Source organism: Glycine soja, chromosome 9 (genome assembly GCF_004193775.1).
Source record: "Glycine soja cultivar W05 chromosome 9, ASM419377v2, whole genome shotgun sequence".
NCBI lineage: Eukaryota > Viridiplantae > Streptophyta > Magnoliopsida > Fabales > Fabaceae > Glycine > Glycine soja.
The window spans coordinates 15067700-15139788 of record NC_041010.1 but is presented as its reverse complement, the minus strand read 5'-3'; the positions used below and the strand labels follow the sequence as shown (position 1 = coordinate 15139788).

At 41.6% G+C, this 72089-nt stretch overlaps 1 protein-coding gene across 3 annotated transcripts; it reads left to right on the top strand.

Annotated features, from left to right (window-relative positions):
- The first annotated feature begins 43815 nt into the window (after nt 1–43815).
- LOC114367865 (FIP1[V]-like protein) lies at nt 43816–53624 on the top strand. 3 transcript variants are annotated; one of them, XM_028325096.1, is made up of 9 exons: nt 43816–44733; nt 45845–46092; nt 47080–47206; nt 47283–47351; nt 47470–47616; nt 48186–48287; nt 48386–48732; nt 49497–51075; nt 52475–53624. In XM_028325096.1, the coding sequence occupies exons 1-9, from the start codon at nt 43963–43965 to the stop codon at nt 53033–53035; spliced, it is 3951 nt and encodes a 1316-aa protein (XP_028180897.1). In that variant the 5' UTR covers nt 43816–43962; the 3' UTR covers nt 53036–53624. The 3 variants fall into 3 exon arrangements, with proteins under 3 accessions (XP_028180897.1, XP_028180896.1, XP_028180898.1); XM_028325095.1 differs by having other exon boundaries at nt 45839–46092; XM_028325097.1 differs by lacking the exon at nt 52475–53624 and adding an exon at nt 51384–51562 and having other exon boundaries at nt 45839–46092.
- The last annotated feature ends 18465 nt before the right edge of the window (nt 53625–72089 follow it).

The following is a 72089-nucleotide window of genomic DNA, read 5'->3' as shown; positions in this document are numbered from 1 at the left end:
AATGGCCATTCATAAAACATTTGAATAGATATGTCTCTTGGAAATTATTTTCTGAAAATCCCCTCTGGTAATCAATTACAAGACTTATGTAATCGATTACAGGTTTTAAAAATTTGAATTAAAACATTTTCAACTACTGGTAATCGATTACCAGAGAGCAAATCTCAATTTGAAAGGATAGAATTCCTTGGTCAAACCTTTTGCTTCTTCAGTTTGGAAACTTCTTCCTAAGATTCTAGAGATCAACTTGATCATATATCTTGATTTTCTTGGATTCTTGTCTTGAATAAAACTTAGAAGCACTTGATCCTTTAGCATCATCAAGACATCAAAACATCTTGCTTCTACATAGGAGTCATTTGACTTAATCCATCAGCTGAAAAATCCTTCAACTATTTCTCGTCCTTGGAAAATTCTTTTTGCAAGAATCAATTGCGTCTTTCATTCTTCCTCACTACGAGGTTGTGAAAACAAGACAACAATTGGTACCTCTAAGCCCTACACTGGGGCAATGAAAGGCCCCATGCATAAACCTCAAACGAACCTAGGGGCAGATTAGAAGTTCTCACTCAATAGGTTCCCAGCTACAAGGTCATGACGAAAGACAACACTTGGTACCTCTAAGCCCTACACTGGGGCAATGAGGGGCACCGTGCATGAGCCTCAAGTGAACATAGGGGCAGATCAAAAGTTCTCACCTGTCGATGTTTTTTAAACAAGAAAAAGAAAAAGGGGGAATAAACCCTAGGTTTTCAACGGATTGATCAAACATCAAGCGACTCCATTGCCGTCACTCCAAAATGGTCAAGTGACTAAATCAAACAGAACACACACTCTGAGGGAGTTCCCGGAGAGATTTGCAAAAAAGATAGGATGAGGTTGCATGAGTTATCACCTCTTTCAAAAGGACAGTCAATCTGTGTTTTCCAAAAAAAATTAAATCAAAATCAAAATCACAAAATAGGGAAAGAATGTCATGAACATTGTACAACTTTCCATTACATTGCATTGTTTCATATGAAGTCTGCATTTACCAAAATTTCACGACAAAGGTTGCATGCATCTGCATCCCCAAAAATTATGTTAACTGCATATATTTCCTACATCTAATGTCCAAATCTTGTGGATTTGGGATGACCGGCCCTCTCGATGAGTCGATCTCTTGCTTTCTCATAAGGATGGACCCTTGGGTACTAGTTACCCTCACCAGTGAGAGGACTACACGTCCTCGCCATCAGAGGGCTACACACCCTCACCTTGGGTACTAGTTACCCTCACCAGTGAGAGGACTACACGTCCTCGCCTTGAGAGGGCTACACGCCCTCACCTGGGTACTAGTTACCCTCACCGTTGAGAGGACTACACGTCCTCGCCTTGAGAGGACTACATGTCCTCACCTTCAGAGGGCTACATGTCCTCGCCATCAGAGGACTTCATGTCCTCGCCATCAGAGGGCTGCACGCCCTCACCTCCAGAGGACTTCATGTCCTCGCCATCAGAGGGCTGCACGCCCTCACCTCCAGAGGACTACCTGTCCTCGCCTTGAGAGGGCTACACGCCCTCACCTTGGGTACTAGTTACCCTCACCGTCAGAGGACTACACGTCCTCGCCTTGAGAGGACTACACGTCCTCACCATCAGAGGGCTGCACGCCCTTACCTTCAAAGGACTACACGTCCTCGCCATCAGAGGACTACATGTTCCCCATTTTCAAAGGGGGACATGCCCTCACCTTTAGAGGATTGCACGTCCTTGCCATCATAGGACTACACTCCCTCGCCTTCGAAAGGCGACACGTCCTGAACTTCAGAGGGCTACACGCCCTCACCTTTAGAGGGCTATGTGTCCTCATTTTCAGTGTGCTCCACATCCGCACCTTAAGAGAATTTAAGGTCCTCTATCCTTAAATGCTTAACCGAGACTTGCACTCCCGGTTAAGGGACCAGTAGTTTCCTTTTAACGGTTCCTGGGCCACCCCCTGATATTGGAGGAGGGCCAACTGTGCGAGCACAACCAGAGAGGGAGGCTATCACACAGCTACTATGCATACCGGGGCAAGATTTCACCTGTGCCGTTGCAAAGAGACGAGTGCGGATCATGCGCACCAACATGACCACTCTTACACAGATATAGATGACATTGCTACTTAGCAACATTCTGCCCAGCGACCGCAATGCCAATCTCCCCCTGCAAAAGTATCAGTTGGTCTGTGTCGTCCCGACATGGGTAAGTATGCATATAGTTCAACTGATTTCTGATACCATTTATTGTTTGCAGGGATCGCACCCACAAGACACCCAGTGGACCCGGAAAAGTCCAACAGGGCCCTGGGATTTCCAGCTCTGGTTACGGGCCTCTATCAGTCCTACAGGGTGCTCGTACCCCCCCGACAAGGTCACATCATCATAGGTAAGTATGCACATCGCTCAACTGATTTCTGATTTCATCTATTGTTTGCAGGGATCGCGCCTGCAAGACACCCAGTGGACCCGAAGAAGTCCAACAGGGTCTTGGAGTTGTCAAGCTCTAATTACGGGTCTCTGTCAGTTCTACAGAGTACCTGTAACCTCCAGCAAGGGCATCAGGCTCCCTACTGATCGAGCTTTCATCAAGAAGTACTGCGTCCCTAGGCAGGCGCAGGGCGAAACACCACAGCAGCATTGGGATGGCCGGTAGCGGGCAATAGACACACCGCCACCACCTCTAGAGTTCACCTCAGTTCATCCACAAAAAGGTTAGAGCGTTGCCTACGACACATGGCCGACCAGCAGGCTACCAAGTCCAAAGCCAAAGGTAAGCAAAGTACTAGGTCAGTGACTGACAAGTCATAACGCGTCCAGCTAAAGACGTTAAAGAAGCGCTACTAGGAGGCAACCTAGTACCTTTTGAATCTATGCTTGTTATTTGATCACTTTTTATAGTAGGATGCACCTAGTTGCTCATGATCCTGGGGATTTAAATAAAACAAGCGCAAGCTCGGAAGGTAGTCATACCTCACAAAATATATATATGTATGTTTAGGTAGAAAGATACCTTAGATATGCATGTATGTAAACAAAAAAAACACTTCACAATATATATATGTATGTTTAGGTAGAAAGATACCTTAGATATGCATGTATGTAAACAAAAACACACTTCACAAAATATATATATGTATGTTTAGGTAGCAAGATACCTTAGATATGCATGTATGTAGCAAAAAGATACCTCACAAAATATATATATGTATGTTTAGGTAGCAAGATACCTTGGATATGCATGTATACAGCAAAAATACCTTACAAAACATATATATGTATGTTTAGGTAGCAAGATACCTTGGATATGCATGTATATAGCAAAAATACCTCGCAAAAATATACACATGTTTAGGTAGCAAAATACCTCATGAAAAAAAAAAAAGGGGAAAAAAGAAAACAAACAAGAAAAAGAAATAAACAAATGATAATGATAAAAAAAAAAAAAGAAGAAGGAGAAAAAAAGAAAATAAGTTGTCTAGCTGAAAAACCAACATGCTTTTGAAAAGAGATGACTTCCAACTTTTCTTTGAAAAAAATTCACTGATCATAACTAGTTTTTGAAAAAAAATGTGTACACCTGAAGGGTGAATGCTGTGAAATTTCCCCGGACGCCCGAAATGGACTCGGATGAATGCACAAATTGATAAAAGAACATATTTTGGAAACATTGGGTTGATTTAAAATAGAGGAAATGAATCCTGAGCCCTAGCATCACATGACCATAAAAATTTGACATTTGAGTGTCCGCATAGATGCATGCATGACCAGTTTTGCATAAAGTTTCCAAATCATCATTTTTGCATTTGTGTCATGGAAATAATGTGGGGCATCCCTTTTATCCTTGAGCCAAACCAAACCCCGACATGTATCATGTCTAGCCATTCTACAAACCTTGAGCCAAAATCCTGACTCACCATAATCCTTACCCTCGGAAGCAAAAAGGAAAAGAAGGAAAATTTCCAATCAAAGAGAAAGCAAAAAAAGAAAAGAAAGGAAATTCCCAATCAAAGAGTGGGAGAAAGCAAAAAGAAAAGAAAGAAAATTCCCAATCAAAGAATGGGAGAAAGGAAAAAAGAGAAAAGAAGGAAAGAAAGCTCCTGATCAAGGATCGAAAGAAAACAGAAGAAATGTGCAGAGAGGTCTTTGGACCAGACAATATCTGAACAATACAGAATTGTCACCAAATGAACAAAAAGGAAGGAAAGGAAACCACGACCTAAAATGGTCTCCCCCCTTTTAATTACCAACCAAAATTCCGTGCGCTAGCGACCCTTTTTTCTCGCCTCGCACTAAACAAAAAAAACAGAAAAAGAAAAAGCCAGGAAAATCAAAAGCCAAAAACACACAAAAACCGAAAGAAGAAACCACCAAAAGAACCCATTCCCAAGGGAAGCCCTATTGATCCATGATCACGCATGTAATTTTTGATTTGATAGGAAATAATTTGCAAAGTCAAGTCATGACATATCTATGGTTCGGAATTAGGATGAAACACTTACCTGTGCGAAATTGATACACTTTGAGTGGATTTCTTCTATTTTTGTCGAACCCAGTGTTTCCTCTAAATGGTCATTTAGAAACGAAATGCTAACATCCAAAATCTCATTTATGGTTATGGGAGATTTCATCAGCAGACTCTCCTTCCCCGGTAGACGCGTTGTTTTTCACTCAAAAAAGCATATGCTGCTCTAAATCAGTTGGAATATTTGTCTCTTTGCTAAAGCATGTTTGCATTTTAGTGGAGAAAACAACGAGACTTTTTCAAGTCTCACAAGTTATCCAGAACTACGTAGGTCTGAGTTCCTCATTGGAGGATACGTAGGAGCAAGAGCCTCGCTTTTGTCGACCACACCGCCTTTTGTTGCCATAACTCAAGAGCTGGTAGCCCGCGGAGACACCTTACGGTTATCCGCACCTCGTCATTCAGTGACCCCAAGTGTGATTGATGAGCAGAGGCCAATGTGGTCATCTGGCCTTTTCCGGAGATGTCAGCATTTTCCGATGGAGACTTTTCAAGTCTCACAAGTTATCCAGAACTACGTAGGTCTGAGTTTCTCATTGGAGGATACGTAGGAGCAAGAGCTTTGCTTTTGTCGGCCGCCCCATAATCTTTGTCATACTGACCCTGAGGTCATGTGACGCACACCCCTTTGCCATTCAGACACAGTCGTGTCCGATGGCACGCAGAGACCAAGTTTGGTCATTCTGCACCCATGATACGCGGAGATACCTTATGGTTATTCGCACCCCTTTTGTCATCCAGAGGCGGCGGGCCCGATGACAAGCAGAGACCAAGTTTGGTCATTCTGCACCCATGATACGCGGAGATACCTTACGGTTATCCGCACCCCTTTTGTCATCCAGAGGCGGCGGGCCCGATGACAAGCAGAGACCAAGTTTGGTCATTCTGCACCCATGATACGCGGAGATACCTTACGGTTATCCGCACCCTTTTGTCATCCAGAGGCGGCGGGCCCGATGACAAGCAGAGACCAAGTTTGGTCATTCTGCACCCATGATACGCGGAGATACCTTACGGTTATCCGCACCCCTTTGCCATTCAGACATAGTCGTGTCCGATGGCACGCAGAGACCAAGTTTGGTCATTCTGCACCCATGATACGCGGAGATACCTTACGGTTATTCGCACCCCTTTTGTCATCCAGAGGCGGCGGGCCCGATGACAAACAGAGACCAAGTTTGGTCATTCTGCACCCATGATACGCGGAGATACTTTATGGTTATTCGCACCCTTTTGTCATCCAGAGGCGGCGGGCCCGATGACAAGCAGAGACCAAGTTTGGTCATTCTGCACCCATGATACGCGGAGATACCTTACGGTTATCCGCACCCCTTTGCCATTCAGACATAGTCGTGTCCGATGGCACGCAGAGACCAAGTTTGGTCATTCTGCACCCATGATACGCGGAGATACCTTACGGTTATTCGCACCCCTTTTGTCATCCAGAGGCGGCGGGCCCGATGACAAGCAGAGACCAAGTTTGGTCATTCTGCACCCATGATACGCGGAGATACCTTACGGTTATCCGCACCCCTTTGCCATTCAGACACAGTCGTGTCCGTTGGCACGCAGAGACCAAGTTTGGTCATTCTGCACACATGATACGCGGAGATACCTTACGGTTATCCGCACCCCTTTGCCATTCAGACACAGTCGTGTCCGTTGGCACGCAGAGACCAAGTTTGGTCATTCTGCACACATGATACGCGGAGATACCTTACGGTTATCCACACCCCTTTGCCATTCAGACACAGTCGTGTCCGTTGGCACGCAGAGACCAAGTTTGGTCATTCTGCACACATGATACGCGGAGATACCTTATGGTTATCCGCACCCCTTTGCCATTCAGACACAGTCGTGTCCGATGGCACGCAGAGACCAAGTTTGGTCATTCTGCACACATGATACGCGGAGATACCTTACGGTTATCCGCACCCCTTTGCCATTCAGACACAGTCGTGTCCGATGGCACGCAGAGACCAAGTTTGGTCATTCTGCACACATGATACGCGGAGATACCTTACGGTTATCCGCACCCCTTTGCCATTCAGACACAGTCGTGTCCGTTGGCACGCAGAGACCAAGTTTGGTCATTCTGCACACATGATACGCGGAGATACCTTACGGTTATCCGCACCCCTTTGCCATTCAGACACAGTCGTGTCCGATGGCACGCAGAGACCAAGTTTGGTCATTCTGCACACATGATACGCGGAGATACCTTACGGTTATCCGCACCCCTTTGCCATTCAGACACAGTCGTGTCCGATGGCACGCAGAGACCAAGTTTGGTCATTCTGCACACATGATACGCGGAGATACCTTACGGTTATCCGCACCCCTTTGCCATTCAGACACAGTCGTGTCCGATGGCACGCAGAGACCAAGTTTGGTCATTCTGCACACATGATACGCGGAGATACCTTACGGTTATCCGCACCCCTTTGCCATTCAGACACAGTCGTGTCCGTTGGCACGCAGAGACCAAGTTTGGTCATTCTGCACACATGATACGCGGAGATACCTTACGGTTATCCGCACCCCTTTGCCATTCAGACACAGTCGTGTCCGTTGGCACGCAGAGACCAAGTTTGGTCATTCTGCACCCATGATACGCGGAGATACCTTACGGTTATCCGCACCCCTTTGCCATTCAGACACAGTCGTGTCCGTTGGCAAGCAGAGACCAAGTTTGGTCATTCTGCACCCATGATACGCGGAGATACCTTATGGTTATTCGCACCCATTCTTTTGCTATCTGTAAGACAGAACGCTTGATAGCATGCAGGGGCTGGCACAGTCTTCTGCACCTTTTTTTCCTCCGGGAACAACAAAGTCATTTACATGCGGAAATTTCATGGTCGCCCGCGACTCTCGTCAACCGAGAGGAGCGAAATTAGTGTCATACACTGATTTTCGGGGACCTTTGCTTGATGACATGCGACCATTCTTTGGTCCTTGTGAGGTGCTTGGCACCCATCATTAGGCAATTTGTGAAATTCTGGGAACAACAAGTCATTTGCATGTGGAGATTTTATGGTCACCCGCGACTCTCGTCAAATCGAGAGGGACGAAATTAGTGTCTTATCTTTACTTTTCTTTTATCTCCAATAAAAGACAAGTAAAGAGGGGCAACTGTCATACCCTAATTTCGTCCGGGGACCTTTGCTTGATGACATGCGACCATTCTTTGGTCCTTGTGAGGTGCTTGGCACCCATCATTAGGCAATTTATGAAATTCCAGGACATGCCGAAAAACCAAAAAAATATTGATGCACAATCCGTAAGTTTCCGTGACACACCGGAAATCAAATGGAAGCATCGTTGCATAATTAAGTGAGGTTCCGTAACATTCCGTAGGTCAAAAAGGGGATGATTATGTAATCCGCAAGGTTCCGTAACATTACGGAAAGAAAACAAGTATCGTTACGAAATTCGTAAGTTTCCGTAACTTTACGAAAAAAGAATCACCAAAAAACAGCAGAGGGGGGTGTACTTAGTAAAAATGGGGGTGCAAATAGCACCCAGGCCCACTTGGGCCCTCCAGAAGATTCCTCCAGAAGGCGGTTGCTTCTGGAGGAAGCAACCCTGCTCGCCTGGGCGAGCTGAGCTCGCCTGGGCGAGCTGGGCGGCAACCACCTCCCCTATTTTGCTATAAATAGGGGAGGAAATGAAGAAGGAAGGGGTCCAGCCCCTTAGGCACTTCTCTCTCTTTCGAATTTGCTTGGAAAAATTGTTTCCGTGAAGAAAATCTAAGCCGAGGCGCTTCCGAAACGTTTCCGTAACGTTTTCCGTGAGGAATCTCGCAAAGGTTTCAACCGTTCTTCGACGTTCTTCATTCGTTCTTCATCGTTCTTCGATCTTCAACGGGTAAGTACCTCGAACCAAGCTTTTCGATTCATTCTATGCACCCATAGAGGTCCACATTGTGTTTACTGCATTTTTATTCTCGTTTTGTTTACTTTTTATACCCCCTGTTGACGTGCTTAAGCCATTTTACTTAAGTCGTTTCTCGCTTAACTTAAAAATAAAATAAATTTCCACCGAACGTTTGAATTGTATTATCCATTAACTTTGGTTAAAATCAATTCCGACCGTTCGGTCGTGCCGTAACCACGTTGGAAATCAAAAAGAGGTAAAAATAATATAATAATCAAAAAGACATCTTTTAGTAAAATAAAGCGGAAAATCAATTGGACATTTTCTCTTTGGGATTTCTCATTCTTAATCGAATTGATTAATAACTAAAGTGAAACTAAGGCTAAAATCAACTCGCCTAGTCAAGCTCGTCCACAAAAATAGGCTTTTGAAGTTCGTCATTTCAATTTCTCTCTAAGTAAAATGGATCATTTTTAAGGTCCAACGCCTTAAAATGATCACCACTTAAGTAAAAAAGAATCATTTGATAAAAAAGAACTACGTAGGTCTGAGTTCCTCATTGAGGATACGTAGGAGCAAAAGCCCCGCTTTTGTCGACCACCCCAAGAGATCGTTAATGGTCCGATGCCTTAACGTTTCTCTCCTTTCAAAAATAAGAGATCGTTAATGGTCCAATGCCTTAACGTTTCTCTCCTTTCAAAAACAAGAGATCGTTAATGGTCCAACGCCTTAACGTTTCTCATCTTCCAAAATCAAAAGACCGTTTAATGGTCCAACACCTTAAATGACCTTTTGTTCAATAAAAAACATATTTTGCAAAAAAGACAAAAAACAACTTAACCAAACACTTTGTTCCAAAAGAACTACGTAGGTCTGATTTCCTCATCACAAATTGAGGAATACGTAGGAGCAAAGGGAAACACCCTTGTCGACCACAAAAAGAAAAAATATAAAAAGGGTATAAAGGATATAAGAACATAAAAGGGAACATAAAAATCAAAGTCATGTTTGCACATTCGATTAAAGGCTGTCGTCCCTTGGGGCGGACGTGTGGGGTGCTAATACCTTCCCCGTGCGTAAATACAACTCCCGAACCTTTTCACTAAAAAGTTCGTAGATCGCGTCTTTTCCGGTTTTTCCGACGTTTTCCTCAAATAAACGTTGGTGGCGACTCCGCGCGTATTCCTTTCGTGGAACACGCATCCCGCGAGTCACGCGTCGCCCTCCCGCCGAAGGGTAGGTTGCGACACAAATTATGGAGCTTTTGTCTTTATCTTTCTTTTCTTTGGGCATTTTTCTTGAGGAATTTTTCCACTTTGACCCACCTTTGTCTTTCCACATTTTGATGATCTTTTGTGAAATGAAGGCAAGCTCATCTCCATCAGATTCTTCCTTATAATCATCATCAGATGAATTATCAACTTTAAGAGCTTTGGATGAACTTCTCGAGACTTGTTCTTTAGACGATGGCGCCTTCTTGTTCTTCTAACTGCTGAGAGCCAAAGACCTTTCTCTTTTGGGTCCTTCGTCCTACTAAAGTTCTTGTTGATGAACCTTAAGGGTACCAACAAGTTCCTCAAGGGACATAGAATCAAGATTCTTTAATGTTCTTAGCGTTGTTACCTGTGGTCTCCACTTTATAGATAAACTTCTCAAAAATTTTGTCAATATGATCATAATTATCATCAGTTATGCCTAAGGATCTTAGTTCATTGAGAATGGTTTGAAAGCATCTAAACATACTTTGTATGTCTTCGCCTTCTTCCATAGAGAAAAGTTTATACTTACGAGTGAGGAGACTGAGTTTGTTCCTCTTTACCTGTGATGTTCCTTCGTATGTTACAACTAGAGTGTCCCATATTTGTTTGGCACTTCTGAAATTGTGTACCTTAGTGTACTCCTCTTCTGATAAAGCACACAACATCACATCCAAGCCTTGGAGTTGAGTAGGAATATGAGTTTTTGCTCCTCCGTCCATTGGCCTCTAGGAATTTCATTGAGATGATCATCGTATGAAATATAATCTTCATTTTCCACCACGCCCCATAGATCTATATGAATGGATTCAAAGTGAGCTATTATATGCTCCTTCCAGTAATCATATTTTATGCCTCTGAACAGTGGTGGTTGGTTGGTGGAGAATCCTTCTTCCATATCTTTGATATTCTGGATCTTTTCCTTAGTACTGTCAAATACTCAAGCCTTAAGGCCAAGCTTTGATACAAACTGAAATAACAACAATCACACTAGAAGGGGGACTTGAATATTGTGTATATCAAAGATAATAACTTTTTATAACTTTTAGAACAAATATAGATAGAAAAATATATGTACGGTAAGATATCCACTAAAAAGAAAATAGGTTTTAATAAAGACATGTTTGATCGTTCAATGACTTAATAAGAGAGTCTTTAACGCAATTTTTCAAATAAATACTTAGTATTAAAGAAGTGACAAAGAATGCTAATAGAACACTTAATAAACCATTAATAAGAGAAATAAAAACACTTGGTTTATACTGGCTCACTCAACCTGAGCTATATCTAGTTCTCTTTTACTCAATAGTAAAGGATTTCACTAATTAAAAATTGATTACAAAACAAGTATTCTGACTTGTCACTTCTAGCTATATAAGTATTCTTAATACCACTTCTGACATTGTCTTAGACTCCCCCTAAATCTAAGAAACTCAAGTATTGTTTAACACTAAGTCACTCTTGGCTTTCTCAAATAACAATTTGAATTAATACAAGTATTCAATAACACTCAATAAGAGAAAATAATAATAAAGCTCAAATACAAGATAACTTTGCTTAGCAAAGGATAAATAAATGAAAGCTCTAAATCAGTCGTTTAGTGGTTTCAACAAAGTATAGCTACAAAGATATTTTCATTTTCTCGTTATAACAATTTGTTTTTTCTTTTTGAGTAGATACTACATTTTATAAACTTTAGAGAAAGATCCATTGCAGGATCAATGTTGAATCCTTGAAAAGACTGTTATCTCATACTAAGAGATAAGGCTACGTGTTATGCTCTGATTTGCGAAAAAATGAGCAATGGTACAGATAGTGCCATGTACTCCTTGTCCTTGACGAAAGCAACCTTAGAGGAATATTCTGTGAATATCTTATATTCTCTTCTATTATATCTTTTTCTTAAATTCAAATGTTAGATATTCAAAATAGAGACAAAATGAATTTGTATAAGATAGAACACATGTACTGCTTTTTTTTTCGACTATCACAAACTTATTGGTCAATGTTAATCATTTCAAAAGAATGTGTTAGTCTCATACTAACTGGACACGAGAGTTTAACAATACAGAGTGTATAACACTAATTTTCATAATGAGTAGACACTATTTGGTTTTAGCGCACTGGACGCTAATTAAATAATCATCAGAGCATTTTTCTCTTCGAGTGAGGATGATACATGCAAATTATAGTTCAATCCTTTAACATGTTGATCCTGTCCATTTATGAAAAACTCATTAAAACATCAATAATACTTATTGTTATTCATCAAAATCCAAGATAAATAAGAAGAATGGTCATAAAGACCTAATAATAAGAAATAAAACTTCAAGAAAAAAGCAAAAGTAAAAGCTTACATGATAGAAAATTTGTAGAAAGTTAAATACAAGTTTGCGTAAAAGCTATCAAAAGTTAAAGAAAATCCTACAATACCATTACTTACTACTAGTTAGCATCTCTTTGAATATTTCATTCACATCATAAAAAACCACCTTAAAAATCATTGTCTCCATGGGCTTGAAATGACTGCAAGTTTAACATAAGAAAGGCCCAACAAATTAGTCCATAATGGAAAATGATGGCACGCCCAAAAGATAGTCACAATGAATAGAGGACAAATTTTAAAAAATACTATAAAAACGGACAGTGAAAAGGTTCCTTGCGGGTTTTCATCAATTGTTCAATTATAGATTTGTTTTGGCAACAATTTTCAAGTTAAATTAGTTTAGTGATAAATCAAGAAACCTATTAAGAGATAATAAGTGCAACATACTAAATTGAAACTTACAAAAAAAATGGCTAGTAATTTTAAGCAATCAAGGGACGTTTATTTCATGAATTTGGTTATATTCCTAGTAATGCCATTGCTATGAATATTATTTCCATAAAAAAATGTTTGTTAAATACTTATCATTCCTTGGAATGTTTCTAAATTTATTTTAATTTAAAAACAAAAATATTAAATAAATAAAGAAATGAGGTAGAATAAGAAGAAAGTGATAAGTTATTTTAGAAAATAGCTTCCATTCCCATAAAAAAACATGTGTAGTATAGATTCCTAGAAATGAGTAACTTTCACAAAAATGTTACATTCCAAAACTCACATTTTTTGGGAATAATTTTATAATACTTGAAACAAATATACTTGTCACAACCTACCCTACGACGGGACGGCGAAAGCAAAAATAGATGAGGCAAAGCGTTCGTCTCCAAGGGAGAAAACGCGTGGAGTTGCCACCAACGTTTATTTGAGAAAAACATTAGAAAAATCAAAAAGAGGTCTTCGAATATTGAAAAGAAGGGTTTGAGAGTTGTTTAGCATAAGAAAGTGTCATACCCTAATTTTGTCTGGAGACCATCTGTTGTTGGGATGCGACCCTCGTTTGACCACTTCGAGGTATTTGGCACCCATCGTTAGGCAATTTGTGAAGTTCCGAGACATGTCGAAAGCCAAAAGAAAAGCATTGTAGCACAATCCGTGAAGTTCCGTGACATGCCGGATATTAAAAGGAAGTGTTAGTGTGCAATCCGTAAAGTTCCATAATGTTCCGGAAGGCAAAAAAGGGATGATTATGTAATCCGTAAGGTTCCGCAACATTACGGAAAGAAAACAAGTATCGCTATGAAATTCATAAGTTTCCGTAACTTGACGGAAAAATAATCACCAAAAAATGGGGGCAGGGGGTGTATTTAGTAAAAATGGGGGTTCAAAAACTCTTTCCTTTTCCTTATATATAGACACGACATTTGTTTACAACGCGTCTTTCTTTTTTCTATTCTTGGCGTTATCATGATTTTTTTTTGTTCATTTTAATTTTAGGACGACGATCCTAAAGGAAAACTCTACAAGGTTCCGAAATTTCAACAAACATTATCGACAATAACGAAGTAAGCACTAACGCAACAGTCCAAACAACATGTATGCACAAAACAAAAGACAATCGAAAAAAACAAAACAAATGTTAGTCCCTCAAGTTATAAAAATAAAAATGATATGTAACAGATAAAAGAGGAAATATAAAAGAGAATATGAATCTGGGGATCTCCCGGTCACGTGGCTCCATTCCCTCCCAAGAAACCGAGTAAATCTGTCATCTCCTCATCCATGCGGGCCTCCTCCGCATCGCCGGGAGCCTCTGCGGGCGCCTCCCCTGCCTGGGCCTCAGGCCAATCTCTAGGCCATGCGACCTCCGCCCTGAACTGATATGGAGTAGGGCACACAAAAGGAGCGAAACCCTAGCTCTGCTGACTGATGTTGAGCTGGTAGAGACACTCATGTATCTGCACCTGCCCCCTGTGGTTGGCCGCCTGCTGGCGAACCAAGTGTTGTAAATACCGCTCCATGCCAAATGACCCAGCTGGATCAGCGTGATGAGGTGGTGGCAGTGCGTCTGCGGCCTGCGGTGCATCACCCTGTGCCTGTCTAGGCGTGCAATACTTCTCAATGAAGGCCCGGGTGATCGGCGGTCGAATCACCTTACTAGGTATGATGGGAACCCTGAATGACTGGCAGAGACCCGTGATCAATGCTAGAAAACCCAGGGCCCTATTAGACTTATCTGGGTCTAGAGGGTGCCTGGTAGGTGGCATACCTGCAAATAAATAAATGGCGTCAGCGATCAACTGAGCCACATAGACGTTCATCCGTGTCAGGATGGCATACACCAGCTGACACTTCGGCAGAGGGAGGTCGGAGTTATGATCGCTGGGCAGGACGTTGCTGAGTAGCAACGTCATCCACATCTGAGTCAAGGTGGTCATGCTGGTGCCCATGATCCGCACCCGCCTCCCGGCAGCGGTTTGGGCAAAATCCTGACCCGGTATGCATAACAGCTGGGCGATGGCCTCCTTGTCAAATCCATCGGCCCGGTTCCTTCTCTGATTAAACTCGCACTCCTGGCCCTCCTCTAACACTAGCGGGTCACCCAGGAACTGGCTGAGGGCGTCTGCATCAAAAGGAATCCACTGGCCCCTTACCCATGACCGCGTGTCCCGCACGCCCTCCTCCGTGGGCCAAGCATTAGCGTAAAACTCTAGGACTATATCTGGGTCAAACTTAGCCATGGGAGTGACCAGCGATGCCCAACGCCGGCGAACTATCTCTTCCTGAAAATCTATGTACTCATTGTCCCTGAGTTGGACGCGTCTCTCTCGGTGGAACGACCATCCTTTGATGGCCTCGAAACGCTGCTGGTGCTTTGCGCTCTTGAAACGATGGCTGTCAAACTCAGGAGCGACACTGGTTCCTTTGCCTGCGGCGTCCCTCCTAGATCTCTTTGCGGAGAGCTTCCTCGGTGGCATTTCCTGCGAGGACAACATTTGGAAAGTTAGTTTACAAGAAATATACCAATCATTACAAACAAGAGCCAAACAACAGTTCATATGGCGCGAGTGTCAACATGCACTTTATAAAATAATCATATTGGGGCCGTGCTATTTTATGACACATACGCATTTGCACACATAAAAATTTTGTGAGAAGCATTTTACGACACATATCCATGTACATATTTTTTGACAAACCTTTTCATGCTACATCCTATATATATACACATTTTTTGGAAGGCTTCTTTTGCTACCTACTCACAAATACACATATTTTGAAAAACACTTTTACGCTACCCATCCAAGAATTTTGTAAGGCACTTCATGCTATATATATTCATATTATGCAAGGCATTTTCTTGCTATATATATTCATATTTTGCAAGACATTTTATTCAACATTTTGCAAGGCATTTTATTCAACATTTTGCAAGGTATTTCATGCTACATATTTACATACATACATATTATCGAAGGGCTTTTTCATGCTATCTAAGCGCAAGGCATTCCTCATGAGGCAACAAGCCTTGAATTCTAGTAAAAAAACTCCTCAAACATATTCTAATACTCAAGCATCTTTTACATTCAAAACCGGAAACTTAGATTCCTAGGCATGAGTCATCCTTTTGGCACTTTAGTCTAGCTTCTACAAACTACCCACACACTCACAATGCGCACAATTTATTTCGCAAGCTAAGTTCCACAAAATCATGCGCAAATGCAATTGAGGCATTTCATTGAACACTTGGTGGGCGCATGTTTAAGCATGAAAATCAAGGGAATGGGGGCAATGTGGCATGCCCCATTATCTCAGAACGCACCCTAGGCCTATGGCCATCCCCTACAACCCCTCAATTCAACAAAAACAAGCAATAATTCAGGATAAATCCCTCACGTTTTGAGCAAATACATGCAACTTAGAGCACCAAAATATATCAATGGAAAGCCAAAGAGCCCAAGAATGAGGTACTTACTTGTTGGAGATGAATAATAGAGCAAAATGGAATCAAAAATGTGAAAAATGGTGACCTAGGGGCTGCAAAATTGGTGATTCCCGTAGCTTTCTTTTTGAATGAGGGGGGGGGGGAAGAGTTTTTGGTGCAGAAACCTTCCCCCTTCCCCCTTTTTAACTTATTTCGTGCAGAGGTTGCTCGCCCAGGCGAGCTAACCTGCATTTTTTTTTTGGCGAAACAAGTAAGACTCCTAAGGGTCAGCGTTCGCTTACTCCAAACCCCTCATGGTGGATTAGGCATATAATACTTACTTTATAGACACGACAGCAATAATTACTGGAGATTTTAAAGGATATTGGGTTGCTTCGCAGTGACGCTTTCCGTTTGCCCTGGGCTAGGAAAAGGATGACGACCTATTGGTCGTGACCCTAGCCTCTCCTTGCGTCCATCCATAAGTACCTGAAAGTAGGAAACAACAATGCTTGGCAAATCGTGACCATGTCGTCGTCTTACCTTGATTGGTTTCTACCCTTAACCTTGTCTCGACCTCTGACCGTTGCCTAAGACGATTCTGCCCCTGTTATCACAAAATATGCATGCGTATGCGTATGCATGAATGTTTTCAAATGCAATAATCTTCTTAGTGAAAGCTGGTTGGGTTCAGTTTTAATTAAGCACTTAGGGCACCCCATGAACTGAGCGAAAGGGCTCAGGTTATCACAAACTGCACATAGTTTAAAACCAAAGTGAGGACTGAAGCCTCAGACCCATGTTCTCTTCTTTTAAAGAACTGTGACGAGGCAATTACATCGGACAGGAATCCCTGGAGGAAACCAAGAAGAACACACAAACACAAAAATAAAAAGAACATGCAGCGGTTTCCTCAACTGCCCCAGATTTCAAGCGTAATATTGCTTAACGACATCGGAGTTCACGGGCGAGGGTAGCTCCTCGCCATCCATGTTGGTGAGCACCAGAGCCCCCCCAGAAAAAGCCCTTTTCACAATGAAAGGTCCTTCGTAATTCAGGGCCCACTTCCCTCGATTATCTTTAACAGCGTGGGATATCTTTTTCAGGACAAGGTCCCCCTGATTGAACTTGCGCGGGTGTATCTTTTTGTCAAACGCGTTCTTTATCCTTTGTTGATACAGGCGCCCATGGCTCATGGCCATCAAGCGCTTACCTTCAATAAGGTTAAGTTGGTCGTAGCGTGTTTGAGCCCACTCTGATTCTTCTAGGCCCGATTCCGCCAGTATCTTCTGGGAAGGGACCTCTACCTCAAACTGGAGTACCGCTTCCATCCCATAAACCAAGGAATACGGCGTTGCCCCAGTAGAAGTTTGTACTGAGGTTCGATATCCATGCAGGGCAAAAGGCAACATCTCATGCCAATTTTTGTATGACACTGTCATCTTCTGAATAATCTTCTTAATGTTTTTATTTGCAGCCTCCACAGCCCCGTTCATCTTTAGCCGATAAGGGGTGGAGTTATGATGCTGGATCTTGAAATCCCCGCACATTTCCTGCATCATTTTGTTATTCAGATTGGTGCCATTGTCAGTAATGATCTTCCTAAGGAGTCTGTATCGACAAATCAGTTCCTTCTTTATGAATCTGACCACCACACTCCTCGTGACATTGGTATAAGAAGCCGCTTCAACCCATTTGATGAAATAATCTATCGCCACGAGAATGAAGCGATGACCGTTCGAAGCTTTGGGTTCGATGGCCCCAATGACATCTATCCCCCACATGGAAAAAGGCCAAGGGGCCGACATGACATTCAGAGGATGTGGCGGAACATTGACATTGTCCGCGTACGCTTGACATTTATGGCATTTCCTTACATGGGCACAACAATTGCTTTCCATAGTGAGCCAGTAATAACCTGCTCTAAGGATCTTCCTGGCCATAGCATGCCCATCCGGTTCAAGATATGAGTTTGATAGAGTGTCAACTTTTGATCCCTAGTTTCCCATTCTCCTCTCAGCTGGCGTATTACCAAAGCCGAGTCTCCATACACTTTGAGTAGCTTCACGTCAAAATCAATGGCCGCTTGAATCCCAAGGGCGCACGCTTCATATTCGGCCATATTGTTGGTACAATAGAAACCTAGCCTGGCCGTGAAAGGAATACATTGATCATCTGGGGATACAAGGACTGCCCCTACTCCATGGCCCAAAGCATTAAATGCCCCATCGAAACAAACAATCCATTTGTCTATATCCTCGTGTGTCCGCTTCTCTTCGAATAGGGCCATGATGTCTTCATCCGGGAACTCAGGGTGCATCAGCCGATAATCTTGGAGGGGTTGTTGAGCCAAATAATCTGCCAAGGCGCTTCCCTTTATCGCCTTTTGGGTGACGTACACAATATCGAATTCAGATAGTAGTACCTGCCACCTAGCGATTCGTCCCGTGAGGGCCGGCTTCTCAAAGATGTATTTCACAGGATCCATTTTGGAAATAAGCCACGTGGTATGACTGAGCATGTACTGCCTAAGACGATGTGACACCCATACCAAGGCACAGCACGTCCTTTCCAACATTGAGTAATTCATCTCACAGGCGGTAAACTTCTTGCTTAAATAGTAAATGGCTTGTTCCTTTTTCCCAGAGTCGTCGTGCTGACCCAACACGCACCCCATAGACTCGTCTAACACACTCATGTACAGGAAAAGAGGTCTTCCTGTTACAAGTGGCATGAGCACCGGGGGGCTCGCAAGGCTCTATTTGATTTTTTTGAAGGCCTCTTGGCAATCGCTGTTCCACAGGACCGCCTGGTTCTTACGCAATAGTTTGAAGATGGGCTCGCAGGTAGGGGTGACTTGCGAGATTAATCTCGCGACGTAGTCAACCTGCCCAGGAAACCTCGAACCTGCTTCTCCGTGCGTGGCTCTGGCATTTCAAGAATGGCCTTCACTTTCTCAGGATCTATGCGGGGTTTAGTTTCAGTTGGTATTTCCGCAGCCTTCCAAACAGCTTACGCAGATTGATGAGGTGTTTGTCCTCGGTCCGAGATTTGGCAATCATGTCATCTACATAGACTTCTATCTCTTTATGCATCATGTCGTGGAACAAAGCTACCATGGCACGTTGATAGGTTGCCCCATCATTTTTTAGCCCGAAGGCCATCACTTTGTAGCAGAATGTTCCCTATAGGGTGACGAAAGTAGTCTTCTCCACATCTTCGGGTGCCATCTTTATCTGATTATACCCTGAGAAACCATCCATAAAAGAGAAAAGGGCCAACTTGACTGTATTATCTACCAGTATATCAATGTGTGGCAAGGGGAAATTGTCTTTAGGACTGGCTCGGTTTAAGTCCCGATAGTCTACGCACTTTGCCGTCCTTTTTTGGGACCGGGACAATGTTGGCTACCCATTCCAGGTATCGAGCTACAGCCAAGAAACCCGCATCAAACTGCTTTCTTACTTCTTCTTTAATTTTCAAAGACATTTCGGGTCTCATCCTTCGTAGTTTTTGCTTAACCGGGGAAGACCCAGGATTCAATGGCAACTTATGCTGCACAATGTCGAGGTCCAGACCTGGCATGTCTTGGTACGACCATGCGAAGATGTCTTGATATTCTTCAAGAAGGGTTACCAAACCTTGGCGGATAGGTGCGGTCATATCGGTTCCTACTTTCACTTCTTTCTTTCCCTCTCCGGTCTCTAAGTTTATCAGTTCGATTTCCTCTTGGTGAGGCTTCATTTCGCATTCTTCCTGAGCGATCAACCTCTCCAACTCTGGTGAAAGGACATCCTCTTCCTCTTCTTTGTTTATTGTTTGACTTACTTCTTGGTCAAAATCGATTATCAAACCCTTGTTGTTAGGATCCTCAAAGAATCGACCCTTACATCTATACCATTCAAGACAAAAACAAAAACATGCAAAATGATACGAGAAAAAGTGGAATCGCAAGAATAGATGAAACAAGATCTCTTTGTTTATTTAATAAGGTAGGTTTCACAAAACAAAAGAGAATGGAATCTATAGTCTCTAATTACATTGAATCAATAGTATAGACTTCCGACTGGCTCATCGCACGCTAGTTCCCCACTCGGGAATTGGGATGGCATGGTCGCACGAAACTTGGTGGATCTTATGGAGATTCCTCTCCTATTGCCGCCACCTCTTCCTCGAACATTATCCCGGCACTTGTGAAACACTGGCTAACATGGTCGGGCCATGCCCTATATGCCCGGAGTCTTGATGGTGCATTCCTTCTTCCCGATTTCCCGGGTTCATACCCCAACTCATATTTGTACAGGTTACCCCTAATGTCGACCACATCGGCATTCCCATGGCTGTCCTTGCCCAGACCCATTCTAGGCTCATAATCGTGCCTGAGCATTACCCGCGCCACCATTAGGGCCGCATTAGAGAGGCAAGGTAGCAACGGACTCATTTCCACAGAGGCACAACTCACCACCTTGAAGGATTGGAAAGTTGTTTCCAACGATTCCTCCGTTGCTTCTACATATGGCGCGAAGGAGGGGCAGCTCACCAACATATCTTCTTCGCCTGACACTATCACCAAGAGTCCACCAACCGCGAATTTCAATTTTTGGTGAAGCGTCGAAGGGACCACTCCTAGCGCGTGAATCCAGGGTCTCCCCAAAAGGCAGCTGTAGGCGGGATTTATGTCTGTCACTTGAAAAACCACATTGCAAGTGTGGGGGCCTATCTGAATAGGGATGTCGATTTCCCCCATCACCTCCCTCCGACTACCGTCAAAGGCTCGTACTATCATCGTTTTAGACGTGACACATTAAAAGAAAGCTTCTCCAAGGTGGTCTTTGGCATCACATTTAAACTTGAACCATTGTCGATGACCACTTTAGCGACGACATGGTCCATGCATCTAACAGACACATGTAGAGCTTTGTTGTGCCCTCTCCCCTCGACGGGAATCTCTTCTTCCGCGAACGCGATATAGTTATTGGTAGTTATATGATTAACAATGCCTTCAAAACCCTCAACTGAGATGTCATGTGCTACGTGGGATTCGTTGAGGACCTTTACCAATAGTGCACGATGAGGCTCAGAGTTTATGAGCAGTTCGAACAAAGAGATCCTTGCCGGAGTTTTATTCATTTGCTCAACTACTTTAAACTCGCTTTGTTGGAAGAGATGAAGAAACTCATGAGCCTCTTCCAAGGTCACCGCCTTTCCTTGAAGACCTTCTTTCTTTTCAGCTCCTTTTACCACCGGGGGATCCACTTGTTTTGAGGGGGTGGTCACGTCTGCGGGCTCTTAGATCATGGGTGCTTTCCCCTTAGAGGGCAATTCCGCTGAGTGAGGGGGAGCGAACACCCGGTAATGTTGGTCACCTTGGCTGACAAGGAGTCAACCTCCGTTGCCGCCCTTTCTCCAAAAGCGGGAGGGGTATACTTCCATGGAATGGCCTTATTGCTTTGATAGGAAAACGGTGTTGGTTTAGGCGCTGTCGGGGGGTACTTAGACCTGGAGCCAGTCACATTCCTAGTGAAACATATTACTAGGGCTTTGGGGGTTGGGGGAACCTTCCTTTCTGCCGACTGCATGCAAATCTGCGGTTCTTCCCTATCTCCCTCGGACACTTCGAGCTACCCCCAGTCCATGAGCCGTTGTCGTGTGATTTCCCGAGATGAAACAGACATTCATCACTTTCGCCTCCGCCACGAGATACCACGCATGCTGCCTACAACGACTGGTAGATGAATCGTCTAGATGTAGCCACATCTTCTAATCTCTTTGCCCCTGCCGGCCTATCCTTTTCGATGGCGTTTACGCTAGCCCCTCCATGACTGGCTAGTGGATTGGTTTTAACGTTGGGGCCCTCTTCTTGAAATGATAGCCAGCCGCCATTTATTAGGTGTTGCACCTTATACTTGAATGGCAGACAGGAGTCAATGTTGTGTCCGGGGGCTCCACTATGGTATGCGCATGTGGCATTTGAGTTGTACCACTTGGGGTATGGTGGCTGGAAGACCTTCCCAGGTATGGTCACCACCAAATGATTTTCCAATAATGAGGGCTACAACTCGGAATACGCCATGGGAACAGGAGAGAACTCGTCTCTCGGAGGGCGTCGTGCATTGTTATAACTCGCGCCAGGAGTTGTATTAATGGCTGGGCGAGGAATGGCTGGAGCTGTGTGTTGGACAGGCGTTTTTTCTGTTGCGGGAGGCCTTTCCACTTGAGTTAGGAGGGAACTTCCGGCTCGGATCAAAAAGTTCGGGTGGTTGTGTTGGTAAGAGTTTTGGGCATTTTGGGGCATTTTCATCCATGTTGGGGAGGTGGTGACCGCGTGGGTATCTCCTTCCTTTTTCTATGTGCTCACCACTGGGGCTCTTCTATTGTTGTTGGGGGCAACGTTTGAGGCATATTCAAACTTGCCTTTCCTAAGTCCGGACTCGATTCTTTCTCCGGCGAAGACGCGGTCTGCAAAGTTAGCCGACATATATCCTATCAGCTTCTCGTAGTAGAACGTAGGCAATGTATCTACCATAATCGTGATCATTTCCCTTTCAGTCATAGGTGGGACGACTAGGGCTGCTAGATCTCTCCACCTTTGAGAATATTCTTTAATGGACTCATGTTCCCGTTTGGTCTGTCGCAACCTACCCTTCGGCGGAAGGGCGACGCGTGACTCACGGGTGCGTGTTCCAAGAAAGGAATACGCGTGGAGTCGCCACCAATGTTTATTTGAGGAAAACGTCGGAAAAACCGGAAAAAGACGTGATCTACGAACCCTAAGTGAAAAGTTCGGGAGTTGTATTTACACACGGGGAAGGTATTAGCACCCCACGCGTCCGTCTCAAGAGACGGCAACCTTTAATCAAATGTGCAAATATGACTTCAATTTATATTCTTTTCCCTTTTTACGTTCTTATGTCTTTTTATGCCTTTTTATGTTTTTATCTTTTTGTGGTCGACAAGAGCCTTTCCCTTTGCTCCTACGTATTCCTCAATTGTGATGAGAAAATCATACCTACGTAGTTCTTTTGTGAACAAAGCGTTTTGGTTAAGTTATTTTTTATCATTTTTTGCAAGATATGTTTTTATCATACCTACGGATTTCATTTTAACAGAAATTAACGGATGTTACAATTCAAATGATCGGTGGAAATTTATTTAATTTTTTGATTAGGCGAGAAAATGACTTAAGTAAATGACTAAAGCACGTTAAAAAGGGGTACGGAAAGTAAATGAAACGAAAATAAAAGTACGCGAAACAAATGAGGACCACTAAGGGTACATAAAATGAATTGAAAAGTTCGATTTCGGGAACTTACCGGTTGAAGACCGAAGAACGAACGAAGAACGTCGAAGAACGGTTGAAAATCTTCGCGAAATCACCCACGGAAACGTTACGGAAATGTTACGGAAGCGCCTCGGCTTGGATTTTCTTCACGGAAACAATTTTTTCACTAATTTCCAGTGACCTAGAAATACCAGAAGGGCTGAACATTTTTTCCCTTCACCTCTCCCCCTATTTATAGGAAAATCGGGGAGAAGCTTGCCACCCAGCTCGCCCAGGCGAGCTAGGATGCTTCCTCCAGAAGCAACCGCCTTCTGGAGGAATTTTCTGGAAGGCCCAAGTGGGCCTGGTTGCTATTTGCACCCCCATTTTTACTAAATACACCCTCTTGCTCTTTTTTGGTGATTATTTTTCCGTAACGTTACGAAACTTTACGAATTTTGTAACGATGCTTGTTTTCTTTTTGTAATGTTACGAAACCTTACGGATTACGTAATTATCCCTTTTTTTGCCTTCCGGAACATTACGGAACTTTACAGATTGTGCACTAACATTTCCTTTTAATTTTCGGCATGTCACGGAACTTCACGGATTGTGCTACAATGCTTTCTTTTGACTTCCGGCATGCCACGGAACTTCACGAATTGCCTAACGATGGGTGCCAAGTATCTCAAAGTGGTCAAACGAGGGTCGCATCCCAACAACGGATGGTCCCCGGACGAAATTAGGGTATGACAAGTTCCCCTCTTTACTTGTCTTTTATTGGAGATAAATGGGAAGTAAAGATAAGACACTAATTTCGTTCGAGCGAAACACCATTCAGCCAGTGAACCTCCCTGCCAGCGGAACCTGCAAAAATTTGAAAATGATCAGTACCGACACATCATCCTGATACTGTCAAATTTGTTCCTCTCGGTTGATACAAGACGCAGAATGACCATAATTTGTCTCTGCGTTTTGTTGGAAATGATCGAGCCTGGGCGGCGAGATACAGAATGACCATAATTTGTCTTTGCATGCCACCGGACACGATCGCCTCTGGATGGCGAAAAGGTGCGTGGAATGACCATAATTTACCTCCGCCCACCTCTCGACTTATTGTTTTTGAATAATAAAGGGCGTAGACTTGTCTCTGCGCGTTTATCACCCAACATGCAAAATCTGAATGACAAAGGGCGCAAAATTTGTCTCTTCGCATTTATCACCCGCCTCGCAGCTTCTGAATGATCAAGGGCATAGAATCTGTCTCTGCACATTTACCCACTCAGCTTGTTCTACCTGAATGATAAAGGGCGCAGAATCTATCTCTGTGCATTTACCCACTCAGCTTGTTGTTCCTGAATGATAAAGGGCGCAGAATCTGTCTCTACGTGTTTACCCACTCAGCTTGCTATCATGCTTTGAGTCTTATAGATAGCAAAGGAAAGTTTTAAACAGATAACCACTCGGGTATCTCCGCATGTCAAGTGACTCCAGTGTCAGTATGACAGAAATTGTCTGCGCGGAAGACGACGTAAATCTCCGCGTGTCAACAGGCTTGTTGGCCGTGATTGACAAAGGGTGCAGAAGACGACGTTAGTCTCTGTGTGCTATCATGCTTTGAGTCTTAGAGATAGCAAAAGAAAGTTTAAATGGATAACCACTCGGGTATCTCTGCATGTCAAGTGACTCTAGTGTCAGTATGACAGAAATTGTCTACGCGGAAGATGACGTAAATCTCCGCGTGTCAATGGGCTTGTTGGCCGTGATTGACAAAGGGTGCAGAAGACGACGTCAGTCTCTGCGTGCTATCATGCTTTGAGTCTTAGAGATAGCAAAAGAAAGTTTAAACGGATAACCACTCGGGTATCTCCGCATGTCAAGTGACTCCAGTGTCAGTATGACAGAAATTATCTACGCGGAAGATGACGTAAACCTCCGCATGTCAACGAGCTTGTTGGCCGCGATTGACAAAGGGTGCAGAAGACGACGTTAGTCTCTGCATGCTATCATGCTTTGAGTCTTAGAGATAGCACAAGAAAGTTTAAACAGATAACCACTCGGGTATCTCCGCATGTCATGTGACTCCAGTGTCTGTATGACAGAAATTGTGGGGGCGACTGACTAAAGCGAGGCTCTTGCTCCTACGTATCCTCAATGAGGAATTCAGACCTACGTAGTTCTGGACAACTTGGGAGACTAAAAATAGTATCAGTGTTTTCTTTACTAAAATGCAAACATGCTTTAGTAAAGAGAGAAAACTTCCAACTAATCAGAGCAACATATGTTTTTCAGATGAAAAACAATGGGTCTATCGGGGAAGGGGAGTATGCTGATGAAATCTTCTCATAACCACAAATGAGATTTTGGATGTTTAGGATTTCGCTTCTAAATGACCATTTAGAGGAAACACTGGTTTCAACAAAAATAGTAGAAAATCACTCAAAGTGTATCAATCTCACACAGGTAAGTGTTTCATCCTAATTCCGAACCATAGATATGCCATGACTTGATTTTGCAAATTATTTCCTATCAAATCAAAGACTACATGCGTGATCATGGATCAATAGGACTTTTTCTTGGGAATGGGTTCATTTGGTGGGAAATTTGGCTCTGAGTGTTTGGGCCTTTTCGTTTTCTGTTTTTGTTTAGCGCGAGGCGAACAAGTCACCGACGCACAGGATTTTGGTTGGTAATCAAAGGGAGAGGGCCACTTTAGGTCGTGGTTTCCTTTCTTTTTTTTCTTTTTTCTTGTTTACTTGGTAGTAACTTTGTATTTGTTCAGATGTTGTTTGGTCCAAAAGACCTTTCTGCATATTTCTTCTGTTTTCTTTCAATCCTTGATCGGGAATTTTCTTTCCTTTCTTTTTTTTTCTGCTTTCTCTCCCTCTTTTAATTGGGAATTTTCTTTCCTTTTTTGCCTTCTCCCTTTCTTTGATTGGGGATTTTCCTTCTTTTTGTGTTTTCTTCCGAGGGCAAGGATTGATATTCTCACCCTGGGTCAAGGTTTATGGTAAGTCGGGATTTTGGCTCAAGGCTTGTAGCACGGCTGGACATGATATATGTCAGGGTTTGGTTTAGTTCAAGGATAAAAGGGGATGTCCCACATTATTTCGATGACACAAATGCAACAATGATGATTTGGAAATTGTATGCATAACTAGTCATGCATGCACCTATGTGGACACTCAAGTGTCAACCTTTTATGGTCATGTGATGCTAGGGCTCAGGATTCATTTCCTCTATTTTAGTCAACCCAGTGTTTCCAAAATATGTTCTTTTATCAATTTGTGCATTCATCCGAGTCTATCTTGGGTGTTCGGAAAAACTTTCACAGCATTTACCCTTCAAATGTGTACACACATTTTTTTCAAAAACTGGTTATGATCAGTGAATTTTTTCAAAGAAAAGTTGGAAGTCATTTCTTTTCAAAAGCATGTTGGTTTTTCAGCTATACAACTTTTTTTCTCTTTTCTCTTTTTTTTATCATTTGTTTATTTCTTTTTCTTGTTTGTTTTTGCTTTTTCCTTTTTTTTTTCATGAGGCATTTTGCTACCTAAACATGTGTATATTTTTGTGAGGTATTTTTGCTATATACATGCATATCCAAGGTATCTTGCTACCTAAACATACATATATATGTTTTGTGAGGTATTTTTGTTATATACATGCATATCCAAGGTATCTTGCTACCTAAACATACATATATATGTTTTGTGAGGTATTTTTGCTATATACATGCATATCCAAGGTATCTTGCTACCTAAACATACATATATATGTTTTGTGAAGTTTTTTTTGTTACATACATGCATATCCAAGGTATCTTTCTACCTAAACATACATATATATATATATATATATTGTGAGATATTTTTGCTATATACATGCATATCCAAGGTATATTGCCACCTAAACATACATATATATATATATATATATATATATATATATATATATATATATATATATATATATATATATATATTTCGTGAGGTAGTTGTTTGCTACCTAAATTACATACATGCATATCTAAGGTATTTTCACTACCTAAACACACATACATATATTTTGTGAGGTATGACTACCTTCCGAGCTTGTGCTCATTTTATTTAAATTCCTAGGATCATGAGCAACTAGGTGTGTCCTACTATGACTTGAGAAACAAAAAGGTGATCAAATAACAAGCAGAAATTTAAAAGGTACTAGGTTGCCTCCTAGTAGCGCTTCTTTAACGTCTTGAGCTGGACACATGATGACTTGTCGGTCACGGACATAGTACTTTTCTTACCTTTGGCCTTGGACTTGGTCGCCTATTGGTCGGCCATGGGTCATAGGCAACGCTCTAACCTTTTTGTGGATGAGCTGAGGTGAACTCTAGAGGCGGTGGCGGTGCGTCTGTTGCCCGCTGCTGTGATGCCTTGCCCTGCGCCTACCTGGGGGCGCAGTACTACTCGAGGAAAGCCCCGTTAATAGGGGGCCTGATGACCTTGCTGGGGGCGACAGGCACTCCGTAGAACTGACGGAGGCCCGTAATTAGAGCTGACAACTCCAAGACCCTGTTGGACTTCTTGGGGTCCACTGGGTGTCTTGCGGGCACGATCCATGCAAATAATAGATGACATCAGAAATCAGTTGGGGGAGGTTCATACTTACCTATGTCACGATGACATGAACTTGCTGGGGGGTACGGGCACCCTATAGGACTGACAGAGGCCCGTAACCAGAGCTGGAAACCCCAGGGCCCTATTGGACTTCTCCGGGTCCACTGGGTGTCTTGTGGGGCGCGACCCCTGCAAATAGTAGATGGCATTAGAAATCAGTTGGAAATAATGCATACCTACCTATGTCAGGACGACACAGACCAACTGATACTTCTGCAGGGAGAGATCGGCATTACGGTCACTGGGCAAAATGGTACTAAGTAGCAATGTCATACATATCTGTGTAAGAGTGGTCATGTTGGTGCGCACGATCCGCACTTGTCTCTTTGCAGTGGCACGGGTGAAATCTTGCCCCGGTAGGCATAGTAGCTACGTGATAGCCTCGCTCTCTGGTTGTCCTTGCATAGTTGGCCCTCCTCCAATATCAGGGAGTGGCCCAGGAAAAAGAACTGATAAAGGGAAACTACTGGCCCCTTAACCGGGAGCGCAAGTCTCGGTTAAGCATTAAGGGTAGAGGACCTTAAATTCTCTTAATGTGCGGATGTGGAGCCCACTGAAGGCGAGAGTGTGTAGCCCTCTAAAGGCGAGGACGTGTAGTCCTCTGAAATGGAGGATGTGTAGTCCTCTGAAGGCGAGAGCGTGTAGCCCTCTAAAGGCGAGAGCGTGTAGCCCTCTGAAGGCGAGAGCGTGTAGCCCTCTGAAGGCGAGGACGTGTAGTCCTCTGAAGACGAGGACGTGTAGTCCTCTGAAGATGAGGATGTTTGGTCCTCTGAAGGTGAGGGCGTGCAGTCCTTGGAAGGTGAAGGCGTGTAGCCCTCTAATGGCAAGGACGTGTAGTCCTCTGAAGGCGAGGACATGTAATCCTCTGATGGTGAGGACTTGTAATCCTATGATGGTGAGGACATGTAGTCCTTTAAAGGTGAAGGCGTGCAGCCCTCTGAAGGCGAGGACGTGTAGTCCTCTGAAGGTGAGGGCGTGCAACCCTCTGATGACGAGGACGTATAGTCCTCTAAAGGTGAGGGTACTAGTACCCAAGGGTCCATCCTTATGAGAAAGAAAGAGAGCCGGTCATCCCAAATCCAAAATATTAGATATTAGATGTAGGAAATCTATGCAGTTAACATGATTTTTAGGAATGCAGATGCATGCAACCTTTGTCGAGAAATTTGGTAAATGCGGACTTCATATGAAACAATGCAATGTAATGGAAAGTTGTACAATTACATTCTTTCCCTTTTTTGTGATTTTGATTTAATTTTTTTTTTTTGGAAAACACATATTGACTGTCCTTTTGAAAGAGGTGATAATTCATGCAACCTCATCCTATCTTTTGCAAATCTCTCCGGGAAGTCCCTCAGAGTGTATGTTCTGTTTGATTTAGTCACTTGACCATTTTGGAGTGACGGTAATGGAGTCATTTGATGTTTAATCAATCCATTGAAATCCTAGGGTTTGTCCCCCCCTTTTTTTTGTTTAAAAACATTGACGGGTGAGAACTTTTTATCTGCCCCTATGTTCACTTGAGGCTCATGCACGATGCCTCTCATTGCCCCAGTGTAAGGCTTTGAGGTATCAATCGTTGTCTTTCGTCATGACCTTGTAGAAGGGAACCTATTGGGTGAGAACTTCTAATCTGCCCCTAGGTTCACTTGAGGCTTATGCACGATGCCCCTCATTGCCCCAGTGTAGGGCTATGAGGTAACCATCGTTGTCTTGTTTTCACAACCTCGTAGTGAGGAAGAATGAAAAAAGCATTTGATTCTTGCAAAAAGAATTTTCCAAGGATGAGAAATAGTTGAAGGATTTTTTTTAGTTGATGGATTAAGTCAAATGACTCCTATGTAGAAGCAAGATGTTTTAATGTTTTGATGATGCCAAAGGATCAAGTGCTTCTAAGTTTTATTCAAGACAAAAATCCAAGAATCCAAGAAAATCAAGATATATGATCAAGTTGATCTCTAGAATCTTAGGAAGAAGTTTCCAAATTGAAAAAGCAAAAGGTTTGGCCAAAGAATTCTATCTAAACCATTTTAAATTGAGATTTACTCTCTGGTAATCGATTACCAACAGCTGAAAATGTTTATAACAGTCACTAGAAATTTGAATTCAAAATTTATAATGTGTAATTGATTGCACATGGATGGTAATTGATTACCAGCAGTTTATTGAACGTTTTAATTCAAATTTTAAAGCCTATAATCGATTACACAAGTCTTGTAATCGATTACCAGAGGGGATTTTCAGAAAATAATTTCCAAGAGTCACATCTATTCAAATGGTTTATGAATGGCCATCAAAGGTGACTTGGAAACATGAATTTAAAGAGAGTTTTCATTGCCCAAAAAGTTTTATCCTCTCAAAAGATTAAGAGTTTTTCTGAACTGAAATGTCTTATCCTCTCAAAAAGATTCCTCGGTCAACCAATTGCATATTCAATAAGGAATTTTGATTGATCTTCATTGTACAATCTATCTCTTTTAAGAGAGATTTCTTCTTCTCTTCTTCTTATTTCTGAAAAGGGATTAAGAGACCGTGGGTCTCTTGTTGTGGAGCATTCCTGAACACAAGGGAAGGGTTGTCCCTGTGTGGTTCAGACTTTGTAAAAGGAGTTTTACAAAGAGAGTGGAAAATCTCAAGTGGGTTGCTTGAGGACTGGACGTAGGCATGGGAAGTGGCCGAACCAGTATAAATCAAGTTTGCATTCCTCTCTTTAAACTTCTTTTATTTATTGTTATTTATCTTTTGCTTTAAAGAAGTTTATTTTGAATTGTCTTTTGAGTAATTCATGTTAAGGGTGCATTGTTAATCCAAAAAGAGAGAGTGAAAGTTTAATTGGGGAATAGTCTTTGTATCTTAATTCAACCCCCCCCCCCCCTTCTTAAGATAACTGAGGCCATTTGTCCAACATCATATTCTTGATAACTCACTTCTCTCTAAAAAGACAAACTTTCCGGAATGATAAAATGAGGTCACATGAACGTCTTGAAAACACAGTCAATAAAATGCTTTTTTTCTTTTGAAACTTATTTGTTTTGAACTTTACCCATTGTTTTATGGCACCCCCACCAAATGTGTAGCACGAGTAATTTCTGATTGAACGGTCTTGGAAGTCAACACTCAGGAGCGCAGGTCACTTTGAGCAAACAAACCAATGGCTTACACTCACATTCTGGTGGAAGTTGAATAAGCAAAGATGTGTTTGTGAAAGGATGAGAGAGGCAATGATGTCAAATTCATCCATTATTTAGCATTGTAATTGTGGTTTACAATAATGGCATAAACTTGAAAATTCTGATGAGTCATTAGAGACATCTAACAACAGCTTTTAAAATTGCCCCATGTGTGGTGTCGTTTGTCAATGTTAGGATTCACAAGTGATTCTCCTCAAATTTCAGCCAGCCCGCATCAATTTAGACTTTGCACCTTACGCTTCAGGGTCATACAATGCTCAATGGAATGCCCCGGGGCTCCTCCATGATAAGCACACATTGTGTTCGAGTCGTATCCTTGGAAAAATGGAGGTTGAGGAAACCCAGCAGAGGTTATGGCTACCATTGCAGTATCAAGCAAGTTAGCATAGGACACCAGAATTGGGGTGAATTCTACAGGCTTTTTGCTGCAAAATTCCTTCCTTGGTTGGTGTTTTGGTTCGTGCTAAAGGTGGTGTTTAGCATCGGTTGTGTGGAAGGTGGGTTTTGTGGTTGATTTAGGGATGACCTTTGTGGATAATTGGGTGGTGGGTAAGGAGAAGGGTTGTTATTGGCTGAGTAATGACATTATTGGGTTGGTGGGAAACTTGGCTGTATAGAAACGGCAGTCGCAACATGGGTTTCCCCTTCACTCTCACCCTCTTCATTTGCCCCAATTTTCTCATTCCTCCAAGTAGGATGATTAAATTTGCCTCATTTCAAACCCGCTTCGATCCTTTTCCCGGCGAAGACCAAATCCGCAAAGCTTTGAAGGTGTGTAGCCCACCATCTTTTCATAGTTGAATATTGGTAATGTGTCTACCATCACCATTATCATCTCCCTTTCCATCATTGGGGGTGCTACTTGGGCTGCCAAATCCCTCCGCCTTTGGGTGTATTCTTTGAAAGATTCGTGCCCCTTTTTGCACATGTTCTGTAGTTGCATCCTATCTAGAGCCATATCGAAATTGTACTGATACTGCCTAACGAAGGCAACCATTAGGTCCTTCCAAGAATGGACTCGAGAAGGTTCCAAGTTAGTGTACCAGGTAACAGCTACCCCAGTAAGACTTTCTTGGAAGAAATGTATCAGCAGTTCCTCATCTTTTGTGTATGCCCCCATCTTCCGACAATACATCTTTAGATGGTTCTTGGGGCAAGTAGTCCCCTTGTACTTGTCAAAGTCTGACACCTTGAACTTGGGAGGGGTGATGATATTGGGTACTAGGAACAACTCTTCTAGTTTAGCAAAGGCATAAGCTTCACCTCCTTCAATGGCCCTGAGCCTTTCCTCTAGATGATCCAACTTTCCCATTTTTGCCATAGCATGAGGGTTTTTACTTGTTGTGGAATGCAAGAGGTGTGGTTGTGGGTGATACTAAGGGCCCTTCAAAGTGTTTTGCAGGGGTATACCACCAACTGCTTGCCCTTCAGTGGCATATCCGAGGCAAGGCTCAAAGTCGGCTAGATTGTGGTGGGGAATTTCATGTGTCTCTCCCATGGTTTGAGAGACATCTGCATGATCAGTTTGAGGTTGTCGGCTTTCAATGAGTATGGGAGCGGAATTATTGACATCCTCACTGGGAGTGTATGCCACATATGGTGGGAAGGCATGCTTGTTTTGAATTTGCGCATAATGGGGGGCCGCCCGTACTTCCCAAATCTTTGCCTACCATATTTGAGGTTGGATGATTCATTTGGTTAAGGCCAGATGGGGGCATCAGGTTCACCTTAGCGACAGCGCTGGTAGTGGCAACTGCAACCGCATTGGCTTCTATTATCTTCTTTATGCTCATCATGGCCTCCATCATTGTGGCCATTTGCTCTTTCATGGCCTCCATGTCGGCCTTCATTTGCTCTTGCACCTCCTCTACTTCACCCATTACTCTAGCTCTAGCACAGGTTTGGTAAGGGCGTCGTAAAGCGAATGTTTTTTTCTTTTTGATAATAATGATTAAGTTCATTTTTTCCAAGGAAAGAATGCAATGAGCAATGCAACCAATGAAAATGATGGATGTACGCGAATGATGCACAGTTGAAGTATTGCGAATTTTTATGCAGGACATGGGGTTGAATCAATTTAGATTTTTCAACATGGTCCATGACATCTTGGTCAAGGTGAAAATGGAAGTAACAAGGACATCAACAGTCCTAAATGTGTTTGGCAGTAGACAAAGCAGTGATGTAACTCGATTCATCTTTTGCCCCAATTTTTGCAAGATGGTTACTTCCATACTTGAACTTGACTTGATGAACTTTTTTCGAAAAAAACATGAGCTTAGTTCAACCCTATAATCCAAGGAATGGTAATTCTGATCGCCAATACTTCAATAACCTTTCATAGGGATGAATGACTCGGGCATACTTTAAGCAATGCATGGAAAATGTAATTATGAATTTGAGATGCCCGAAGAAACATCATTTCCTAGTTAACCATGCATTAAGTACCATGTTCAATCATTTTGTTTTTAAGTGAAACGGGTTTATGATCCCAACTTGGTTGGCTCATGGTACCGAATATATGCAACTAAGAATGCATCATGAATTTTCATGCTTCCCTTTTTGTTTTTGTTTTGTAGAGGAAAATGCAAGGATCATGCATGAGCGAACATGAAAACAAAAGGTATGCAGTTTGTAGAACAAAAAGTATGTTGAACGCATATGCATGATGATGTAATGACTCATGCAAAATGTGAGGCTTGAATATGATAACGAACAATTGCAGGAACGATATGTTCATTATGATGCCATGAAGAGATGTTTATGCGATGCATGATATGAATGCATGCTAGAGATAAAATGCGGGAGTGATTTGATTCGCACTGACTTTTGGAGTAAAAACATGGGATAAACTCATTTTATTCAAAAAGTTATAACTAGTCAAGATCTGAGTGACAATACAAGTTCCCTAGCGGTTTCTAATTATATGGGACATTAGATCTATCATATGCTGACAATAGCCGAGCAGTCCGTGGATCTCCTCGGGGGCGGAGTAGGTGTCCGCCATTGCCTTGGCCTTGGCTAGTAGTCGGGGAAGCTCTTGACTCCCGTTCAAGGTAAGGGCAAATTGGTCCATCCACATTGTTGCCTCTTGATGTAGCGAGTCGATCACCCTTCCTCTAGCCTCCTTTTCCGCCTACACTTGGGCATACTCTTCCACCACTCTATGCTTGTGGGCCGCAGCTAGATTTAGTTCTTCTTGGTACTTGCTGATGATAGCTAACATGTTGGTCTCTGTCTCGCATAACCGCTGAGACAGGTTTCTTTTGGACCTCGAGCAAGCCTTCAATTCATCTTTCAAGATCAAACTGTCTACTCGTGATTGGTCCCTTTCCTCTCTTCGGAGTTTAAGCTCGCTGTTGCTACCCCACAGAGCCCCTCGGAACTTGTTCCAGCCGTGTTCTTCCCTACAAGCCCTCTTGGTTTCTCGTTCCAAGGCTTTGGTGGTAGCCACATTTACATCTCTCAGTTCGGTATTCTCCTTTCGGATTTTCAGAGCTGCTGATTTGAACCTTTCTTTAATTGTTTGGGCTTGCTCAAGTTCCGCCCTAAGGGTCTGCACTTCTTCGTCTTCCTCCGGTGCCTCAACTTCCTCTCTTTTAGCGATTCTCAAACTTGGAAGCCAATCCAGACCTTGCACGTGGGCTTTTAACCACTTACGATAGCCTTCGATGGGCCCATTGTTACTGCCCCTGAGTTCCTTGTCCTTCTTTTGCAACACCTCCCATGCCTTGCGGACCTTCTGAAGTGTCTCCACGTTGGTCTTATTGAAGCCTCGTGAAATGACAGGCATGAGCTCATCCTCTAGTGGCGCCCCTCTCATAGGGTAGCCAAGTTGTCTTATAGCAAGAACAGGATTGTAGCTGATGCAACCCCTTGTTCCCATCAAGGGAACATTTGGAAATCCTTCGCATGAAATAAGAACTCCGGTTCCTCCTTCCTTCCATCGAGGGAACCAGTTGGCAGATGCCCCTTCTTTGCTTGCTAAGAGTTGGTCCCAATTTGCCCATCCTTTCTTTGTGCATGAACAGTGGCTTTCTAGCGGGCAAGCATGCCTCACCTCTTGGCAAAAAAGGTGTGAAACTAACCATACATAAAGAGCTGAAGTACAGCAAACAATCCTTGTATTGCTCTTTTCACATCTTCGGTCGAAGGTGTCATATAGGTCGGCTAGCATAGCGACAACCGGGCTTTCCTTGTGGTTATGATAGGCGAGAAAAGCGTCGATCGCTGCCAGGTCCACCAACCCATCCACATTCGGAAAGAGGACTCCTCCGAAAATCAACAGTGCAAGAATATCTATGAATGGGGCCCACTCGCCTTTACCTGCCAAGATTCTTGCTTTTTCCTCCAAACATTTTCTTAGTATTCCAACCACCCCATTTTCAACTTGCTTTCTGTGGTCTAATTCCTGCGCCGAGAATTGGACTATCTTGGAAATCCTAGCTAATGAGGGATAGAACCCTGTGAAGAGGTATGATTTCCTCCCCCCTAGAGGGCATCCTAGGATCTCTTCAAATTCTTCCACCATGGGTGATAGCTGGAAGTCCCCAAAGGTGAAGCACCTCAACGGCTGATCATAATACTGGGCGAGGGAGGCAATGGCCTCTGTGGAGACTTCTACCATGGCTAGGTCCCAGATCTTACCGTAAGCTTTGCGAAAAGCTTGCCGCTGGAGCTGACCCATCAACTGCCCTAACTTTTTTAGACTGGTGATCCCTAGGCTCTTGACCTTGACTTGATAGAACCTCTTTTTAAGCGAAGGCATTTGACTTGATCCCATGTTTTACTAAAGTGAACAAAAATCGGTGCGAATTAAAACTCCGACATCTATCATGGGTGGAATGGATGAATGCATGAAGAAATGCATATGACACAGATGCAATTTACAAATACGGGAGCCCGGGAAATTGTCTCCTTCTTAGATACAACGTCTTGGGGTAGCAAAGTGCCCAACGTATGTATTAAAGAAGGTGACACGGACCCTCTGTTGGTTTGTTAAAGAGAGGGGATCAAGACAGAACCCGTGCATGATGCATATGCGAAAGACGCAACACGGGAATGTACATAGTATGACAATATTCACAAAATATAAGCAAAAGGGTACATGACACTTATGCATGGCAGTGTGAAAAAAATGGCACGCAGCGTGTCCGCTTCGTGCCCCTATTCAAGGGACCTATATGGGAGGGAGCTAACTAGGCTTTTAGTGATAATTCCCAAGGTGGTCATATCTCTCTTGATGGTCTCTAGAGGTATCATCCCCTTCGAAGAACATATTGCAGAAGTAGGGACTACTAGCAACAATATGTTATCAAAGAGAAAAACTCTAGATGAGGGTTCACTGTAACCAAGCAAGTCGGAGACCTAGCATGATCACAGATTCACCTCCACTCCCTATGTTCCCACGAGATCGGGTATAGGGCCCCTTTTTTTTCAACTCACCGTGTGTGCAAATAGTGTTGGTGTTTGTGTGCATCAAATGAATAAATATTTACCTAATGCATACATTTTAAAACGCATTAAAAGCATTAAAGAGTTATATATACAAGAACATAAGAAAAATAAAAGGAAGCCAACAAAGGAGATAGTCATGGTAAAACATTTGCACAAGATTAAATAGCCTAACTCTCTAAAAATAGTCCCCAGTGGAGTCGCCAACTGTCACAACCTACCCTTCAGCGGGAGGGCGACGCGTGACTTGCGGGTGCGTGTTCCAAGAAAGGAATACGCGCGGAGTCGCCACCAACGTTTATTTGAGGAAAACGTCAGAAAAACCGGAAAAAGACGTGATCTACAAACCCTAAGTGAAAAGTTCGGGAGTTGTATTACGCACGGGGAAGGTATTAGCACCTCACGCATCCGTCACAAGAGACGGCAGCCTTTAATCAAATGTGCAAATATGACTTCAATTTATATTCTTTTCCCTTTTTACGTTCTTATGTCTTTTTTATGCCTTTTTATGTTTTTATCTTTTTGTGATCGACAAGGGCGTTTCCCTTTGCTCCTACGTATTCCTCAATTGTGATGAGAAAATCAGACCTGCATAGTTCTTTTGTGAACAAAGCATTTTGGTTAAGTTATTTTTTATCCTTTTTTGCAAGATATGTTTTTATTGAATGAAAGGTCATTTAAGGCGTTGGACCATTAGATAATCTTTCGATTCTTTTGAAAAGACAGAAAACATTAAGGCATTGGACCATTAATGATTTCTTTATTTTTGAAAGAGGTAACAAAGTTACATATTGATTTTAGGCTTTTTAGAAATCTACACTTAACCAATAAAAGCGGAAAAGACCATTTCAAGGCGTTGGACCTTTGAAAATGGCTTTTTTAGGTGATGACAAAGGTTTGGTTTATGAATTGATTTTAGCCTTAGTTTCACTTTGGTTATTAGTCGATTCGATTAAGAAAGAGAAATCGCAAAGAGAAACGTCCGATTGATTTTTTTGTTTTATTTTACTAAAATATATTTTTTATTATTATATTATTATTTTACCTCTTTTTGGTTTCCAACGTGGTTATGGCATGACCGAACGGTCGGATTTCATTTTAACAGAAATTAACGGATGTTACAATTCAAGTGATCAGTGGAAATTTATTTTATTTTTTGATTAGGCGAGAAAATGACTAAAGCACGTCAAAAGGGGGTACGGAAAGTAAATGAAACGAAAATAAATTGAAAAGTTCGATTTCGGGAACTTACCGGTTGAAGACCGAAGAACGACAAAGAACGTCGAAGAACGGTTGAAAATCATTGCGAAATCACCCACGGAAACATTACGGAAGCGCCTCAACTTGGATTTTCTTCACGAAAACAATTTTTTTCACTAATTTCAAGTGACCTCGAAATACCAGAAGGGCTGAACATTTTTTCCCTTCACCTCTCCCCTTATTTATACGAAAATAGGGGAGAAGCTTGCCACCCAGCTCACCCAGGCGAGCTAGGTTGCTTCCTCCAGAAGCAACCGCCTTCTGGAGGAATTTTCTGGAAGGCCCAAGTGGGCCTGGTTGCTATTTGCACCCCCATTTTTACTAAATACACCCCCATGCTCTTTTTTGGTGATTCTTTTTCCGTAACGTTACGAAACTTTACAAATTTCGTAACGATGCTTGTTTTCTTTTCATAATGTTACGAAACCTTACAAATTACGTAATCATCCCTTTTTTTGCCTTCCGGAACATTACGGAACTTTACGGATTGCGCTCTAACATTTGCTTTTAATTTTCGGCATGTCACAGAACTTCACGTATTGTGCTACAATGCTTTCTTTTGACTTCCGGCATGTCACGAAACTTCACGAATTGCCTAACGATGGGTGCCAAGTACCTCGAAGTGGTCAAACGAGGGTCGCATCCCAACAACAGATGGTCCCCGGACGAAATTAGGGTATGACAGTCATGCTCTGAAGTTGGTTCCAATCAGGAGCCATATCCATGTTGTATTGGTACTGCCTAATGAAGGCAGTTGCCAAGTCTTTCCATGACCGGATCTAAGATGCTTCCAAATTGGTGTACCACGCCACTGCTGCTCCGGCTAAGCTGTCTTGAAAGAAGTGCATTAACAGCTTTTCGTCCGTAGAATATGCCCCCATCCTTCGGCAATACATCCGAAGATGACCTTTTGGACATGTCGTCCCTATGTATTTATCAAAATCTGGTACTTTAAACTTGGGGGGAATGATGATGTCAGGTACCAGACACAGATCCGCTAAATCCGTGAACGGATAGTTGCCGAGGCCTTCTACCACTCTCAGCCTCTCTTCTAGTAGATCAATCTTTCCCTTGTCTTTTGCAAAGGGAACGAGTTCCTTAACGGGTGCGGATGGAGACGGGACGTGGCGGACTATGTTTGGTTGGGGCAACTCATGGGGGCTAGTTCCTTGAGGGGAAGTAGAGGGCCTAAATGGGCATCTCCTTCATCATCTTCTTGCAAAGGATAGTCGGCATGAGGAGGGAGCTACCCCTCGAAGGTAGGGGCTTGGCTCAAATCGTCTGGAGCGGTATGGGGAGTGAAGTCTGGAGGCAAACCATAAGGGTAGGCTTGAGGACTATACCTCCGATTAAAACCCGTCGCGTTTCTGTCTCGGCCCAAGTTTATTGTGGGCTGTAGCACCGGTTCTGCTTCCCTAGCTGTATTGGAAGCGGCTGCCATAGCATTATCTTCTATAGTTTTTTTGAAGTTTTAGCATGGCCTTCGTGATAAAAGCCATCTGATCTTTTAAGGCCGATAGGTCAGCCTTCATCTGTTCTTGCACTCCCTCTTCGTTATCCATCTTACTTCTTGATCGGGTGTTATAGGGCTGCCTTTGCACTTTTTTAGTTATGGTGAGTTCCCTAAAGAAACAAACAGTGGTGAGTATGCCACCAAAACATGAATATGCTAAAGAATGATCAGAGCACTTGGATCCACCTCAAGGCCTTTTTAGATAACGTGATGAGTTTCAGAACTTCTCTTTTTATAAAAAGGAACAAAAGCTTTTATCTAGCCAAGATCATACAAAAGTGTTACAACAGAAACTAACGGTTTCTAATTATATGGGTCATTAAATCTATCATGTGTTGACAGTAATTGATTAGCCCGTGAATTTCCTCTAGGGCTGAACGCACTTCAGCAATGGCCTTTGCTTTGGCTAGTAGTCGCGGGAGGTCTTGACTCCCATTTAAGGTCAAGGAGAACCTATCCATCCACATGGTCGCTTCTTGATGCAATGCATCAATCACTCTCCCTCTTGCTTCCTTCTCGGCGTACACTTGTGCGAAGTCCTCTACTAGTTTTTGTTCATGGGTCAAAGACTGGTTTAACTCTTCTTTGTACTGCCCTATTATAGCTAGCATGCTTTGCTCCGTGGCTTCTAAGTGTTGGACCAAACTCCTCTTGGATCTTGAGCAAGCAGCTAACTCCTCCTTTAAGACCATGCCATGTACTCGTGACTGGTCTCTTTCCTCTCTTCGGAGCTTGAGCTCATTGTTGCTGCCCCACAAAGCTCCTCGGATTTTATCCCGGCCATGCTCTTCCTTGCGAGCCCTCTTGGTTTCTTGTTCGAGGGCTCTTGCGGTAGCCGCATTTTCCTCTCGTAATTCGGCACACTCTTTCTGGATGTCTGTAGCGACTAACTTGAATTTTTCTTTGGCGAGTCTTGCCTTTCCTAGCTCTGATTTTAGAGCTTGGACTTCTTCATCCTCTTTTGGAGCTTCGAAGTTCTCCTCGTTGATAATTTTCAACTTTGAGAGCCAATCTAACCCTCGTGTATGAACTCTTAGCCATTCATGATAACCACCGATGATGTCATTACGGATGCCCCTAAGTTCTTTATCTTTCCTTAACGGGCTTTCCCACACCTTGTGGACTCTTTGTACAACCTTGAAACTTTGTGCACCGAAATCTCTCACAAGGAAAGGCGAGAGGCTCTCTATGGGGTACCCTAACTGTCTTATAGCAAGTGTGGGATTATAGTTAATACAACCCCTCGTCCCTATCAACGGAACGTTTGGGTAGTCCTTACATGAGAAGAGAACTCCCTCCTTTCCTTCCTTCCATCGAGGAAACCAGTTGATTGTGTTGCCTCCTATCCCAGCCAAGTATTGGTCCCAATCTACTCTTCTCTTTTTGACGCACGAGCGATAACTTTCAAGCGGACACGGGTGCCTTATGTCTCGTTGGAATAGGTGCGAAACCAACCACACACAAAGAGCGGGTAAGCAGCAGACAATCCATGCGCTGTTCTTCTCGCACCTTCGGTCAAATGTATCAAATAAGTCTGCCAAGATAGCTACCACCGGGCTCTCCTTGCTATGGTGATATGCAAGGAAAGCATCAATTGCGGCTAGGTCCACCAAACCGTCCACGTTTGGAAAGAGGACAATCCCAAAGATTAGCAAAGCTAGTATATCGGCAAACGAGACCCACTCTTTTTGATTCGCCATATCCCTTGCCTTGCCTTCCAAGTATTTCCGCGGTAGGCCCACTACGCCGTTTCGAGTTTGCTTCATACGATCCAACTCTCTCGCCGAATCTCTGACCACAGCAGCAATCTTGCTCAAGGAGGGAAGAAACCCGGAGAAAAGATACGGTTTTCTTCCCCCAAGAGGGCATCCTAAAATCTCCTCAAATTCTTCAACAGTCGGTACTATTTGGAAGTCCCCAAACGTGAAACATCTCAATGGCTGGTCATAGTATTGGGCGAGGGATACAATGGCTTCCGTAAATACCTCCGCTGTGGTCAAATCTAAAATATTTCCGTACACTTTGCGGAAGGCTTGCCTTTGGAGGGGTCCCATCAACCGTCCTAACTCCTTAAGGCTGGTGACATCTAGGCCCTTAATCTTGACTTGATAGAATCTTTTTTCGTTTTGATTTGTCCCCATCATTTACCTAAAAAAGGGGTGAATCAAGGCTCCGATATGAATGATGCAATGCGCATGCATGAAACGAAAAGAAAAACAAGTGGTAATTTACATATGCGAGACCGAAAAAGATCCATCTTTTTAATACTACGTTCTAGGCATTGCGGCGCCCCAACGTATGCATTAAAAAGTGACGCATTACTCTAAAGAGACAAAATATCACTAGCTATACAGCAAAACTATAATTTATGTGCTATTCGTAGAAGAATACATGAGATCACTGAGGGGTGGAGGTTGCATAGCAGCTCGCCCAGGTGAGCTGCTTGCTTCCTTCAGAAGTAACCTTGCTCGCCCAAGCGAGCTGGTTACTTCAGCCCTAAGCTTCCTAGTGGGCCCAGGGGCTGAAAAATGCCCCAAAAGTGACCCTTTTGCCCTTTTTTTTTGAGTATTTTGCACATTTCCTTCCGAAACGTCAAAAAATCTTATGGATTGCGCGACAATTGGTGTTAAGCAGCTCAATTCGGTTGGCAAGAATCCAAATGTTTGCAAATGATCGTCTCTGGAAGAAATTAGGGTATGACAATGTTAAATTGATTTTTTTTTTATGTTTTTGAAAGATTCATTTTAATTGCGAACAAAAAGTAATTTAAGAAGTTGGACCTTGAAACGATGTTTTAAATTTTGAAAAGCAGAGAGAATCGTTAAGGCTTTGGACCTTGAAACGATCTTTTAAATTTGAAAAGCGGAAAGAATCGTTAAGGCGTTAGACCTTGAAACGATCCCAAGTGATATTTGATAAAAAGAAATTAGTTATGAGTTGGTTTTATCTTGGTTTTGTTTATTTACTTTCAATCTCTTTAAAGACAACTTTACAACACTAGTGATCAATTAAGATTGAACCTTACAAAGAAAAACGAGATCGTTGATGTAGGGAATGATCACGGTCGCGATTTGGTAGCGCATTGGCTTCGTTTCCTCTTCTTTCTTCTTCTTCTTTCTTAATTCTCTCAATTCTCTCCACTTCTGAACCTTGGAACCCCTTCTCAGCCCCTCTAGCACGCCTATTTATAGGCAAAAGGTCATTTTCGGTGGACTTGCAGCTCGCCCAGGTGAGCTAAGGCTTACTCCTAAAGTAACTGGCTTGCCCAGGCAAGCTGGTTCCTTCACCCTGAAGTCATTTGGGGGCCAGGTGAGCTAGAGGCTAGCTTGGGGGAGCTAGGGTCCAGGAAACTCAATAAAAAAACCCTTTTGCCCCCCTTTTTTTGGTATTTTTCGCATTTTTGATCAAAATACTGAATGATCATCTATTTCGCATTGTAAGTGGTGTTCAACATTGTAAGTCGACTAGCAAGGATCAAAAGATTAACGAACGATAGTCTCCGAACGAAATTAGGATATGACAATACTCTTAAAGAAAAAATGTGTAAAGTTTTTTTTTTTACTGCAAAGTCTAAATAAAGTTAAGGTGTTATAAAATCAATTTAAATTGTTCTAATTTTATTTGATATGTGTGAAAACAATTCAAGGAATTAATTTAATATATTTAATGTTTAAATACATAAATAAACTAGTCAATAACACATTAAATTGGATTCTTAAATCACAAAATACTGGTCAGTTTAATTCTTAAAATTTCAAAAATGTGATTTTAATTATTAAATATTACTTATTTTAATCCTTATTTTTACTTTTTTAATTTAAAACATTAGCATAATAATATTTAATATGATAAATAATTAAAAAAATTAGTATCATTATCTAAAACTGTTACATACTAATTCCAAGGGATTAGTTGGGTAAAATAAGACATAATCTTGCATGCATAGCGGGTTAACAATTAACTTATAAGATTGAATCCCCTCACATAGTTTTAAAAGGTTTAATTATCCATTTAATTTTTATAGTTTTTAAATTTATTTATTTTAGTCTCCATAAAGTTTACATTTTAATTCTCAAAAGGTCATTACCGTTAAAATTCTTTGATTGTCGTTAAAATTCTTTAACTAACGTAATTAAGAAAATTTTAACGACATAAATCTTTTAAAAATTAAAATGTAAACTTTAAGAACTAAAAAATCCACTTATTAACTATAAGAATTAAAAAAAGATAAGTTTGGAAACAACAAAAACTAGATGGCTGGTTAAATCTTTTTAAAATATGATATATGAAATTTTTTTATATAAATCCTTTTCTTTTCCAACATATATAAATACTCTTTGAATAAATTGAATTCATAAACTTTCTCTACTAGAATTTAGATTGCGCCTTGTACTCCTCCTAAATTTTCCAACATTTTATACTAATTATTAAGAATTTAAATTAATCTATCCGCAATAATAATTTCATGTCTTATTATCCTACAAAAATTGTAGTTAGTGCAATATAGTAATTTCATTTGCAACGAACTATAATGGTGGTTTAACCTAGGCGAACAAGAAGCTGAGTCAATAGAGAACCGAAGCTGTGTGGCATCATCAGTTGCCAAACCTACAAAACCCTCTCTTTAAAGCAGACGCACACTTATCGTTCTCTTTCTCTGTTTCGAAACTCTCTTTCTCTTCTCTTCGCTTCGCCCAATGGAAGACGACGACGAGTTCGGAGATTTATACACCGACGTTCTCCGCCCCTTCGCTTCTTCTTCGCCCTCATCATCTTCTGCGCAGCAGCTCCACCAACTTTCCCCTGCGCCCCCCTCTCTCGATCTCAATCTCAATCCCAATCCCGACGCCGCACAGATCCCCTGCGATGCGCCCCACACTTATTCCCCTGCACCAACCAATCCCCTCCCTGAGCCTGACCCACGCGAACCGCCCCCGGAGTCGCCGAAAATTCCGGACGCGGAGCCTCTGCCGGATTCAAACCTCGTCGCCGCCGTCGTAGCGGGCGTTGATCCGATGGACAGGGAGGTGAAATTCGACATCGAGGAGGACGATGACGACGGCGGATGTGGTGGAGACGTCGTCGGAGAGACGGTTATTCCGGGGCTGTCCGGCGAGGCGGCGGCGGCGGTGCCGCCTGAGGGCGAGGGAGATGATTGGGACAGCGACAGTGAGGATGATTTGAAGATAGTGTTGAATGAGAACAATCACATGGCCATGGAGAGAGGAGGGGTGGCGGATGGTGATGAGGAGGAGGAGGATGGGGATGAGGAGCTTGTGATTGTGGCTGGCGGCGATCTGAATCAGGGCGTGGAGGAGCCGGAGTGGGGCGAGAATGCTGCCCTTGCTGCCGGTGATGGCGATAGGAAGGACGCTGCCGGAGAATTGGCCAAGGTCGGCGGTGCGGCCGTACCACCGAAGATTGGGTATAGCAATCATGGATATCACCCCTTTCATTCGCCTTTCAAGGTGAGTGTTGTGTTGATTGAAAGGGCATTGCTTGTGTTCAGGGATTTTATAGTGAGTATTCAAGAGCGAAATTGTGTGTTTGTAGTTTGTAGAATTGTATAAGAGATTGGTTTGTTTGTCAAATGAACTTTGATGATTTGAAATTGAATCACCTCTGGCTTTATGTTTCAGGCAAAAGTACTCAATTTTTGGAAAAAGTTGAAAAAGGAAAAGACTGAGTGGCTATGATAAATTGCATTAGTCTTGTGTTGAAAATGTGTGGTAATGGAAATTTGGATGGCTTTGTGTTGAAATTTGTATCGATTTCCTGTGAGATGAGATGTGAGTGATTCTTGTTGGCTTGCCTAATTGTCTTTTGTTTGGGAAAAGATTTTCTGGTTCTTTCTGTCGTTGAATATTTAGCTGGGCTTCGTGCATGGAGATTTGTGTACATGTTTTTTATTAGTTAGTTAGTTAGTGCATGCAGTCATGCACTTTGTACTCAGTTTGTTGTTGTATACTAGTTGAAGCTTGGGTTCAAGGACTGGATGAGCTTAGTCAAATGTTTCTGCTATGATAATGTGTTGTTGTGGTGTGGGTAAAATTTTGTTTGGTGTCTACACTTGGAACTTTGACTGGCCTTTTTGTTGTGAACTATTCTGGTGGGGCCTTGTTAACAATTGTACACTTGTATGTATTTCTTTCATCATTTCATCTGGAACAAAAAATTACTTGTGTTTAGATAGTATTTGTATATCTGTAATCAGATAACCTAGTTTTGGTTGAATGCTATGTTTTTGGTAAATCAATTATTAAAAAAATTATGGGGAGGGAGGCTACTACAATTGTATGCTTGGTGATGGCTTAACCTGTGGCTTTTACAAATTGCCCATGAAAGGGGATTGCTCACAGTTTGAATTGATCAGGGCCTTTCAAGTGAAGTTCTTTAATCCTAACAAGTGGGATAGTTTTTCCTTCTCTGCAGTTTTGCAGAGATTAATTTCATGATTTTCTTCTCTAAGCTAAAAAATTTGATTGTTGTTAATTCATGATAGTTCTTGGTTTTCTTATGAATATATGAAATGGGAAAAATCTAATAATTTGTTATTTTATTGTTTATGCATAGTATCAGTATGTTAGGCCTGGTGCAGCGCTAATGCCTGGAGCTGCTGCTTCTGCTCCAGGAGGGCCTCCTGGTCAAATTCGTCCTCTGGCTAACATGGCTGGTCGAGGCAGAGGGGAATGGAGACCACCTGGAATAAAAGGTGGTGCTGCTATGCAAAAAGGTTTTCATGCAGGTCCTGGATTACCTGGTTGGGGCAGCAGTGCTGCAGGGCGGGGGTTTGGTGGTGGATTGGAATTCACACTTCCTTCTCACAAGTAATTTTAAATTTTCATGATCTAAATTTCATTTTGTTTTTTCATGACCCTAGATTTGAAGTGTCTTAGAGTAGCGTATTTTGGGAAAATAATCACTTTTTTTTTTCCCTGGAAACTTCCTGAGAGAGCTCTTTTTTTAAAGTAAAAAATTAATTATTTCCTATGATATAATCTTTCCAAAATGGAAGGCATTTTTTGAGTGGTGAAGTATCACTGTAATTTAAGAGAGAAGTGTCTAGAATCCTAAAAAAACATTAACGAGTGGAATGAGGCTAAGCTCCAGTACTGTTGTTTCTTTTGTCTTTTGATCTATAGAAACATGTCTGACTTTTACTTAACTTTGATTTAATAATATAAAATGAAAACTTGTGGACTACTGGATCAAGTTTGTCCTTTGCTTTTCTTGGAATGTTATTATTGACTTGCACTGAAAATGGACTAAAAACATGACTAGACATGATTTGTGATTTCTTGAGTGTAGCACTCAACATTCTAATATATTCTATTACACACATGCAGACACAAGAATTACTACATCTTACATTTACAAGAGCAATAGTAAAGAATTAGACCATTCCCTATTACCCTAATCTTGTCAATGATACATCAACTCTCATTATTCCCAATGACATATTAATCACTATCTTTATTTCCAACAGCTTGTTATTGTTTTATTTTCTTTGGTGGTTTATCTCCATGATGTATAAATAAATATAATTGCTCACTCCTACTTTTTATTAATGTAGCAGTGTGCTTTCTTTTGGAATACCTATTTCTCTGACAACTACCTTGCTGATAAATAAATTTTGATGTATGGAGTTTGATATTACTTGTATCAATCTATTTGAGTTAGAATCTTACAACAAAAGCACATCTCTGATGCAGGATACTTTTACTTCCATTATTTTAATATTTTTGTTCATTTATAACTAAATCTCATTTATGTGTCACCTATTTAGTGCTTATAAACCTGCCAATTATTTTCAGGACTATATTTGATGTTGAAATTGAGAATTTTGAGGAGAAACCGTGGAAATATCCGAATGTTGATATATCGGATTTTTTCAACTTTGGCTTGAATGAGGAGAGCTGGAAAGATTATTGCAAACAGCTGGTAAAATTATTAACATACTTCCAACATTCTCCACAAGTTAGTGTATACTGAGAAACCTTGTATTTGACTTTTTTAGGAGCAACTACGCTTGGAGTCTACTATGCAAAGCAAGATCCGTGTTTATGAGAGTGGTCGAACAGAGCAGGTAGAGGAACTTTTGTATTTTACATTACTAATTTAGTTCCTTTTCCTTATCAATTTCCCAAGGTTGTTTGAGTACTGATTTTATAATTAAGTTAATCATCTAATTGATTTCATTTCAGGAGTATGATCCAGACTTACCCCCTGAATTAGCTGCAGCTACTGGTATACATGATGTACCTGGTGAACACACAAATTCTCTAAAGTCAGATGTTGGACAAAGCGATGTTATGAAAGGTTCTGGGACTGGACGTGTGCGACCACCACTAGTATGTATCTGTCTAATTTTATGTGTAATAAAATTATTGACAATATACTTCTGTTTGTAGGAATTTCTCTCATATTAAGCCTGTTGAAAATTTAGGACTACATTGCTTAAGGATTTGAGATACCAACAACTTAAATTTGAATGAGTGGAGAAAATTATCACACTCAGCACTTAGCTTTTTATTAACACACACACACACACACACACACACACACATATATATATATATATATATATATATATATATATAGTACAGAGAGAGAGAGAGAAGGGGAAAGCTGCCTTTGGATAAGGATTAGACACTCAGCTTCCCACACACTCAACATGACAACACATAAAGCTTAATACACACTCAACCTCACTCACACACTCAAAACAGCCTTTTACCCACACAGCTGTCTACACAATACAGCTGTATACAATATATATTTAACAAAGCCCATATAACTGCTTTCTGTATGCTTTTTGGGCTGCTTGATGTTGGTCAATATAGCATTATGTTTGTGGTAGATATTTTTCCTTTATTCTCTAATTCTGTCTCTAGTCTCTTATAAATTTATTTCCTACCAGCCAACTGGTAGAGCAATACAGGTGGAAGGTGGTTATGGTGACCGGCTTCCTTCCATTGATACCCGCCCTCCCCGAATCCGTGATTCAGATGCAATCATTGAGGTATTTGATGATTTTGTCATATAAATAATATGTGGTCTTCAGATAACCCATTTTACTGCATATGCATTGTATACATTACTAAGTATTTTTGTAAACAGATTGTTTTACAGGATACAGAAGATGACGAGTCCTCTGCAGGAATTGCTCAAGATCCACCAGAGAGTGGAGATCCCCATAGAGAGGATTTTAGAGAAGACCATGTAGCTGGGGATGAAATTCCAAGGTTGGAGCCCAAGTATTTTGATGGTTTTCCACAGGATTATAATGGTCGAAAGAAAGAGATTGCAGGAAGAAGAATGCCATTTATAAATTCCTGTGCTGCTAACATGCCTAATGGAGATGAAAAATTGTTCTTCCCACAGGAAGAGCCAATTGAGTACTCTGGCTCAAGGGGCCAAAATCGTAGGAACTATGGTGGCAATTTTAGCTCCTCTCATGACGAAAGGTACTTGATAGTGCATATTCCACAAGAAAATACTTTGAAAATGTCAACCTTTATCTGTATGCTAATGTTTTTCCCACTGCTTTACTTTGTTGTTATCATATTCATTTCATTCTATAGGCATCCATAAATCAGCAGATGCTCATTAAGTTTAAGAATCTTTGAAATGTATCCCACACTGAGGTCTTTATCATTAGGTTTGTATGCTGCAATGCACCATGAAGTAGAGGAGATTTAGATATCAGGATTGATTCATGCTAAGGGTAGTTGTAATTGGTAAGGGATTTTCTAAACCAGGACAAATGACCGAAACTGACAATATAGGTTACAGTGATGTTGCCTTGAATTAAATTACTATGTCATAAAACAGTTAAAATTTTGAATGGTTCGAGAAGCACATTATTAACATGACAAATAATAATGAAATATATTCGGCATGTCTTTTCTTGGAAAAAAATGAAGGCTGGATCCTAGATAAAGATTATGGAACTACTCAAATGCTATAAGTGAAAAAAAGCACTTTTCCTTGTTTCAGAATTATATTAAAGAAAATAAAAGATATCATTCCTTTTATTAGATACTTAGATATATTTTCTTGATTTAAGGATTTTTTTTTTCATGTGTACATCCTTTAGCGTACTTGTCAAATTCTATTTTGCTAGAAACATAGTTTATTATTTTCATTGCAATTTTTTTAAGCTGGTGTCTGGACCTAATAGGCTTTGTAATCTTCATGTACAATTTATAAATATCTTTTGTATTTACAGGCAGATGCAAAGAAGAGTGCGTGGTCAGTCTCCTCCTATTATTCCTATTCAAGAATTGGCAACTGATAACAGTCAAAAAGAAGAGTCAGCGGAAAGCATGGAAGGTAGACATAGATCATCCCCTGCCGTTAAGGATGTAGGGGAGTCCAGTGTGGAGTACAAAGATATTGAACTTGAGGACACTGAGACAGCTGATGGAAGTTCAAGATTGGAAAAGGAGGAAACAGTAGACAGAGTAGATACCCTTGAGGATGGGGTAGCAAAGAGACAGAAAGTAACATCTCAAGTTGAGCCACCTTTGCCTGATGAAGTTGATGATGATTGGGAGGACTCAAAGGCTGCAAAAAGTAGTGATAACAGCAAAGCAAGATCAGCAAGCAGTAGAGATAACCAGAAGCGGCAAGAGGGTTTTGAGGAAGAAGTAGTTCAGGATCCACAATCAGCACATCTGAGTAGCATCAGACAGCACCCTGATGAAATTGAGCCGGGATTTTATAAAAGAGAGCATGATGCAAAGCAAGAACCTGAAAGAAATCGCATGATGCTTAAAGGCAGAGAGAGATCATACCCTTACAAGGACCGGCATCCTAGCTCAGCTCCTCAGTTACACGCAAATACAGATGGATTTGATGGACAAAAAGAAAGGGACAATTCTGAAATGGATTGGGCACGGAGAGATGATGATCTCTATAACAGAAGGGTTAGAAATGATGAACCTAGAAAGAGGGATAGGGCTAAGGTTCGAGAAAATGAGAGAAACGACAAAGAAGATAGCCTTCATTCTAGAAAACAGTTGGATAATGGTAGCTACAGGGTTTTGTATGAAAAAGATGTTGGGTCCAGAGATTCAAGACATAGGGAAAGAGACGAGGGCTTGAGGATTAGGTACGAAGCAGTGGAGGATTACCGTGGCAAGAGGAGGAAGGATGAGGAATATCTTAGGAGGGAGCATATTGACAAAGAAGAAGTTCTGCATGGCTACAGGGAAAATGCTAGTCGGCGCAGGCGAGAAAGAGATGAAGTATTGGATCCACGAAAGAGGGATGACCTGCAAAGAGCTAGAGATAACCCTGATGATCAATATGCTACTAGGCAGAAAGATGATGCCTGGGTACCAAGGGAGAGGGGTGATAGGCAGAGAGATAGGGAGGAGTGGCATCGGATGAAACAGTCCCATGAAGAACACCTACCCAAGCGTGAAAGAGAAGAAGGACGAAGTTCTGTAAGAAGTGGACGAGGGGCTGAACATAAACTTTCTGAGAAAGAATACCAATCCAGAGAAGCAATGCGGCAAAATGACCAATTGAAGAGAAGGGATAGAATTCAGGATGAAAGTCCACATCATAAGGGGCGAGATGATGCTTCTGCCCGTGGAAATCAATATACTACTGAGGAAAGGCGATCTAGGCAAGAAAGGTCAAGTAGTCGTAGTGATCGTGTTGCTAATTTTTCAGATAACCAAAAAGTCAAGCATAGAGAAGGCTCAAGGAAAAGCAAAGAACGTGATGTTAGTGACCTTAATAGTTTAGGCCTGTCCAAGAGAAGTCAAGAAAATCAAATTGGTCCAACCAATGAGAAGGTATGCACACTTCATGTGAAAACGTGAAACTATCTGGAGAGTAAAATAATCTTTACATGAAATTAAGTATTCTCAATATGTGACTCTTAGAATCATGAAGGTCTAGAATTATGTTTAGTTGCAATTTAGTGACCAGTAATGTTAGAAGTGTTGGTTCAAGCTACATAATGTATGCCAAGGCACACTTGATCATGAATAACTAGCTTGTGCATTTTCATTATTCCTCCTTCCCCTCTTCATATGTTAGGAGGAGGTGGAAATTAATAGATATGTCCTTTTGAGGCATCGTTTTGTCTTTTTTGTCCCAGTAGGATTGCCAACTTTGAAGACTCAACTTCTGGAAGAAAGTACTTAGGTGGCTTTTAAACAGAATGTATGATGATGTTTAATAAATCCACCTAGTGTTAATTGGAATTTACTACATACTGCATGACGGGATCCACTCTTGACTTAAGTATCTAGTTTATGAGAAGCTTTTATCTTAAAATTATTATGCATTATCCTATTGTTTTATCTTGATGTTTTGGTTGAGAGATTATTGTTGTTGTGACTTTTGACCCTATTTGATTGCACTAGAAATATCCTCCAAGTGACTGATGTTTGGAAAAAAAACCTTGTTATTATGGTATATTGTTTGTCTTGATGTCTCAACACGGTATTATTATAACTGACAAGCTTATCACCTTTTGCTTTTATTTTATTTTTTTCATAAGCAACTAGAGTTGATAAAATAGGAATGTGTCAGGCAATTGGCAATAGGCAATAGGCATAACTTTGTCGGAACTTTTGGCATGGATTAACAAATCAAATGTGTTAATTCTAGGTTGCTCTGGAAGTGATTTGCTACTTTAGGAGATTCACCATAAAATGGCCGTGCTTGAGATTGATTATTGAAACTTTGATTTTTGATAAGAATTCAATGATATCCTTTGATCCATACAGATGATTTAACCTAACAAGACAAGGCTTTTTTTTTTTTTGTTTATTTGTCAGAATTGGGTCTAAGATTCACTTTTAAATTTAATTGATGATTAATTGCATTTAACAGATGTATTAATATTGTTAGTAGTAAGGTAAACGGAATTGAGATTCTATCTAAAATACAAAATTATATTCATGTATTTATAAAAAAAAAAAGAAATATTAAAGTAATTGGTGCAGAAATATTAATAACCCTGGTTAGCAGGGATCTCGTTGAGACTTTGCTGGCTGGGAAAAAGTTTCTTATTTTAACCACATTTTGCCTTAGTCTGTCCCTGTCGACTGATCAAGAAAGTGATAGTGGAGTGCTCTTCAATGTGTTGCACTGCATGAAAGCTGTTGCTGATGATGGAAAATTATCATTATTCATTAGATGCTTGCTCTTGTTTCCTATAATTGTTAGTTTCTATTTGTGAAGGGCTTGAAAGGATCTGGTGATGAAGAGCGTGCTGAGCATGAAATTCCAGGGCATCGCCTGTCAAGAAAACAGCGGGAAGACATGTCCTCAGATGATGAACAGCAAGATTCTCGCAGAGGACGCTCTAAATTGGAACGCTGGACAAGCCATAAGGAAAGAGATTTCAGTGTCAACAAGTCCTCTTCTTCCTTGAAGTATAAAGACATTGATAAGGATAATAACGATGGGTCTTCTGAAGCTGGGAAGCCTGCGGATGAACCTGCTAAAACTGTTGATGTTGATAATCAACATCTCTTGTTAGCTGAAGCAAGGGATTCTGCAGATATGGAAAATAGGGATGCTGATACAAAAGAATTGGGAGATCGGCACCTTGACACGGTTGAGAGGTTGAAGAAGCGTAGCGAGCGGTTCAAGCTCCCAATGCCTAGTGAAAAAGAGACCCTTGTCATCAAGAAGTTAGAAAGTGAACCTCTGCCTTCTGCCAAAAGTGAAAATCCAGTAGTAGATTCAGAAGTCAAACAAGAACGACCTGCCCGGAAAAGAAGATGGGTCACTAACTGAATAAGAAATCTGGGGCATTATTATTTTGCCCGGAGTCTAATCTATAGTTTGGCCCAGGGAAAATTTCAGCTTTGCCTGATATTTTTTATAATTCTAGAACCCTGCAAGCCAGCCATGCTTAGTATCTCTATCTCTATCACTATCCTCTATCACTATCAAACGTTGAAAATGGCATCTGTAGGGTTTGGGACAATTTGTACTTCAGTAATGTCATCTTGTAGACCTTACTACCTATACATTTATTGTACACTGTATATATACAAGTAAAATGTAAAACATGAACTGCCACTACAGGTAGTACATATTGTGTGTCCAAATATGGCTCTTACCTAGATGGATCTGGGTAATGAGAATTATTGGTGAACGTGACCAAGGTTGGATGCAATGACATTCAGAAACCATTGGCATGTCTGGTGAAGGCATTGAGCCTGATACTGGCACCTTCCACACTTGAGGACTTTACAGGTCAAAGCTTTTGGAAAACATCTTGGTGAGGGCTATCCAAAGAAATGCATGGTGCCTGCTTCTCAAACGTGTTTTTTAAATTGAATTGTTAGACTGTAAGCAAGTACGGATTACTCATTCTCTCTCTCTCTCTCTCTCTCTCCCCCTCCCCCCCACCCCCAACCTTTACATTTTTTATGCGGGAATCATGAAACCTTATCAATGAGCCTTGTTGTTTCTAGAGATCAAATGACATGTAGTTTAGGTTAGAAATTTCAACTAGTAATGAAAGTAAAATAATAATTTATTGCCTTTGTCAAATCTTCTAATATATATATATATATATATATATATATATATATATATATATATTATCTTTATTAAGGTTTTGTTTTGGTTGAGAGTAAAAAAAGTGAAGGAAGAGAAATTTGAATTGAATAGATATTAGCAGTGTGTTTGGATAAGGAATTTGAAGTGGGGAGTGCAATTTTCAGAGGGAATTCCTAGTTATAAAATTTTGTTTAGATCGTTTGTTAAAAGTAATTTAAAATTTTGGAAGTTTTTAGGCAATTTTAAATAGCTAAAAATGAAGAATTGTGATCTCTACATAAAAGTTGGGCATTTAGAATTCGTTTCCTTTCATTAACAGATTCAGCAATACATACTTCTACTTCTTTGCGTACCTCATCTGAAAACCAGCTTTGCTTTGTTGACATAACCAGTGGGTGAGCATTTTCCCAACAATGTCTCCGTCTTCACCAGCAGCTCCATTGTTGAGTGCTTCACGTGTCACTAGTTCTAGTCCTCCAACGGCTTGCTGTTTGTTTTCAACATCGAAAACATCTTCTCCAAGAGTTTGGTAGATAGTGTTTTCTTAGACTTTCTCGTTTACTTAATTCGGGTGAATTAGTTAATTGAGTTTGATAAACAGGATCGAAGGAGGTAGATATTAAGAGACTATTTGGTAACTTGAACTGGATTTTTTTTTTTGAAAAAAAAAAAGTTTTTATATTAGGTGAAGTTGGAAAATAATCTCTTTTGAGTTAGGTGTTAAATTGAACAAAAAGAATATTAAAACAGAAAGAAGGTTAATGCCATGAATATGATTTTAATTTTAGAAAAAATAACCTTTTTCTGGAATTAATTCAATAGATTTTATTTTTCATTCATAGTACTTAAGAAATATAAAAAATATTTTCTTTAACTATCAGAAAACAATTTGATGAGAGATTAAAAGTATACTATAATTTTTTTAATCAAACATTAGGCTCAAAATAAAAACAAAGAGGGGCTGATTCCAAAAGATATCAATTATTATGCCTTTTTTATATAAAGGAAATTAAAGACAAACAGGAAGAAAACAATTAGCTATTCCTAGTGAAAAAGACACCTAGGGTATCAACTAACACTTTGGGTTCAAGAAACATTCACAATGACCATCTGTTGATCATCCAAAGCTCCCTTCTTAGCAAGCTAATCGACACAACTATTCCATTCTCTTAGAGTATGATGGAAGCTCATGCCAATCCAAATACAAAGCTTCTAATCTTCTACACCATAGGGAAGAAAGGGTGGGTATTCCTTGAACCAAACACCATAATTTATAAACAACAAGTTGTTTTAGAGTCTGATTCCCAAGTTAGAGTCAGAGTGCAAATTCCTTCTAACCAAGCTAGTCTAATTCCATGATAAATAGCTTGTAGTTATGCATTTGTGTTGGTTGAAACTCCGCAAGAGCCATAGAATCTTATAACTCATTGACCATGGGTATCTCGAACCGTTGCATAGGTTTCCAAAAGCACTGTCATCCACATCCCACAAATTTATATGAATAAATTCAAAGTGAGCTATCATGTGCTCCTTCCATTAATTATATTTAATGCCTATGAATAGAGGTGGTTTGTTGGTGGAAAATCCTTCTTCCATATCTATGATGTCCTGGATCTTTTCCTTAGTATTGTTAGATATTCAATCCTTAAGGCCAAGCTCTGATACCAACTGAAATAACAACAATCACACTAGAAGAGAGGTTGAATAGTGTGTTAATCAAGGATATAATAAACTTGTACAGATTTTAGCACAAATATGGATGGAAATGTAGAGGAAAGATTAGTCGTCCACTAAGGAGAAAAATAAGATTTAATAAACACAAGTTTAATCGTCCAGACACTTAGTAACAAAAAATCCTTTTAAAACAGTTTTCAAATAAACACTTGGTGTAAAAGAAGTGACAGAGAGTGTTAATAGAATGCTCAATAAATCATAAAGGAAAGAAGTAAAAACACTTGGTTTATACTGGTTCATTCAACCTGAGCTACGTCCAGTTCTCTTTTACTCTACAGTAAAGGGTTCTACTAATCAAAACTTGATTACAAACAAGTATTCTAATCTGTCACTCCTAGCTGTACAAGTATTCTTAATACCACTTTTGACACTTTCTTAAACTCTCCCGAATTTAAGAAATCCAAGTATTTTTTAACGCTAAGCCACTTCTGGCTTCCACAAACAGTAGTTTGAATGAATACAAGTATTCAACAACACTTAAAGAGTGGATAAACAATAAAGCTCGATTAGAAAAGACTACGTGGTGTCGTTTGTATTAGTCATCCAATAATTTCAGCAAAGTTTCGCTTAAGCTAATTTCTTGCTTTTTTGTCAGTATTTTTCCACATGTTTTTTTAGCAGTGTCTGTCTTTTATAGACCTCTATGAGAGATTTGTTGCAGCATCAACGTCAGTTCCTTTAAAAGATCGTTGTTTCATAGTGAAGGAGAAAGCTACATGGCGTGCTTTGATTTGCTGTTAGGCGTTTGACAAGTGTACCAAATGTCTATGTAGTAAAACCTCAGAAATTCTATGTGTTGCACTTGTATTGGATAACTTTCAATTTATAAGGGAAATATTTGAAAGAAGGAGTAGAAGAAATAATAGAAACAAAAGAATCAAAAGCAGAATATGTAAAGAATTCAATGAGATGCAGATGTTAAGACCTAGCATGCCTAGTTCACCTTGGATGTATGAATTTATGGTTTTTCTTTATCAAATTAATCAGATATGTTCTACCCACATCTATCCATTTACTTGCCCCTGATGCCTCACGATGACAAGCCTATTTTATTTACCTATCTCCCAAATGCCATTGAAAAGACTCGATAAATAAAATGCATGAAGAATAGAGTCTAGATGTTTGCTAAATGCATGGGCATAAAGTTACCATTCTATGCCTAGCAATGATTACCTTATGATTTCTTCTTTATTGTTCTATTAGAAGTTACTCTCTCCCAAGCAACTAACCCGTAAAACTAATGCATGCATCTTTTCTTTAGATCTTATTAGAAGTTACCCTCTCCCGAGCAACTAACCCCCAATGTTGGACAAGTGGCCTCAGAAATTTTAAGAATGAGGGGTTGAATTAAGATTTCGTTGACTATTCCTAATTGAAAATTTCCTTTTCTTAGATATTCCCTAGATTCAATTATTTCTTTAATTGTAAGTTACTCGAATAACAAATAAGGAGAAGTAAACTTAAAGAAATATAAACACAATAGAAAGTAAAAGAGATTAAGGAAAGAGAGAATGCAAAACCGGATTTATACTGGATCGGCCACAACCTGTGCCTATGTCCAGTCCCCAAGAAACCCGCTTGAGATTTCCACTATCCTTGTAAAATCCTTTACAAGAAATGAACCACAAAGGACTTCCCTTCTTTGTGTTCAGTGATTACAACCAAGAAGTTATTCCCACTTCTTGCAATGAACCCCAAGGAACGTTGGTCCCTTGTGTCCAGTGATAACAACCAAGAAGTTATACCCACTTCTTGCAATGAACCTAAAAGACGTTGGTCTTTTGTGTCCAGTGATCAACCAAGAAGCAAATCCTGCTTCTTGCAATGAACCCAAGGAACGTTGGTCCCTTGTGTTCAGTGTTTCCAACCAAGAAGACCTTCTCTAGAAAACAGTCACCAAGAGTAAGTCTCTTGAAAAGCTTTTTGTAAGAATGGAGGAGAGGAAGAAAATACAATAGCACAAGTTTTTGCCCAATGAATTTTTCTTGACAAAGCAAGTGTTGAACAAAAACTCTTAGAAAGATGTTGAGAATTAGTGTTTTTCAGTCTTTTTGAAATTCATAACATGGTCACATATTTATAGTCATTTGATGGCTCTTGAAGAACCATGTTAAAAGTTGTGACTCTTTGCAAAAAATAATCATTTTAAAAGTTGTGACTCTTTGGTAATTTATTTTTCAAAACCAGTCACTGGTAATCGATTACCATTATGGTGTAATCGATTACACAGTTTATTTTATCAAAGGTTGTGACTCTTCGAGTTGAAGTTTGAAATCTAACGTTTAAAACCACTGGTAATCAATTACAAATATTGTGTAATCGATTACACTATTTTGAAAATATTTTTTCACAAGTTGTGACTCTTGAGATTTGAAATTCAATGTTCAAAAACATTGGTAATCGATTACATGTCCATGATAATCGATTACTACTTTGTAAAATAGTTATAAAACTGTTTTGGGTTTCTGGTAATCGATTACCAAAGAGTAAAAACTCTGGTAAAATATTTTTCTTTGAAAAATTCTTTTGGACAAAATGTGATATTCAATCTTTTCTTTGAAAAATTCTTTTTATACTTATCTTGATGCTTTTCTTGAGGTTCTTGCATATCTTGAGTCTTCTCTTGAATCTTCTTGATTTCTTTAATCTTGTTTGAATGTATCTTTTTAAAAATCTTTGGCATCATCAAAATAATCTTGGAAGCTTTGCTTATACACCCAAAAGAAAGTAAAGATGAAAATGCAAGATAAAATAAAGAAGAAAATAGAACAGAAAAACCTGAAAAGGGATCCTCTTGCATTGATAAATCTGAAGTACACCATACATCCTTTGGCTTTTTAGGCCTGCTAGGCCCTAACTAGGGGATTAGCCACTCATGGTCATGAGGGGCTTTACAATGAGAGGGGGTGAAAGAAAGAATGTATACAAATGATAGAGAAAGAAGAGAGGAGGAGTTCTCAGGCTTAAGGTAATGATAGGAGTGCTCTGAGACTCCGTGTGTCATTTCCCCTTGGCTGAGCTCTCTATTTATAGTTGCTAGAGTGGGCTTTGGTCCTTCGTAGGCTCGCTCAGCGCGACACCCCTCGTTTAGCGTGTTCAGATCGTGCGCTTAGCGAGCTCCTCTCGCTTAGCGCGTGTTGCTTCTGTTGGATCACGCGCTTAGCATGTTCTGTTTTCAGTTGTGCCCGCTTAGCCTGTGTTGCGCGTTGAGCGCGAGTAACAGATTTGGACTCTTGTGCTTAATGCCTCGCTTAACACCTGTCTCCTCTGGCTCGCTTAGCGCGAGCTGCGCGCTTAGCGGGAGAATGGGCTGGGCCTTTCTGATTTTTTTCTTCATTATTTCCTTCTTTTTGCTTTTAACACCTCCAATATTTATATCTACAGTCAAAATTCACGAAACATCAATTCTTTAACAATTAAGCGCAAATAAATGCTAAATAATTATTTTTAAAGCCAAATTTGCTTAATTTTCTCTTATCAAAGTATAATTATTTAGCAGTTATCGTTTGTGAAGATTTGTATGATACCCATGTGCTCCCTGTCTTTTAGCGAAAGTGACCTTTAGAGAATATTCTTATCTGCACCTTCTATTATGCCATTTCCTTAAATCCAAATATTAGCATTTCAAAATAAAGAGAGACAAAATGAATTTGTATAGGACAAAATTCGTGTGCTTCCCTTTTATGGTTACTACATACTTTTTTGCCAGTGCTGATCATTTCAAAAGATGTATGAGTTACTTACTAGCTAGACACATGGTATAAACAATAAGATAGTGTATAACACTAATTGTCAAAGAGAGTGAACACCATTTAGTTTTTAGCGTGTTGGGCGCTAGATAGATAATTAACATAGTAGTTCTTCTTAGACAATACAACACATTGTTAAATCCTTTAATAAATATAACCTACTCACTTGTCAAAAACTCATTAGAATATCATTAATTTATACTTTTTGTTATCCATCAAAATCCAAGGTAGATGAGACGAGTGATCGTCCAGACCTAACAACAATATGCCTATTAGTATGATAAAGGTTTATGGAAAGGCTTTGATGATCAGCCAACCACATGAAGTGTTCAATAGTTTTAGGAAATCTAAGAGCCCACACCTAGGAACCCTTCCCTAATAAGTTAGCAATGGATTGACAGGCATAAGATAGCCAACAAAAGATGAATTTAGCAGAATAAATTGCATTCAAAAAATGCCCTACATCAATGTCATAAAAAATCTAATCATTTAGAAAATAACTTTGAACTTCCTCTATGAGCCAAACCAAAATCTCAATAGTAACCTTATCCCAACACCATTGACCATTACACCATAAATCTTCTTTTATCTTTAGGGACATCTCGGGCTTCATCCTCCTCAGCTTTTTCTTTACTGGGGAACATTCAAGATTTAGAGGTAATCTATGTTGTACGATGTCAGAATTCAAACCAGGCATATCTTGGTACGACCAGGCAAAGAGGTCTTGGTAGTCCCTCAGCAGGGCCACCAATTCTTCACGGATGAGGGCGGTCATACCCGTGCCTACTTTTACTTCCTTCTTTTCACTGTCGGTACCTAAGTCTACGAGTTCTGTCTATTCTGGATGCGGCCTCATCTCTCGATTCTGCCGAGCAATTATTCTTTCTAGCTCTAGGGGAAGCCCCACATCTTCGTCTTCTTCATCCTCTGTCCGACTCGCTTCTTGCTCGAAATCTATGGCCGGGTCCCCGGTATTAGTACCTTCGCGGGACTCGTCGTCGGATCTATATCGTATAAGCGTAACAAGGAAATAAACATGCAAATGAATAAGAATGGGTAGAGGCGCAAGAACAGATGAAGAAAGATCTTTATATTAACTTCAAGAACAAAAGACATAATGCCTTAAAAAAAGGAAACCCTAAAGTCTAGGCCCGACCATAGAGTTTTAAAGCTAAAAAGGTTACATTATGCTTGTCGTGTAAACCTCAGGGCGTTCCTCCACCCGCCAATTTCCTAGTTGGAAATCGGGAGGGCATGGCTGTACCAAATCCGATCTCCTCAGGGAGTCCTCATTGCATATCGTGGCGACTTGTCCTTCGTGTCTTAAACCCCTGCTTACGAAGCTCCTACTGATGTGGCACGGTGGAACCTCTTTGGCTTGCTATCCCGACCGCGGGCCTTGGCCTTTGTTCTTCCTTTCCGAGATGTTTTTCCTTACGTCAGCCTGCGTAGGTTTATAGCCTAACCCAAACTTCCTGTGGTTTCCTCTGACACTTACCAGGCTGGCCCTGCCGCCGTTATTCTTGCCCAAACCCATTCCGGGCTCATAGTCGTGCCCTAACATCACCCGGGCCACCATCATTGCCGCGCCAGACAGGTGGGGCTACCTAGGGAGGGAATCTACGGAAGCAATGCTTACTACCTCAAAAGATTGGAAATCCGTCTCCAATGACTCTTCCACGGATTCCACATACGACATAGAGGAATAACAACTTACCAGAACATCTTCCTTACCTGATACTATGACCAAATGTCCTTTCACTACAAACTTCAACTTTTGGTGGAGCGTGGAGGGGATGACTCCTATTGAGTGGATCCATGGACACCCCAAAAGACAATTATAGGCCGGATTGATATCCATCACTTGGAATGAAACTCAGCAGGTATGAGGCCCTATCTGTACTGGGAGGTCGATCTCTCCCCTCACCTCTCGGCGGCTGCCATCGAAGGCACAGACCACCATGGAACTCGGCCTCAAGTGGGAGGCGTTAAATGGCAACTTCTCCAATGTGCTCTTGGGCATCACATTTAGGCTTGAGCCGTTGTTGATGAGTACTTTGGCTATAACGTGTTCCATGCATTTGACCAACACATGTAAAGCCCTATTATGTCCTCTCCCCTCGGCGAGGATTTCTTCTTCAGCGAAGGTGAGGTAATTGTGGTTGTGATGTTATTGACGATCCCCTCAAAGCCTTCTACAAAGATGTCTTGGGCTACGTGAGCTTCATTCAAAACTTTTACCAACAAAGCTCGGTGAGGCTCAAAGCTCATGAGTAGCTCAAGAAGGGAGACTCTAGCCGGGGTCTTGTGGAGTTGTTCCATGACTTTGAACTCACTTTGTTGGATAATGCAGAGGAACTCGCTGGCCTCCTCGAGTGATACCTCTTTCTTGCTGCAACCCTCTCTCCCCTCGGCAAATTCCTTCATTGAACCTCCTCGTCCGGTGCGGGGATCACCTTGACATTTTGTGCTTCGGTTACTTTTGTTTTCCCTTTAGCGTTTGCGGGCTGCGTTGGCAGGCTAGGGGGTGCGAACACGCGACCGTTGCGGGTTATGCCGCTCAGCCCAGTGATGTTGGTTACTTTGGCCGATAGTGAGTCGACGTCGGTAGCTTCTTCCTTCATACCGTCTGGAGGGGTGTACTCCACGGAACTGCGTGACTGTTCTTGTAAGGAAGCAGAATAGGTCTAACGCCCGACACTGCCGAGGGGTGTCGGGGCCTTTGGGGAGCTGTGTCCTTGGTGAAGTGTATTACCAAGGGTTTAGGCCTTTTAGGAGCTTCCTTATCTGCAGACTGCATGTATATATGTTGTTCCTCTTCCCCCTCATTGCTGACCTCAAGCCGGCCTTGGTCTATCATTTGTTGTAATAGATCTCTTACCGCTGAACACGTTTCCATATCATGTAGTACGCCTGGATGCATTAAACATGAATCCTCTTTATGATCACCGTGGGAAATCACGCCCGCCTTTTGCAAGGCTTTGTGGATAAACCTTCTAGAGGTCGTTACATCCTTCAAAAGTTTGGGTCCCTGCGACCTACTCACCTCGATGGCATTAACAGCTCCCCCTTTATGATTGGCAAGAGGGTTTGTCTTTATGTTGGGCCTGTCCTCTTGAAATGTCAACCATCCGGCTTCTATCAAGCTTTGGACCTTGTTCTTCAAGGCCAAGCACTGTTCGACCGAGTGGCTCGGGGCTCCCCCATGGTATGCCCAGGTTGCGTTAGGGTTATACCACTTTGGGAATGGAGGCTGGGGGACCCTTCCCGGAATCACCATGGCCAATTGGTTGGCGATGAGAGATGGTAAGAGGTCCCCATACGTCATTGGGATCGGGGTGAAAATCTGAGCCTGCCTTGGCGAGAAGTTCCTTGCCGTGTTGGAGCCCGAGCCAAGGTGGGCATTGTTGGCCGGGTGAGGCCGGGTTGGAGCCGGAGCCTGAAGAGCCCCCCTTGTGGGGGCGTGGGCGCCCTTGGCTGGGCGAGCACTGTGTCGGAAGAGCCCCCGGTGCAAGCCAAAAAACTCGGGTGATGTTGTGCGTATTGGTGGGTACCGTGGGGGGTTTGTGGTGGCTTGGGCCACGCAGGTGTTGAAGTAACGGTATGGGCATCTCCCTCTTTCTTTTTGGCCCCAGCTATTCCGGTCCTCCTACCGCTGGCACCTACCGAGGAGACGTAATCAAACTTTCCCCTCTTCAAACCCACCTCAATCCTTTCTCTGGCGAAAACCAAGTCCGCGAAGCTAGAGGGCATGTAGCCCACTAATTTCTCATAGTAGAATACTGGCAAGGTATCCACCATCATAGTAACCATTTCTCTCTTGACCCATGGGCTAAAAAATCTACCCTAAGGTTCATGAGAACCCTAGGGCCTTCTTTAGTAGCTCTAGCCCAAACCTCTTGGAGTCTTCTATCCAATACCCTTGGGGGGTAGGATTGCATCATCCCCTCCACCTTGGAAAGGATTTGACCTCAAATCCCGAGGTTCTTCATACTCTAGGCTCCTTCCCTCGACACCTATAAAAAAAACATATGTATTAGTGGTGTTGGGTATGTTAGAGTAGGTGTCGCAACGTGCCCTTCGCGGGCGAGCGAGGGCGAGGCTCACGGGTGCGCTTTCCAAAGGAGGAAAGATGCGCGGAGTCGCCACCAACGTTTATTCATGGAAAACGTCGGAAAAACCGAAGGAAACCGGTCAAAACGAAAATTCTAAGTTCGGGAGTTGTATTTACGCTTGAGGAAGGTATTAGCACCTCTCACGTTTGTCTCAAAGGACAACAACCTATATTTTTAGAATTGTGGAAATTGTGTTACCTTAACTTTTATTTCTTTTTATTTTTTGAGGTCGACAAAAGCGGGGCTTTTGCTCCTATGTACCCTCCATCGAAGAGGAAATCAGACCTACGTAGTTCTTTCTTATGCGTGAATCAAGTGATTCTTTTACTTGAAGGGCGATCATTTTAAGGCGTTGGACCTTAAAAATGATCCATTTCACTTAGTAAGAAACTGAAATGATAAACTTTCAAAAACCTATTTTTGTGGACGAGCTTGACTAGGCGAGTTGATTTTAGCCTTAGTTTCACTTTAGTTATTAGTCAATTCAATTAAGAATGAGAAATCCCAAAGAGAAAACGTCCGATTGATTTTTTGCTTTATTTTACTAAAATATATATTTTTTTATTATTATATTATTATTTTACCTCTTTGTTGATTTCCAACGTGGTTACGGCACGACCGAACGGTCGGAATTCATTTTAACTGAAATTAACGGATGATACAATTCAAACGATCGGTGGAAATTTATTTTATTTTTAGATTAGGCGAGAAATGACTTAAATAAATGACTTAAGCACGTCAAAAGGGGGTATAGAAAGCGAATGAAAACGAGAATAAAAATACATGAAACAAAATGTGGACCACCACGGGTACATAGAATAAATTGAAAAGCTCGGTTTGAAGTACTTACCTGTTGAAGACTGAAGAAAACGAAGAACGAACGATGAATGTTGAAGAACGGTCGAGAATCTTCGCATAATTACTCACGGAAACGTTACGGAAGCGCCTCGGCTTGTATTTTCTTCACGGAAATAATTTTCCTCAGCAATTTCGAGAGAATAAGAAGTGCCAAGAAGGCTGAACCCCTTCTCCCTTCACTCCTCCCCCTATTTATAGCAAAATAGGGGAGGAGCTTGCCACCCAGCTCGCCCAGGCGAGCTCAGCTCGCCCAGGCGAGCAAGGTTGCTTCCTCCAGAAGCAACAGCCTTCTGGAGGAAGAATCTGGAAGGCCCAAGTGGGCCTGATTGCTATTTGTACCCCCATTTTTACTAAATGCACCCCCTACCTTTTTTTGGTAATTCTTTTTCCGTAATGTTACGAAAATTTACGAATTTCGTAACGATACTTATTTTCCTTCCGCAAGGTTACGAGTCCTTACGGATTATGTATTTACTCTTTTTTAGTTTTCGAAGAAGTTACGAAAACTCACGGATTGCGAAAAATACCTCCTTTCGATTTTCGTCACATCAAGGAATTTTCACGGATCGTGTAAGCCTGCTTCCTTTTGATTTTTGGCACGTCTCGGGACTTCACATATTGTGCAACAAAGGGTGCCAAATATCTCGTAGCGGCCAATCAATGGTTGAATATCATCAAATTATAATCCTCAGACGAAATTAGGGTATGACAGTTGCCCCTCTTTACTTACCTCTCATCGGAGATAAGAGGAAAGCAAAGATAAGACACAGATTTCGTCCATCCTGCCCTTTCCGTGATGACGATTCTTGTCTCTACTCCTTCTTTTTTGCTGTACAACACAAAACAAAATACACACAACAACAAGAACAACGAATATAATATACATATACACATATACACATGTTTGGCGAAGGAACCGATCCGGAAAACAACAGAAGAACATATTTCCCAGTCACCAGAGGCTCCGCGCTTGATAATGGAGGACACATGAACAGCGCTAGGCAATGACATTCATGGGGCTCCGAAAAGGGGAGAATGGAGGATTGCCTTGAGGGTCCGCACTTAGGCAATCATGAAACATAGCTCCAAACTCGAAGGTGGAGGACACATGAACAGCGCTAGGCAATAACATTCATGGGGCTCTGAAAAAGGGGGAGAATGGAGGATTGCCTTGAGGGTCCGCACTTAGGCAATCATGAAACAAAGCTCCAAACTCGAAGGTGGAGGACACATGAACAACACTAAGCAATAACATTCATGGGGCTCCGAAAAAGGGGGAGAATGGAGGATTGCCTTGAGGGTCCGCACTTAGACAATCATGAAACATAGCTCCAAACTCGAAGGTCGAGGACACATGAACAAAGCTAGGCAATAACATTCATGGGGCTCCAAAAAAAGGGGGAGAATGGAGGATTGCCTTGAGGGTCCGCACTTAGGCAATCATGAAACATAGCTCCAAACTCGAAGGTGGAGGACACATGAATAACGCTAGGCAATAACATTCATGGGGCTCCGAAAAAGGGGGAGAATGGAGGATTGCCTTGAGGGTCCGCACTTAGGCAATCATGAAACATAGCTCCAAACTCAAAGGTGGAGGACACATGAACAACGCTAGGCAATAACATTCATGGGGCTCCGAAAAAGGGGGAGAATGGAGGATTGCCTTGAGGGTCCGCACTTACGCAATCATGAAACATAGCTCCAAACTCGAAGGTGGAGGACACATGAACAGTGCTAGGCAATAACATTCATGGGGCTCCGAAAAAGGGGGAGAATGGAGGATTGCCTTGAGGGTCCGCACTTAGGCAATCATGAAACATAGCTCCAAACACGAAGGTGGAGGACACATGAACAGCGCTAGGCAATAACATTCACAGGGCTCCGAAAAAAGGGGGAGAATGGAGGATTGCCTTGAGGGTCCGCACTTAGGCAATCATGAAACATAGCTCCAAACTCAAAGGTGGAGGACACATGAACAACGCTAGGAAATAACATTAATGGGGCTCCGAAAAAGGGGGAGAATGGAGGATTGCCTTGAGGGTCCGCACTTAGGCAATCATGAAACAAAGCTCCAAACTCGAAGGTGGAGGACACATGAACAGCACAAAGCAATAACATTCATGGGGCTCCGAAAAAGGGGGAGAATGGAGGATTGCCTTGAGGGTCCGCACTTAGGCAATCATGAAACATAGCTCCAAACTCGAAGGTGGAGGACACATGAACAACGCTAGGCAATAACATTCATGGGGCTCCGAAAAAGGGGGAGAATGGAGGATTGCCTTGAGGGTCCGCACTTAGGCAATCATGAAACATAGCTCCAAACTCGAAGGTGGAGGACACATGAACAGCGCTAGGCAATAACATTCATGGGGCTTCGAAAAAAGGGGGAGAATGGAGGATTGCCTTGAGGGTCCGCACTTAGGCAATCATGAAATATAGATCCAAACTCGAAGGTGGAGGACACATGAACAGCGCTAGGCAATAACATTCATGGGGCTCCGAAAAAGGGGGAGAATGGAGGATTGCCTTGAGGGTCCGGACTTAGGCAATCATGAAACATAGCTCCAAACTCGAAGGTGGAGGACACATGAACAGCGCTAGGCAATAACATTCATGGGGCTCCGAAAAAAGGGGGTTGGGGGGACCGAACGGTCCACCGGGTTTTTCCACCTGAAAGGCAAACATGCTTTTTGTAAAGAAAAATAAATCATTCGCGAGAGCACCATATCTTAGAGAAACAATATACTTGTGCCAAGGGTAATCTTCCTTGTAACCGAGAATGAAGGGCAGGACGTCAACTTTTAGCTTTTAAATGAACATGCAGGGGAAACATCGGGCTAAGCTGAAAATAAATCACTCATAGTGTATAAAACTCACAAGGCACGTGTTTTATCCTATTCCCAAACCATAACTGCACCATGACTCTATTTTGCACATGACTTCCTATCGAATCAAAGATCAAACGTACGATCACGGACCAATAGGATTTTCTCGAGGGTAGTGTTTTTTGGAGAGGAAGCTGGGTGTTTCGGTCTTTTCTTCTTTGTTCAGGTGGGGTGGGATATCGCCAGTCGAGAACGACCTTGAATGGCAATCTGAAAGGAAGAGACACCAAAAATGGGTTTTCCTTCGCCGGCAGTCACTTACCCTGCCGAAAATTTATCTGGTCTGAAGATCTTCCGTTCTCTCTCTCCCATTGATTGAGAATTGCTATTTTTACTTCCTTTCGACCTTTGATCGGGAATCCTTCTCTTTCTTTCTTTTTTATTGTTCTTTTCTTTACTTTCATCTTTTTCTCTTTCTTTCTTCCCATTTCTTCCTTCTTTTTTTTTCTTCTCCTTCCCCCATCCCTTTCTTTGGGAAATTGGGTTTTAGCATTCTATTCGCTCTCCCTTGAGGAGATTCCGCTATCCTTTGCTTCGGGGAAGGAATGAGGATTCCTTTTTTACAAGCCAAGGTTCAAAAAGGTCTGAGGTTGTGTTTCAATGGGGTCTTTTATCGTGGGAACCCAATCTTGATATCTGGGGCGAAACAAATTAGGGTGTCAAGGTGTCGATTTCGGGCCGAACTTCCATATTATTCCATAAGGCACGCATGACAATGATGATTAGAAAAAACGTGCAAAATTAGTCATGGCTACAGCCAGGTGGGCACTCAAGCATCCCGTTTATGGCATTGTGATACTACGGTTGGGAATTTACACAAACAGACCCAACGTTTCCCAATTATGTTCTTTTATCAGTTCAATGAATTCACCCATCCTTATCTCGGTTATTCCGGAAAATAAACTCTTAGCATCAGTCCCTTGTTTCCAGAAGATACGTTTGCTCTTTACGAATGATTTATACTTCTTAACTATAACATGTCGACCTTCGCGATCTTTCTTTCTTTTTCCTTTTTGTTTCATTCACAAAATTATACACCTGTGGTCCTTTATGAGGAAAACCTTTCTTTGTACATCTATATTCTTATACATGACAAACTTTTTTCTGTACACGCATTGAAACTCTTTCTTTTTACGTCACACGGTCTATATACAAACCCTATTTACGTTCAAAGATTTTTTTATTTTTCCCAACACACACTTATGGTTCACACAAAAGTTTCTTCATATACACTCGTTGCTCTCACACACAAGAATTCCTTTCCACGCATCATTTACACACAAAAATCCTTTTATACACACTTTCCTTTTACACATATATATAAATAAAAACCTTTTTCTTTTCTTTACGAACATGACTTTTATTCACAACGCTTCTTTCTTTTTATTAGGATTTTTGGTTCATTTTATTTTTTAGGACGACGTTCCTAAATGAAAAACTCTACACGGTTCCGGAATTTCAACAAACATTATTGACAACAACGAAACAAGTACCGACGTAACAACTCAAATGATATGTATGTACAAAACAAAAGTCAATCAACACGAAACAAACGTTAGTCCCTTAGTCAAACAAAAATAGCATACAAATGATAAATGATGGAACATACGAATTTGGGGATCCCACGGTCATGTAGCTCCGCATGCCCCCAGACTCTTGGGTCATGGTAACAAAAAGTGGGGTGGTCGACAAAAGCAGGGCTTTTGCTCCTACGTATCCTCAATTTGTGATGAGGAACTCAGACCTACGTAGTTCTTGACAACTGTGAGACTAAATATAGTATCGGTGTTTTCTTCACCAAAATGCGAACATGCTTTAGTAAAGAGACAAAACTTCCAACTGATCAGAGCAACATATGCTTTTTGGATGAAAAACAATGTGTCTATCGGGGAAGGAGAGTATGCTGATGAAATTTTCTCATAACCGTAAATGAGATTTTGGATGTTAGCATTTCATTTCTAAACGACCATTTAGAGGAAACACTGGGTCCAACAAAGATAGGAGAAAATCACTCAAAGTGTATCAATCTCACACAGGTAAGTGTTTTATCCTAATTCTGAACCATTGATATGTCATGACTTGATTTTACAAATCATTTCCTATCAAATCAAAGATTACATGCGTGATCATGGATCAATAGGACTTATTTTGGGAATGGGTTCTTTTGGTGGGAAATTTGGCTTTGAGTGTTTTTGGGCCTTTTCCTTTCTGTTTTTGTTTAGTGCGCGGCGAGAAAGTCGCTAGCGCACAGGATTTTGTCGGCAATCAAAGGGAGAGGACCACTTTAGGTTGTGGTTTCCTTTTTCTTGTTCACTTGGTGACAATTCTGTATTGTTCAGATATTGTCTGGCCCAAAGACCTTTTTGGATGTTTCTTCAGTTTTCTCCCGATCTTTGATCGGGAATTTTCTTTCCTTTTTTTTTTTGCTTTCTCCCCTTCTTTGATTGGGAATTTTTCTTTTTTTTTCTTTTTGTTTTCCGAGGGCGAGGATTGACATTCTCACCCTGGGTCAAGGTTTATGATAAGTTGGTATTTTGGCTCAAGGCTTGTAGAACGGCTGGTCATGATACATGTCAGGGTTTGGCCAACGGTTCGGGGATAAAGGGGACGTCCCACATTATTTCCATGATACACATGCAACAATGATGATTAGGAAATTTTATGCAAAACTGGTCATGCATGCACCTATGCGGATACTCAAGCATCAAGTTTTTTATGGTCATGTGACACTAGGGCTCAGGATTCATTTTCCCTATTTAAGTTAACCCAGTGTTTCCAAAATGCGTTCTTTTATCAATTTGTGCATTCATTCGAGTCCATTTTGGGCGTCCGGGAAAATTTTCACAGCATTCACCCTTCAGGTGTATACACATTCTTTCGAAAACTAGTTATGATCAGCAAATTTTTTCAAAGAAAAGTTGGAAGTCATCTCTTTTCAAAAGCATGTTGTTTTTTAGCTAGACAACCTTTATTATATTTTTTTTTCTTCTTATTCTTTTCTTGCTCGCTCTCTTTTTGCTCTCTTTTTTTCCATGAGGTATTTTGCTACCTAAACATACGTATAATATTTTTGCTATATACATGCATATCCAAGGTATCTTGCTACCTAAACATACATATATATGTTTTGTGAGATATTTTTGCTATATACATGCATATCTAAGGTATCTTGCTACCTAAACATACATATATATATTTTGTGAAGTATTTTTGCTACATACATGCATATCCAAGGTATCTTTCTACCTAGACATACATATATATATTTTTTGTGAGGTATGACTACCTTCCGAGCTTGTGCTTGTTTTATTTAAATTCCTAGGATCATGAGCAACTAGGTGTGTCCTGCTATGACTTGAGAAACAAAAAGTGATCAAATAACAAGCAGAGATTTAAAAGGTACTAGGTTGCCTCCTAGTAGCGCTTCTTTAACGTCTTGAGCTGGATGCTTGATGGCTTGTCGGTCACGAACCTAGTACTTTGCTTACCTTTGGCTCTGGACTTGGTTGCCTATTGGTCGGCCATGGGTTGTAAGCAACGCTCTAACCTTTTTGTGGATGAGCTGAGGTGAACTCTAGAGGTGATGGCGGTGCATCTGTTGCCCGCTGCCGGCCATCCCCAGGCTGCTGTGGTGTTTCGCCCTGCGCCTGCCTGGGGACGCAGTACTTCTTGATGAAAGCTCGATTAGTAGGGGGCCTGATGCCCTTGCAGGAGGTGACAGACACTCCGTAGAACTGACAGAGACCCGTAATTAGAGCTTGACAACTCCATGGCCCTGTTGGACTTCTTTGGGTCCACTGGGTGTCTTGCAGGCGCGATCCCTGCAAACAATACATGAAATTAGAAATCAGTTGAGCGATGTGCATACTTACCTATGTCATGATGACGTGACCTTGCCGGGGGAAACGGGCACCCTGTAGGACTACAGAGGCCCGTAACCAGACCTGGAAACCCAGGGCCCTGTTGGACTTCTCCGGATCCACTGGGTGTCTTTGTGGGTGCGATTCCTACAAACAATAGATGGTATCAGAATCAGTTGAACCATCTGTATACTTACCTATGTCACGATGGCATGACCTCGCTGGGGGAACGGGCACCCTGTAGGACTGACAGAGGCCCGTAACCAGAGTTGGAAACCCCAGGGCCCTGTTGGACTTCTTCGGGCCCACTGGGCGTCTTGTGGGCGCGATCCCTGCAAACAATAGATGACATCAGAAATCAATTGAACCATGTGCATACTTACCTATGTCATGACGGCACAGACCAACCGATACATCTGCAGGGGGAGATTGGCATTGTGGTCGCCGGGCAGAATGTTACTAAATAGCAACGTCATCCATATCCATGTAAAAGTGGTCATGTTGGTGCGCATGATCCACACTCGTCTTTTGCAGCGGCACGGGTGAAATCTTGCCCCGGTATGCATAATAGATGTGTGATAGCCTCCCTCTCTGGATGTGCTCGCACAGTTGGTCGCCCTCTAATATCAGGGGGTGGCCGAGGAACTGATAAAAGGAAACTACTGGCCCCTTAACCGGGAGCGCAAGTCTCAATTAAGCATCTAAGGGCAAAGGACCTTATATTCTCTTAAGGTGTGGATATGGAGCACACTGAAAATGAGGACTCGTAGCCCTCTAAAGGCGAGGGCGTGCAGCCCTCTGCAGGCGAGGACATATAGTCCTCTAAAGGTGATAGGTACTAGTACCCAAGGGTCCACCTTTATGAGAAAGCAAGAGATCGACTCATCGAGAGGGCAGGTCATCCAAAAAGATTGGACACGAGATGTAGGAACTCTATGCAGTTAACATGATTTTTAGGGATGCAGACGCATGCAACCTTTGTTGTGAAATTTGGTAATGCTGACCGCACATGAAACAATGCAATGCAATGACATTCTTTCCCTATTTCATGATTTTGATTTTGATTTAATTTTTTTTTT

What these genes read in the sequence shown, in the direction of transcription:
- LOC114367865 (XM_028325095.1), top strand. Translation starts at nt 43,963, where the DNA reads ATGGAAGACGACGACGAGTTCGGAGATTTATACACCGACGTTCTCCGC. An exon ending in ATTCAGATGCAATCATTGAG is followed by an intron (nt 48,288 to 48,385) that starts GTATTTGATGAT and finishes TTTTGTAAACAG; the next exon opens with ATTGTTTTACAGGATACAGA. An exon ending in TTGGTCCAACCAATGAGAAG is followed by an intron (nt 51,076 to 52,474) that starts GTATGCACACTT and finishes CTATTTGTGAAG; the next exon opens with GGCTTGAAAGGATCTGGTGA.